The 72,089-nt window shown below is 41.1% G+C and overlaps 2 pseudogenes; both read right to left on the bottom strand.

Annotated features, from left to right (window-relative positions):
• Nucleotides 1-1,261: 1,261 nt before the first annotated feature.
• LOC148026045 (purple acid phosphatase 18 pseudogene) lies at nucleotides 1,262-2,465 on the bottom strand (annotated as a pseudogene).
• A 5,572-nt stretch (nucleotides 2,466-8,037) lies between these two features.
• On the bottom strand, nucleotides 8,038-9,241 carry LOC148026046 (purple acid phosphatase 18 pseudogene; annotated as a pseudogene).
• Between the last annotated feature and the right edge of the window lie 62,848 nt (nucleotides 9,242-72,089).

Consider the following 72,089-nt stretch of genomic DNA (forward strand, 5'->3'; position numbering starts at 1 on the left):
TAGACTTAGCAGACTTGCAGAGTTGTTGACTTGCTGAACTTAGGCCGACTTGTAGAACTTGCAGAACTTGATTTCAATTGACTTGCTGAACTTGGCTTTAGAAGTGCGAGACCTGGAGTTTGCCGACTTGTCTGACCTGTGTAACTTGCAGAAAACCTTAAGCTTTAGTGATTAAGCTTAAGCTTTAATAGCTTAATGGAGGACTTAGCAGGCGGCGTCGATTTTATGAGGGGGGGGGTCTGTTTTTTCATCGCGCGGATTTTTCGGGGGTCTTCTGAGGCCACGATTAGGATTATTAGAAGCTTTTAAGCTTCTTAAGCTTTCTCTTAAGCTTTTGCAATGAAGTAATGAGAAAATTAATGAAGCTTATCTCTTAAACTCCACGACTTGATGATGGAGATGTATGCGTGGTCCTCCGCCTACAGAGCCTGGTCCTTCGCGATCTGACAGTGGAAACAGGGGTTCTTGATCGCCAGTAGTCTGCCTGTATCGACGGTTCGCGATGAGATTGACTGTAGAGCCCGTTTGTTCCTGGAGCTCCGCCTTTGCCCGAGATTGGTAGCGATTGGAAGCTCTTGATCTCTGCTCCGCTCTGATACCACTGGTGTGCAGATCAGTCGCAGATAGCTCATGTAGTGAATCCCTGAAGGTCCCCAAGAACAATGAACTCTACCTTTTTGCACAAGAAACAATGTAAAAGCATGCACGACAAGAGGCAAGAGACAAATTGGGTTCAATCTCCCCCATGCCTTGTGTGAGCGCTTCACAAAGCATGTATTTTATGTATATTTCCAATCTGCATGCTCAATAATAGCCCAATTTACAAAAATATGACAAGCTTTTAGCTTTTGAGTTTGCTTTCTAAAAAAATAGGAAAATAAAGCTAATGGACGGTGCCCATAGAGTCTGGCACGGCCAATCTCAATGTCCAAATAGAAATAACATATCCGGTGTCAAAGAGATCGTGTGAGAGCTGCAGAACACGGGGTTCAAGGCACATCAATGGAAGAGGCTAACAAGAAGAACTCAAATTATTGATGTCAAAGTTCACTATTTTGCTTGTCAAATGAGTTACAAGAAATTCATGTTCAGGATAATCCGAAGTATCTCATAAACTGTTTACATTCAGGTGTATGATGACAGTTGCAGTAGGAAGGGAAACACTCTTCACATCAGCATGTTCATTTCGTAACTTGGCAGTTACTAGTTCAGCAGAGAATTTCAGAAACTCCAAAAGAACATCTCTATAATGAGGTCAAGTCTATCGTGCATGAGTAGAATTTACCACTTTCTAAATGCCATGACCAAAACTTGCTTCACGGTATTCAGACCAACTTGGCTTTGGATCCAGAAACCTGTTAGCCAATCCCTCTCGATTCCCTCCATCACCTATGGTTATGTGGATGATGCCACAAGGATCAGAGTGATGCTGAAAAACTTGAGTCATGGGTTCTTAAGCATGAACATGGCTGCAAAGATCATATCAACTTTTGCTTCTTTAAGGATGAACTCCATGGATTTCATCATTTTGTCACCATCACCCTGATGTTTGAAATTGCTGTTGTACCATGGTGCATGAATGACAGCAAGGAGCCAAGGGGTTCTGACTCTATCCACTTTGGCCAAATCAGCCTGCAGCCACTTATACTGAATAGAGTCCCTACTGAAGTCAGTGTATGATCCTAGCATCAAAGCATGGACACCAGAAACCTCAAAAGAACAATAAAGGTTGGAGTCTGATCCACTCTCTTTGTAGGGCCTTTTTCATCTTGTATTATAAGATCTGAATGGTTCAATAACCAGCAGAATTTCCTCCATTTCATGATTCCCTTCAGTGATCATCCATGGCCGTGAACTAGCCAAGGGCTCAACAAGTTTTCCAAACGAGTCCGAGCGGCTTGAATATAGTCAGCATAGGAAAGACCTCCTCGGAGTATAAAAACATCATAATCTGAGCTCGCAACTTGATTCAAGGTTGAGGAAGTCCAATCTGTCTGCTCCGAAAGATCTCCTGGAGAACTAAAGCCCAATTGTAAAGGGCATCATAATCTTGAGGATTCCTCTGTACTGTGTTAGCACACCTTTTTGCAGCAAACGCTTGAATTCACTGCCGAGAGTATACTTCATCTCCAAATGCAAATGGTAGTGGAGGTGGAGGAGGAAGGATCAACAAGATTAGTCTAGCTGTGGTTCGCTTCAAAGATAGTCTCTGCAACGGTGTTTCTGTCTTCTTCAAGACATCAAATCCAACTCTTTCTGCCTCAATCTTACGAAGATCAAGCTGAATCTCATGGAATTGAGCTGCAAGCTGTCGTTCGTCAAGTGTCAAAGTGGTGGATACATAAGCTCTGATGCTGGCAATTTCATCCAGCCAATAATCACTTCTTTGGGATTCACCCGCTGATGCAACTCAAACATACACCGATGATACTCTATATCCATAGCTACCTGTTCAGACGATTCATTGTGAGGCACTGCATATGAATTGCGGATAACAACGGTGCCATCAAAAGATATCGAGCCTAGCAGAGTGCCAACGACACGATCGGTCTGGTCATTGCGCCTGATGTACGAGTCACAGATGTTGAAAAGGACAGTGGGATCGAGTTTGGCCACCGCCCCGGTTGAGCCAAAGACGAGCTGCTGGATTGAACTTCCTGTCGACACGCCTTGTGCCCCCAAATTCCGTGCCCATTAAGCTTCCCCCTTGACGATTTCAGCTCTCCCCCCCTTTCCAATCCAGGCGCAGCCCGCCATTTTTGCCCTTTTCAAAAATATCCCCCTCCCAGAATAGGCTAGCTTTTTTTTCTTTAGAACTTCTTGCCTTTTGGTTCACTAGAGAACATGTGCTTCACACGTCTTTAGGTGTTAGTAAAGATTAGGGTGATGACAATACATATCATCCCATTATTCCACATATCTCAGTCCAGAGAATTCTCATAGCTTAGACTTGCTTGGGGCTGTGCAGAGGGCAGTACCAGGAACACAGCCTCCTAGAACAATAATAGAGATGCATCACCTTGATAATTCACCAATACAACCCAGCCCTCTCTTACAGTGTCAATGAGCTTGCATACACCATGACCTTTGCCTCAGCTCTTGCCTATGTCATACACAATAAAAAAATAGCCCTGTTTACAAGAGCAGTAGATTTAGGAGTCCATTCCTAATGATTTCTTGGATCCAAAGTGCAGGAAATATATACATTGGCTGCAGATTACTAAAATGCATCACACAAACAATAAATCACACGCAGAAATTAACACATATGCACAACAAAAATGGAGGTGTTCACGGCTCAGATGCGCAGCAACACGACATCCACCCCCTCTAAACCTGCGCATCCTCCGGATGTGCCAACTATCCAGGATCATTCAAGTCCACAAACAGGTCAAATCCATCTTCTGATTCTAGTAAACCTGTTTCTCCATCATCATCCCAATGAAATTTCTGCCCCTTTCGAAACAGCTGATAGAGAACATCTGCAATATGAGCAAAATGTGGAATCCAAATCATGTAAAATACACAAGCTCCCACAAATCTCCGCACCTCTGAAGTAGTCGAGCAATACTATGCAATCCTGTTTATGGCATCCACCTTTGCAGGAGAAGGCTTTCTGCCATAGTATCCAACCATATGCCCAACTATGATGACTTCATTAACAGCAAAGACAGATTTCAGCCCTGAAAGTGTCAAATTTACCTCCTCTAATCGTGTCAATATTTGCTCACAAGCAATCAAGTGGTCAGCCACAAACTGTCTACATCCACGCAAATCAAGACTTTCATTCTTTTCTTGTTCTGCACAACCCTTAATAGGCACATCATCTAGAAAAGGCATGGTAAACTGCGGAATATAGTCTCGAAGAACTCTATGCATAGCATTCATAATATGAGCAACTGAGTTTGTAGCACCTTGTGGCAAGGTACACATCCTCACAAGACCAATAGGTGTCCGCATAGTAGTAATTTCCCTGCTTTCCAAGGCAAGCTGAAATTGATCATAACCTGAATACAAGTCACCTAGTGAATAGATGGCTCGTCTTGCAAAAGCCTCAGCAAATTCATCCACAACTGGACCTGTACCCACATTCCTGATTGTCACTTTGTTCACAGGCTGCATATCCTGAATAAATCTCAAAGTACCATTCTTCTTTGGTACAGTAAACCACCTGTTAGAATAGGGTGCAAAAGAGGGTTCCAAAATCCCCATTTTAATCTTCTCATTCAGCAACTCTATCAGCTTTGGCAAGTGTGCTTTAGGCACAGGTATAGGACGTATATTCCATGGTACATGAGGAACAGTGAAGATGACCATAGGTGCAACCAATTCGGGACTAATGCAGCCAATTTCATGTGGAAAGAAAGCAAATGCCTTACCATGACGTCCAAGCATCTCTCTAAAACATTCTTTTTCCACTGGAAGCAAAAAATCATCATTTCCAATCTTCAATTCTGCAAGAGTTTCAACTGTAAACTTATGTCCAATATTCGCAGGATCCCTCAACATAGGCTGCTTCATAGCTTTTTCAATCTGCTCATCACTATCAGAAGGAAGCGGACCTGCAACCGGCTTAACCTTCTTATCAACTGTTTTATATTTTGTGTCAACCTTGGCATCATTCAAGCACTCTTTTCTTTGCTGCAATTTCTGCAAATTTTCAGCATCTTTCAACTCTGTTGGCTGAAAATTTTCAGCCTTTAGCTCTATGGACTGCATGGATGCAGTCTGAAACTCTGTATGCAGAAATTTTTCTGCATTCAACTCTGTTGGTTGAATGAATTCAGCCCTCGGCTCAATGGACTGCATAGATGCATCCTGAAACTCTGTATGCAGAAATTTTTCTGCATTCAACTCTGTTGGCTGAATGAATTCAGCCCTCTGCAATTCTATTAGCTGATCAAGATCAGCCATAAATTCAGTTTGCTGAGTTTTCTCAGCCTTTAACTCTGTTTGCAGCATAAAACCAGAAATTTCCTGAAACATATCCAAGGTTTGCACAGGTATGATCTTTGAACCCTTGCATACATCAGTTTTCAGCATTGCTCTCATCTCAAACAATGTATCTGCATAAGACATCCCTTCATACAATCCATCCACATGCTCTTCTGCTTGCAAGATACCTGCATTCTTCAACTCTTTCTCCTTACGACCAATGTACTACCTGGCAGCTCTAGGCAAATCTGAAATTTTCTGATAACTTACTGAACTATCTGAAGTAAACCCAACAAAGTTATTGGAGAAAGACTGGCTGCCAGGAGGCAAGATCTCCTCTTTTCTCCGCTCCGTACCACTGGCGTCTCGCAAGACAGCGGTACCTAATGAAAATCCAACTCCTTCGCAGGTAGTGGTGCCTCACGCAAGGAGTCCCTGTTCCTCGAATGATTTACCCCAACAGTCATAAACTGAACAGCTCGCATACCATCTTTACTGCGTATCCGCGCATAAGCTGATCCGTCATCCATCACTTTTGTTTCCATTCTTGCTTCTGTAATGAAAGGCTGTCCAAGAATAATCAGATAAGAGCATGAATCCTGAACAAAGCAATGATAATCCTCTTCAACATTACCAATAGAAATTCTGATACTCGGACAAGCAGCATACATATCACCAGAAGTATTGTTGGCGGCTCTCATACGCCAGCCATGCTCTGCATCCATAGGCCACTTGCCACTTTCATAAACACCTCGAGCAATAAGATTAATTTCAGAACCATGATCAACTAAAGCAATCAAGGGAATTTGTTTCTCTCCAATCCTTACCACTGTCTCAGTGGTTGCTCTAGCCCAATGACTTCATGAAAAATGACTGCGAGGAATGAGAATAGGGGTCTCATCATCTTCATACTGCATAGGCTGCACTATTTTCTCCGATTGCGGATTAACAGAAGCATTCTCAACCATCACTGCATCATCATGCTTTTCTCCAAGAGCTCCATGCCAAAATCCCTGTAAAGCAGGTCCTTCCATCGCATGTCGTTTCCTCCGCAAAAGATCGTGCATCTGATCCTGTATTTCTCTTCTAGCAATCCCAAGAGCCTCTCCAACAGTAAAAGTGACTTCACTATTCAAAATTCTTTCATGAAAAATCTTACTCATATCCGTTTGCATATCAAGGTCCGACAAGAGCTTGAATCCTGGCTCTTTTCTTGGTTGCCTCTTTTCTTTCTGCTTGTCTCCCATTGGTTGATCAGAACCTGTTTGAGCTGGAGAATTTGACATAGTTGGAGCTGTAACAGGTGGTGAAACAAAGTCACCCCCTCTAGTCTTTTTGGAGGAGCTAGGACCCTCCTCATCTCTTCTTCTCTTTTCCTCAACCATGGCATCTAAACCCTGCGTTTTAGCAATATAAGCAAAAATAGAATACCTGTCAACAGGAGAATCCCATCCTGTTTCTCCTCGGATGCTAGAGCCCACACAAGTCATAGTAGAAGTTTGAACTTTCCCTCTTCTCGCTATCTCCAAGGCAGAAGACCATAAAGCAGAGTCTCCATCAGATTTATGCTCAAGCTGGACTCCAAAAGCTGAAGCATCTCCTCTAACACTCACATAAGCTGATCGCGCAGCCATATCATCAACAAGCTTCTTCATACCTCCCTTACCAAAGTTCATGTCAAGAGGAGCACCAGTCTCTGTAAGCCATATCTTCCCATCTTGTCCCCAGAACACTACATTCTTCTTACGTGCATCCTGAAAAGCATCACAATCTCTGTAGTGTTGGTGCTCTGTACTATCACACCAAATACATCGTCGCCCTTTTCTTTGACCAGCTGGAAAAGCAGTCACTGGAGCAGGTGCTACAGCAGGTACTGACATAAGTTGCTCCTTTAACTTACCAACTTCAGCTTTGACTGCTTCAATCGTCAAATCCGCCAAGCCTTTAATAACATCATTTACAGATAAGGGCACTGGAGCAGCAGGAACTGGTGGATTCATAACAGGAGGAGTAGGCTTAGGCAACGAAGTTGCAGCAGGGGTAGAAGAAGAAGTCTCCAAGGATTTTTCAGGAACTGTTCCTGTATTTCGATGCAATCTGACTCTCCTGCGCTGCTTCTTGACAAGAGCATTCACAGCATCAATGACATGTCTCCACTCAGTCTTTAAACCTGAATCAGTAGCTTGATCTTCCAAAAGATCATCCAACTTTTCCTGTAAATCAGCATCTGCAGCTTGCAAAAATAACTCCACTTTCTGCATCTCCAAAGCTTGCTGTTCAGTCCCATCCAACTGATCATAACGGCTTTCAAATTCTTGTAGAAGAGCGGTAACAGAAAGTCCCTTATTAGGCATAGAAACCCATGCTAAAAAATTCCTGCGATTCATAAGACCTGTATCCTCCAGGAAATATTCATCTTTTAATGCCTTTTTAAATTCAGCCCAACCTGCATGTGCCTCTTGAATTTCTGCAATTCGACCTTCAAGAGCGCGCACCACGATCCGCAAGAAGTAGCGGCTCCAAACATCTTGAGAAACCCCAAAAAACTTCATCTTTTCTTCATACAAATGCAGGTAAGTTGACACTTGCTGGCCATTAAACTGCTTCATCTCATGTTGGACAGCTTTCAAGGCATCCATAGCATCACTGTCACGTTTTGCATGAGCTTGTTGTTGCATATACATGGTAAATGACTGAAACAGGTTCTTCATGACATTATCATCTGTCATCTCTTCTTGCGAGTCTCCCATCTTGCTGATGACGCAGCACTTTCACGTCGGGTTCACCACAAATGTCAAAGAGATCGTGTGAGAGCTGCAGAACACAGGGTTCAAGGCACAGCAATGGAAGAGGCTAACAAGAAGAACTCAAATTATTGATGTCAAAGTTCACTATTTTGCTTGTCAAATGAGTTACAAGAAATTCATGTTCAGGATAATTCGAAGTATCTCATAAACTGTTTACATTCAGGTGTATGATGACAGTTGCAGTAGGAAGGGAAACACTCTTCACATCAGCATGTTCATTTCGTAACTTGGCAGTTACTAGTTCAGCAGAGAATTTCAGAAACTCCAAAAGAACATCTCTATAATGAGGTCAAGTCTATCGTGCATGAGTAGAATTTACCACTTTCTAAATGCCATGACCAAAACCTGCTTCACGATATTCAGACCAGCTTGGCTTTGGATCCAGAAACCTGTTAGCCAATCCCTCTCGATTCCCTCCATCACCTATGGTTATGTGGATGATGCCACAAGGATCAGAGTGATGCTGAAAAACTTGAGTCATGGGTTCTTAAGCATGAACATGGCTGCAAAGATCATATCAACTTTTGCTTCTTTAAGGATGAACTCCATGGATTTCATCATTTTGTCACCATCACCCTGATGTTTGAAATTGATGTTGTACCATGGTGCATGAATGACAGCAAGGAGCCAAGGGGTTCTGACTCTATCCACTTTGGCCAAATCAGCCTGCAGCCACTTATACTGAATAGAGTCCCTACTGAAGTCAGTGTATGATCCTAGCATCAAAGCATGGACACCAAAAACCTCAAAAGAACAATAAAGGTTGGAGTCTGATCCACTCTCTTTGTAGGGCCTTTTTCATCTTGTATTATAAGATCTGAATGGTTCAATAACCAGCAGAATTTCCTCCATTTCATGATTCCCTTCAGTGATCATCCATGGCCGTGAACTAGCCAAGGGCTCAACAAGTTTTCCAAACGAGTCCGAGCGGCTTGAATATAGTCAGCATAGGAAAGACCTCCTCGGAGTATAAAAACATCATAATCTGAGCTCGCAACTTGATTCAAGGTTGAGGAAGTCCAATCTGTCTGCTCCGAAAGATCTCCTGGAGAACTAAAGCCCAATTGTAAAGGGCATCATAATCTTGAGGATTCCTCTGTACTGTGTTAGCACACCTTTTTGCAGCAAACGCTTGAATTCACTGCCGAGAGTATACTTCATCTCCAAATGCAAATGGTAGTGGAGGTGGAGGAGGAAGGATCAACAAGATTAGTCTAGCTGTGGTTCGCTTCAAAGATAGTCTCTGCAACGGTGTTTCTGTCTTCTTCAAGACATCAAATCCAACTCTTTCTGCCTCAATCTTACGAAGATCAAGCTGAATCTCATGGAATTGAGCTGCAAGCTGTCGTTCGTCAAGTGTCAAAGTGGTGGATACATAAGCTCTGATGCTGGCAATTTCATCCAGCCAATAATCACTTCTTTGGGATTCACCCGCTGATGCAACTCAAACATACACCGATGATACTCTATATCCATAGCTACCTGTTCAGACGATTCATTGTGAGGCACTGCATATGAATTGCGGATAACAACGGTGCCATCAAAAGATATCGAGCCTAGCAGAGTGCCAACGACACGATCGGTCTGGTCATTGCGCCTGATGTACGAGTCACAGATGTTGAAAAGGACAGTGGGATCGAGTTTGGCCACCGCCCCGGTTGAGCCAAAGACGAGCTGCTGGATTGAACTTCCTGTCGACACGCCTTGTGCCCCCAAATTCCGTGCCCATTAAGCTTCCCCCTTGACGATTTCAGCTCTCCCCCCCTTTCCAATCCAGGCGCAGCCCGCCATTTTTGCCCTTTTCAAAAATATCCCCCTCCCAGAATAGGCTAGCTTTTTTTTCTTTAGAACTTCTTGCCTTTTGGTTCACTAGAGAACATGTGCTTCACACGTCTTTAGGTGTTAGTAAAGATTAGGGTGATGACAATACATATCATCCCATTATTCCACATATCTCAGTCCAGAGAATTCTCATAGCTTAGACTTGCTTGGGGCTGTGCAGAGGGCAGTACCAGGAACACAGCCTCCTAGAACAATAATAGAGATGCATCACCTTGATAATTCACCAATACAACCCAGCCCTCTCTTACAGTGTCAATGAGCTTGCATACACCATGACCTTTGCCTCAGCTCTTGCCTATGTCGTACACAATAAAAAAATAGCCCTGTTTACAAGAGCAGTAGATTTAGGAGTCCATTCCTAATGATTTCTTGGATCCAAAGTGCAGGAAATATATACATTGGCTGCGGATTACTAAAATGCATCACACAAACAATAAATCACACGCAGAAATTAACACATATGCACAACAAAAATGGAGGTGTTCACGGCTCAGATGCGCAGCAACACGACATCGGGCGCATAAGCGCATACAAAATAATAATCAATAATCAATGTCTCAATAGACATAACAAAATATAGGCGTGGCGCCTATCAAAATATAGTCCAAAGGTCGAATACTCGCTAGACTCCAATGCTTTCCTCCGCCACTGCTGCTATCTCTACACATCAACTGAAGCATTCACAATCGTTAGTAAAATAATACAATTAAACCGACAAAAGTGAATACCTAGGAGTCTTCAGCTACATAAATAAATCAACTGGTTAGAAATAAATCCTAACCTTAATTTATTACGAGTGCGCACTCTAAACTCATAAACGTTTATTAATTTAATATGCATTTTGCGGAATCACCCGCTATGGAATCACCCATGTACACACTAAATTAATGAAACGCCCAAGAAGGACATGCGTCCCCATCAACTTCTTGCACAAAGAATCCTCTTTGTGTATGAGCCCCGGTCATCTAAGTTTACGGAATCCACCGTAAAACCTCACGGAATCCACCGTGGCACGGAATCCACCATGGAATATGCCTCCTGGCATCACTTTATCCTTGAGTATCTAGGATAAGTGTGATGCCCTGGAAAAATGCATACAAAGTATTTGAGGAACTTGAAGCCTAGGATTTAGTTTCTTGGACTACACTAAATGTTTGGTATGGTAAGGACCTACTTTAAAGAGTAGTTTGTAGGTTGAGGCTAATGGAAATCATTATATTGTGCTAGGAAATGAATTTGTGAGCAATACATTATATGTGGTAGCTACAAAAGTGTAAAGTGTGTGACAACAATCCATCAAAGGGTGTCTCTTTGATGCCAGGAGGCATATTTCACGGTGGATTCCGTGAGGTTTTACGGTGGATTCCGTAAGATTTTATTACCAGGGCTCATACACAAAGTGGATTCTTTGTGTGAGAAGTCGATGGGGATGCCTATCCTTTTCGGGTGTTTTGTTAATTTAGTGTGTACATGGGTGATTCCATAGCGGGTGATTCCGCAAAATACATATTTAATTAATAAACGTTTATGAGTTTAGAGTGCGCACTCATGATAAATTAAGGTTAGGATTGATTTCTAACCAATTTATTTATGTAGTTGAAGACTGCTAGGTATTCACTTTTGTCGGTTTAATTGTATTATTTTACTAACGATTGTGAATGCTTCAGTTGATATGTAGAGATAGCAGCGGTGGTAGTGGAAAGTATTGGAGGATAGCGTGTATTCAAATTATCGTCAAAATTTTGATGGGCGCGCGTCTTAGGCATGGCGCCTATATTTTGTCGTGCTTATTTATCAAAGCGCTTGATATTTATTTGTTATTTTTGTATGCGCATGGGCGCAGGATTTAGATATTTGTATTTGGACATTGTATTTGGGTACGCCTGACTTCTTGGGTGCCCATTAGCTTTAATTTTCTATTTGGCACAAAAGCAAACTCAAAAGCTAAAGCATGCTATTTTGTAATTTGGGCTATTATTTGAGCTTGAAGATGATTAATATATGAAATACATGCTTTGTGGAGCGCTCACACAAGGCATGGGAGGAGATTGCACCCAATTGGTCTCTTGTTCATGTCATGCAAGCTTTCTACATTGATTTGTGTGCAAAAAGTAGAGTTCTTTTGTTCTTGGGGACCTTCTAATGCTCACTACGCGTGCTTATGGCATGCGATCTGCGCACTAGTGGTATTAGAGCGAAGTTGAGATCGAGAGCTTTCAATCACTTACCATCTTGCGCGAAGGCGTAGCTCCTGGAACGATCAAGCTCTACAGTCAGTTTCGTCGCGAACGGTCGATACCGGTGTGTTCTGGCAGTCAAGAACCCCCTTCTGCACTCTCTGATCGCGAAGGACTAGCCTGTGGAGGCGGAGGACCACTTGGACATCTTCTTCTTCAAGTCGTATGTCGACAGATAAGAAAACTCCTCTTTCATAGCTAAAAAGCTTAAAAGCTTTAACTCAAAGGTTTAAAAAGCTTAATAGTAAGATTTAAGAAAGCTTAACCCCACGAAAATTCACGTCTGCGGCGTCAGTATCTTTTCACTGCCATCAAATCCGTCGAGAACGTCCTTCTGCACGAAAATCAGCTTTGTTATTTAAGCTCCTAAGCTACTAAGTTACTCCAAGTCTTCCAAGTTATACAAATTTTGCAAGTCACAGAAGTCAATAAAGACTTATTCCAACCATTATCAAAGGGGCATTTCACACGCAAAAGCCTACGAACTAGTTTATTGCTCTCTGATAGACTCTGTTCACACCTGCAGACTTGCTGAACCAGTTTCAGCAAACGTAGAAGGTCATACGCAGTTCATAGGCAGTCTCTACGAAGACAATGAATACCGCAATCGCAAAAGAGAAAGACTACAAAATCCAAACAAAAAAATTTACAAGCCTTGTATACCCGCCTTTGAGCTACGCTCATCCCGCTAACAAGATTTCGAGAGTGTGAGGCCTTTTGGATTTTACAGGATGACGGAACAACACATGGGCGATCTTATGGTTGAAGGTGATTTACCCGAACCAATGATGGAACAAAAGTTGGATTTGATTATGATGCAGCTTGATGAAGAACGAAGAGCCGACAAGCTTTGCAAGCCTAATTGGCCAATTTGCAATGAACTACCACTGACAAAGATGGACCGCAACCTGAAGATCTTATACAACGTACCATCGATGCGACGCTTGAAGCTCAATCCATCCGCAAAGAAAAAAAGATAAGTAAAAGAAACTTCAAATTTCGTACTTTCAATGGATCTTGAGATGGAAAGACTGTACTTGCATTTATCAGTCAGTTTGATGATTACTTCCACGAAGAGACATATGTTGAGAAAGACAAAATTAAATGTGTCACTAACCATTTAGTTGATGGAGCATCTTTATGGTGGATTGTGGTCCGCAAGAGCATTGATTGTCCCACTACCTGGGAGAGTTTCCAAAAGAAGTTTTTGCAGAATTTCCTTCCTCCTCAGTTCCATGAAAAAGCTATTATGCAATGGGATCTTCTACAGCAAAGAGATCGTGAACCTATTTCCCAATACACTGAACGTTTTTGGAATGCCCTACTGCAACTACACATGCTCGAAGATGTACCTGAAGCTATTCACAAACGCAAGTTTATGTCTGGCCTACTTGGACATTACTATGCAAAAGTCAATATGTTCAAGTCAACAACCCTTGAAGATGCAATTTCCTTGGCTCATGACACTGAAGACAAGATTCGCGGAACAGACAAGCGACCACAATAATTTCGAACTAATGGTAACTATGGTTCCAAACAATTCAATTCAAATTTTCGAAGATTTAATCAAAGTCATTTTTTTCCATCTTCATTCCGTAAGTTTTGGACACGACCACCTGCTTTGCCATCAAATACTAATCCAAATCCTAAGCCATCCTCACAGCCAAATTCCAACATTTCTAAACTTCCTGCCATTACCAACAATGTATCTAAATCCAAACCTATAGTTTGTTACAAATGCCATCAACCTGGACATCTAGCAGCCAATTGTCAATCGAAAAAGCCACATGTCCATATCAATTATCTTGGCGCAATGGAAGAAGAAGAACGTGAGGAAATGCCTAACTTTACAGAAGATGATGACGACATTGGTACTACTTCGGATACTTTGTCAGGTATGGCAACTCCATATTCTTTGTTAACAATGAAATGTTTTGTGCATGGTAAAGAAAAGATTATTTTATATGATGATGGTAGCACACATGACTTTATTTATGCAAAGTTAGTTAAATAATTGAATTTACAAACTGTTTCTACACATTATCGCATTAAAGTTGCATTCCTAGGCACAAGATATAATGGAACACAAGAGGTGCATAATTTAGAAATTAAAATTGGTGAATATATTGAACGAAGAAATTTCCTAGTTGTACCTTTGCAGTTTAGTTACATTATCTTAGGAATGCCTTGGCGTCATTAGTATAATCCTGATATAGATTATTCTACGCATTCAAATAAAATTTATTTTCAAGGAAAACAAATCACATTGCATGGTATGCATGCCTCCAATAATTTTCCACAGCTTACTCATACTCAGGCTAAACATGCATTACGTAAAAGTAGCAAATCTTATTTAATATGGGTAAATGAACTTCAAGCTAAAGAAAAACAAATGCATCCTAGGCATACACAATTTCTTGCTCAATTTCAAGATTGTTTTGCTGATGATTTACCACCTGGACTACCACCTTCACGACCTGAAGATCACAAAATAGATTTAATTCTTGGAACACAACCACCATATAAAGCACCATATAGGCATAACTAAATTGAACAGAAAGAAATTCAAAATCAAATAAAAGAATTGCTTAACAAAGGATTAATTAGACCTAGTAGTTCTCCATTTGGCGCACCTGTTTTATTAGTAAAGAAGAAGAATAATACTTATCGCATGTGCATTGATTATCGTGCCCTAAATAAAATTATTGCTAAGAATAGATATCCAATTCCTAGGGTAGATGTTCTTATGGATAAACTACAAGGATCTGCCATATTTAGTAAGATAGATCTTAAATTTGGTTATCATCAAGTAGGATTGGATAAATCTGATATATTCAAAACTACATTTAGAACACAATTTGGACACTTTGAATTTCTAGTGATGCCTTTCGGTCTAACTAATGCACTAGCCACATTTAGTTGCATGATGAATCACATATGTATGAAATATTAGCATTGTGTTATAGTATTCTTTGATGATATATTGGTATTCAGTAAAAATGAGAGTGAGCCTTATGAACATCTGTCTTTAGTTTTCAAGTTGTTAAAAGATAATCAATTGTATGCTAATCCAGAAAAGAGTGAATTCTTCCAAACAGAAATTGAATATCTAGGACATATTGTTTCATCAGAAGGTATTAAAGTCGACCCTAAAAAGATAGAAGCAATTTTAAACAGGTCCATACCCAAAAATGTGCATGAGTTACATTCTTTTCCAGGTCTTACTAGTTTTTTCAAAAAGTTTGTACGATATTTCTCATTACTTACATTACCTTTGACTAAACTTTTAAAGAAAGGTATTGTTTATAATTGGACTGACAATCAACATAAATCTTTTGATTTATTGAAACATGTTTTAACCCATGCTCCTGTATTACAACTACCCGATTTCAATAGACCATTCTTTTTAGTAGTTACTGATGCTAGTGGATTTGGAATAGGAGCCATCCCTATGCAAGATAATCATACCATAGCCTACTCTAACTGTAAACTGAAACCATCTGAACTTAAATATTCTACATATGATAAGGAATTGCTAGCTTTAGTACAAGCCTTACGACAATGGAAACATTACTTAATGGGTTCTGAATTTATGATCAAAACTGACCAACAAAGCATTAGACATCTCCTTTGTCAACCCCAAATATCTGACCGACACATTAAATGGGCAGCTTTCATTCAAAGTTTTCATCCCCTTATACAATATCAACCAGGAAAAGAGAATGTTGTAGCCGATGCTTTGAGTAGAAGACCGATAATTCATAATATTTCTGTGATATCATTTGATTCTCTTATCCCTATGAAATATACTTATCATCAGGATCTTACTTTTCAAGCTGATTGGAATAAATTAGTTACAAATAACTGGATTCCTATTGATTTACTGTCTTACAACAATGGATTCATGTTTTATGAAAAAAAATTATGTGTGACAGTTCCATTTCGATCATTTGTTTTGCATGAGATTAATTGTCCTCCATATCAAGGTCATAGAGGTATTATATCTACTTTGCGTACATTGATTGAATATTTTTATTGGCCACATATGGACACTGATGTATCTAACTTTGTATCTGAATGTTTAGTTTGTCAACGAGTTAAACGACACCATGGTAAACAATATGGTTTACTAATGTCACTATCTATTCCATCACGACCATGGGAACAGATTTCAATGGACTTTATCACTGGTTTACCTAACACTAAAGCTAACCATGATATGATTTGGACTGTTGTAGATAGGTTTAGCAAACAAGGATATTTCATTCCATGCAATAAAACTTTAACTGCATCTCAAGCTGCTCAAATCTTTTTGAAAACTGTGTTTACTAATCATGGTTTACCAAAAGTTATTATTTCTTATCGTGATTCTAGATTCTGTAATAATTTTTGGATTACTTTGTTTGCTAACTTAGGAACAAAGATTGATTTTTCATCTGCATTTCATCCTGAAACAAATGGACAAACAGAAGCTACTAACAGTACTATTTTAGATCTTTTACGTGCTTACACTATTTCAAAACCACATACATGGGATACGTATCTACATTTACTTCAGTTTGCATGTAATAATACACCACACACAGCTACAAAGAAAGAACCATTTGAAGTTATTTATAGATATAGATTGCCTACACCTGTTGCATCATTATCAAACAAAATTCAAACTACTGATGATATTGCTAACATGCATGCCACTATTTTTGATGAAGTTAAAGATATGATTGCCAAAGCCCAGCAATCATATACAAAGCAAGCAAATAAGAAAAGACAGGCTATGAATTTTAAAGTTGATGATTATGTTTGATTACGGATAGAAAAACGTAGATTACAAAGTGTAGATAAACATCCAGTTGTGAAATTAGCACCTAGATTCTATGGACCATTCAAGATCATACACAAAATCAATGACAATGCATTTAAACTAGAACTACCACAACATTGGAAAATCCACAATACATTCCATATCAATTTATTACGACCCTTTAGAGGCCAATTACCTGTACACCCTGTCTATGAAAACCCTCCTTTGCTAGATGAAGAGAATGAAATCCTTGAACCTGAAACTATTATAGATACTGACTTTATGACCACTAGAATTGGCCGTAGATACTCTAGATATTTGGTCAAGTTTAAAAATCATCCTGTTGAAGAGGCCCAATGGATGCACGCTAGAGACTTAAATTCTCTCCCCACTCTGTTAGCTCCACATTGAGCTAATAGCAATTGAGGTCAATTGCTATCCCACCCCAGGGGTATGATGCTAGGAGGCATATTTCACGGTGGATTCCGTGAGGTTTTACGGTGGATTCTGTAAGATTTTATTACCGAGGCTCATACACAAAGTGGATTCTTTGTGCAAGAAGTCCATGGGGATGCCTATCCTTTTCGGGCATTTTGTTAATTTAGTGTGTACATGGGTGATTCCATAGCGGGTGATTCCGCAAAATACATATTTAATTAATAAACGTTTATGAGTTTAGAGTGCGCACTCGTGATAAATTAAGGTTAGGATTGATTTCTAACCAATTTATATATGTAGCTGAAGACTGCTAGGTATTCACTTTTGTCGGTTTAATTGTATTATTTTACTAACGATTGTGAATGCTTCAGTTGATGTGAAGAGATAGCAGTGGTGGCAATGGAAAGCATTGGAGGATAGTGTGTATTCAAATTATTGTCAATATTTTGATGGGCACGTGTCTTAGGCATGGCGCCTATATTTTGTCGTGCTTATTTATCAAAGCGTTTGATATTTATTTATTATTTTTGTATGTGCATGGGCACACGATTTAGATATTTGTATTTGGACATTGTATTTGGATACGCCTGACTTCTTGGGCGCCCATTAGCTTTAATTCTCTATTTGGCACAAAAGCAAACTCAAAAGCTAAAGCGTGCTATTTTGTAATTTGGGCTATTATTTGAGCTTGAAGATGATTAATATATGAAATACATGCTTTGTGGAGCGCTCACACAAGGCATGGGGGGAGATTGCACCCAATTGGTCTCTTGTTCATGTAGTGCAAGCTTTCTACATTGATTTGTGTGCAAAAAGTAGAGTTCTTTTGTTCTTGGGGACCTTCTGACGCTCACTACGCGCGCTTACGGCATCCGATCTGTGCACCACTCTTGGACTACAATAATGGGTGGATATGCTAAGCATAGACACCATTACAAGGATTCAAAATGTTCTAGGTATAGACATAGATATAAGGCTTTGAAATGCTTTGGGTGCATGAGACAAGGGCCTCTCCCTAAATGCAATCAAATTTAGTTGAATTTCGAAAGTTTGTGGGATCATATGATCAACTGAGAAGGGTGGAGCAATACATGACAATGCTCCATAGACAAGGGATATGGGAAATCATGATATTACTTGAGATATTGCATTCTTGAGCATATATTCTAAGTCTCGTCTAGTTTCAAAAGGTAATCAACATATGCTTGTGAGCCTATATATGATAGTGATCACGAAATGGCCTATGGAGCCATGAACAAGATTCCATGCTATGCTAAAGGGTTGTGAAGGAGGGGAAGAAATTGTAGAGTAGATGTAAATGTATGCATGTAGGGAGAGTAGATTGTGAACAAAGATATGCTTTCTATTCTCAATGATCAAGTAATTATGGTTTTGGTGATTTTTTTGGTGAATAGTTAGAATATATTCCTCCATGATTTTGACAATAGAGGAGTTATAAATTTTGGAATAAAATAAAAAAGTGAAAGTTTTTGAGGTTTTTTGATGATAATAATCAAGAAGGGGTAGAAAGGGATGCTTTGGAGTAGAGAATAGTTTTCAAACACTCTTGGAATTTTTGTTCAGGTTCTACAATTTATAGCAAAGATATGTGAGATGCATGATAAGGATTTCTTAAAAAATTTTATGGTGTGAAAGTAAAGGATAATTGCAAATGAATTGTAAGAGCATGTCTAAGATAGACATGTTGAAATTGTAAGCTTGGAAATGGTATAGCAAGTCTTTTGCTAAAATTGCAAATAAAGACATCCATGATAGAGATTGTAAGAGAATTTTAAATAAAGTGTTTAAATTTTTCCTCTAACTATGCTATAGCTTTTATATGAACATTTGATAAAGCCATCTCTAGCAAATTCATGCTATTAAATGTGTGACTAACTCTAAAATTGTTTTGTTTCTTGTGCTTAAATACTATCAAATTTGACATTCTACTCATCTCTTCTAATGTATAGATTCAAAAATGGTTATCTTTTGCAACCTCAAATGTGGAAAATTGTATTTGTACAAATGTCAAGTCAAGCTTAGGAGGATGTGTTTTACATGGTTCTTGATCTATTAATAATGGTAAGTTTAAAGACAATGGTTTCAATTTTTCCTAAAAAACTTGTTTGTTAGTACAATTGGTAATGGAATTGTGAGAAATTTTAAGAATATTAGTTTGTGGATGAAGGGCAGAGTACTAGTATAAGTGGAACATAAAAGGGATGTTATTTTTTATGGTAACGTTACTAGTTCCTTATAGTGGTTTTGTTCCATGGCTATATGGATATTTCCAATACCTATAAAGGAATCACTACAAGGAATGGGGGTATAGTGATATTCATTTTCGACACAAATTAGTGGTGTCACTATTTGCATCACAAATAGCGATGCCACTTTGAGAAAAAAAAGAGAAAAAAACCTGAGCGCGGCATTTTTTCGCAAAGAGTTTGAGAGAGAGAGAAAGAGATTGTGTCTTTGGGAGGGAGAGGGAGAGGAAGAGAGAAAGAGAGAGAAGGTGAGCTTCTCACCACCGCCGCCACCATTTTCAAAGAAGAGGGAGAATTGCACAAAGGAGAAAGAGGGGACATTGCGAAGAGGAGGCGAAGAATCCTTTCTCGGGCCTTTGTGGTAAGTACATTGCCTCTTGTTGGTTTTTTCTTGTTCTTTCTTATTTTCTTTTGTTTGCTTTTCTAGAGGATGAGATGCATTGAGGGAGAAAGAGAGGAAATGAGAGAGGGAGAAGAAGAAAGGAAAATGAAGAGAGAATGAAAGAGAGAGAATAAACATGAAAGATGACAAAGAAAGAGAGAAAGAGAGAGAGTAAGGGAGGGAGAGAGTAGAATGAGTGAGAAAACAATGAGGGGGCAGAGAAAAACAAAGAGAGGGGCAAAAAATAAAGAGAAAGAGTGAAATAAATAGAAGGGGGAGAGAAATGAAATGAGGAGTGTAGAGAGAGGTGGATATATTGTGTTAGGTTAGTTAGAAAACTAAAGCTACTCCTCGAGGGAAGCGGGTGTTTAAATTATCCATGGATTTTTCATACCGCAAAGTGGTCTTGGTTAGCCAAGAGGATTCCATTAAAACTTTGAAATTCTAGATTATGTCAAGTTAGGAAGGATCGAATGTCAACTATCCTAGTATGTCATCCTAGACATAAATCAATGTTATTTTAGGAGACCTAAGTTGAGACTATACCTTATTAATAAAGTGATTGATGCATATCACTCCCCCTCATTTCTCACTCTCTTTAAATCAATGTAATGTTCTACTTAAGTTTGAGAGATGATAGCAAATTAGTTATCTTAAGCTAATGTTAGATAACCATGGTAGGAGACTATAGTCATGGTTTAGGCTTCCTTTAGGTTGATCCTTGTGGGGTTGAGGTGGAACTTTCCCTATGAGGTAGACTTCAGTAGTTTGAGGTAATGGAGTTTGATTATTACAAGGGAGTTGAGTGGAAGTTACATTGATTACCTCTTAATAAATTTGTGCCATTAGGATTTGATGGATAGACATGTTACAAATATAGATATGCACCTAGATATGACTATAGTCTCTAGATTTGCAAGGCCATGCAGTCTTTGAAATTTGGATAAAAAGGGATCAATTTGTGAACACCTTAGATTGACTTTGTGATCTTTATCCATCATGAAAGGTATTGGATATGGAATGACATGTATTGTTTGATCAATGTCGATCATCTTCCCTATATTAGAACCAACCTCAAGTAGGTATAGTGGATGGAAAATCTAAAAGTTGTTAATTGTTTATGTTGAAGGAATCTAGGGTTAATCCTATTCTTTTTATAGGAGGATGGAAAATTCATCTAAATAATTATACTTATTACGAAGTAACTAAAGTGATTTTTATAGAGTTACCATCCTAGTTTGCTATTGTTGGAAAATTTATTGTAAAGAAGTTTATCTCGAGACCTTTCTTCCAAATACAAAATCCTAGAGGTTTTTACCAAACCTCAATTATACCATACTATTAATGTATCTAATTTCCATGGGTAAATCTTTATAATAGGATTCTTATCATGATGTAATGTCTCTTAGCTATTGGAAAAACTTAAATAAAAGATGAGTCTTTGCCTTTTGCTTATGCAAGCTCAATAGCTCCTAAAAAGTAATGTTAAAATTTAAGGTCTATATGGAATCTTAATAATGTATATTAAACTAGTTTGTTATGTTTTGTAAACTAAGACATTTCAACTAGCGTTAATTGTATTGAGTTATAAGAGAATAAATCCCTTCTCAAATAAATAAAAAAAGAAAAAGTCAATGAGAACAAAAACCAATTGTTTGTTGTAATGTAGACAAAATGAATAACTATGATGGTCATGATGTCCATGATCGAGAGGCATATCTTAATCAGCATGTCCCGTGTCCTTGCTCTCAATGTGAGGTGGCAATCAAATGAAAGCATCACTTGTCTATAGAACATGTACGAAGCTTTAACGAATTCCAATCGGAGATCATTGATCAAGCAATCTTAGGTTTTGAGTGAACGGTAAGAAAAGCGTGTATCAATCATGCCTTACAATTGCAAAATAATTGAATATCATATACAAAAACATTAGACATGGCCATAAAATTTATGTAGGGAAAGGTAACGTCTCATCCCAAAGAGGAATGCACCTATTGTGGCAAGTTAGAAGAGCTCGTGGGCGTGCGATGGATGGAGTGCTTGAGCTAATCCACCACTTGTAAGGCATGACTTAGTCTATATCATCAATAGTAGAGGAGACAAGCTGCCTTTCAGACCTTCCTCCAATCTTAGAGCCCAACATGGAGGCAATGATCAATGCATTGATGTCCATGGATGCCGAGGCATCATCTAATCCACAAAGGGAGAAAGCATCCATGCCATTATACGATAGGTGCAAGTATCTCGCTTGAAGACTTTGCTTGCACTCCTAAGTGTGCAGGCAAAATACGAGTGGAGTGATGCAAGTGTGACCGAGTTGTTCAAGTACATTCTACGTACACTTCATTGATTTTTTTTGGCACCATGATAAAATAAACTTGTGCTAAGTTCAAGGTATTTTATGATTTTTTTTCAAGTTACTAAAGTATCATATATTACCACTTGAAAATACCATGCTTGAGTCTCGTGATGATGCACGACATGTTTTACGAAAGCTTGGCATGGACTATAATAGCATCCATACATGTGTTAATAATTGCGTGTTGTTTCAAGGAGAGTACAGGACTATGGAGACATGTCAAAAGTGTAGTTCTCACATGTATCAATAAGACTTGCAAGGGCAAACCATCCCTCAGAAAATTCTTAGACACTTTCCACTTATCCCACGTATACGTCACATGTTTCATATATCAAGCATGGTGAGCTTGACAATGTGGCATGTGTAGAATAGATCCACAGATAGAGTCCAACGAATATCCGCGCATTAACACACATGGAGCCACATTGACTCTACCTTTCCAGACCTTACACGAGAGCCAAGGAATCTTTGGTTTGGTCTTGCTATGGATGGTGTGAACCCATTTGGTCTCTACTCAACCTTTTTATAGTGTGTGGCATGATGGGCACTACAAAGTCAAGAATATAGACATCTATCTCTGCCCATTAGTTGATGAGCTTAAGATTTTGTGGGAGGAGGGGTTCCCGTGGAAGATATGAGCAAGCGCAATGGTCGATGGTCTGCCAATATATGAGTCATTCTCATATGGACCATGCATAAATTTTTGGGATTCAAGGAGTTCTTAGGTAAGTCGGCTTCCATTCTCATTGGTGATATCTAACATAGCTTGTTCAAGTTTGTGTTGACTAAATAGGGGGTATTGGGATGATAGGTCAGGTTATCATGCATGTCCATTGTGTGGGCCACAATTAGAGACTCCCAAAGGTCACGAACCATGAAAAAGATGGTATAGCAAGGACACATTGATTTCTTACTAGATGGTCATTAACGGAAGGAAGGTTTTTTTGGATGACCTCCAACACAAATGAACACCAAAAGCTGGTATGAGTTGAAGATAGTCCATACCGAGTCACATCCAAATGGAATTCGATGGTTTTTGGTTTTCTATGAGTTGTCGTATTGGACCCACTTATAGATAAACCACTTGTTGGATCCGATGTATAGTTTCAAAAATATGGGCAGCTTACTATGGGACCACTACAAGGATATATTGGAATAGCGATGGACAGTTCCGATGCAATTTAGCGGTGCCGTAAATGCGATGCAAATAGCGATGGCACTTAGACAAAAAAGAAAAAGTCGAAACCCGAGCGCGTCATTTTTTCGCAAAGAGAAAAAGAGAGAGAAAAATAGATCGTGCATTTGGGAGGGAGAGGGAGAGAAAGAGAAACAGAGAGAAGAAGAGCTTCTCACCACTGCCGCTGCCATTCGCAAAGAAGAGGAGGAAGTGCATGAAGGGTAAAGAGGAGCTGTCGTCATCACAAAGAGGAGATGAAGAATCCATCATCGGGCCTTTGTGGTGAGTGAATTGCTTCCTCTTGGTTTATTCTTGTTCTTTATCCTTTTCTTTTGTTTGTTTTTGTTGAGAATGAGGTGAATTGAGGGAGAAAGATAGGAAATGAGAGAGGGAGAATAAGAAATAAAAAGGAAGAAAGAACGACAGAGAGAGGGAATAAATGTGAAACACAACAAAGAAAGAGAGAAGTAGAGAGAGAGAGAGAGGAGAATGAATGAGAAAACACGAGGGGGTGGAGAAAAACAAAGAGAGGTTTATTATTCTTCTTTAATTTCTTCTTTTTTTGTTTGTTTGTTTTTTAAAAAACGATGTGCATTGAGGGGGAAAGAGAAGAAATGAGATAAGAAATGAGAGAGGGCATGGATTGTGGTGCATTGAGGGAGAACAATAGGAAATGAGAGAGAGAGAGAAGAAGAAAGGAAAATGAAGAGAGAACGAGAGAGAGAGAGAGAGAGAGAGAGAGAGAGAGAGAGAGAGAGAGAGAGAGAGAGAGAGAGAGAGAGAGAGAGAGAGAGAGAGGGAGGGAGGGAGAGAGGAGAATGAGTAAGAAAACATAAGGAGGTGGAGAGAAATAAAGAGAGGGGCAACAAAGAAAGGGAGAGAGAGAAATAAAGATAGGAAATGGGGTAGGGAGAAGAGGAAAGGAAGAGGAAGATAGAAATATCCGTCACATTTGCTGTACTCACGTGTTCTGAAACTGTTGAGCAATATATAAAAGGTGGAATGGTGGTAGTGGTAGCAGCAGCAGCAGTAGTAGTAATGTGATGTAGAGAATATACATATAGTAACTTCCCTAAGGAGAGAGAGAGAGAGAGAGAGAGAGAGAGATAGAGAGAGAGAGAGGTTTTGTTAAAGGTGCACCTTGGGTGTGTTCGCGATGCTTCAGAAAGGCGTGAAAGGTCTATGCCTCCAGGCTCAATAAAGCGAAAGAGAGATTGGACTTGGAGGTGAATGGATGGTTTTCTGGACATGCTTTTGCGCTATCTCCTCCTATGCTCTACATATTGAGTCACACACAAAGCAAAAAAGATGGTGAGGTCTAGTGCAATATCACAGAATGGGAAACACTCTGATGGAGGGTAGCTAGTCCCTCGCCCCCATGCATAGCATATTAGACTTTACATACTGTAGGCCCACGCCTATAAGGGGGTGGAGAGAAACAAAGAGAGGGGAAACAAAGAAAGAGAGAGAGAAAGAAATATAGAAAATAAGAGAGGGAGAAGAAATCCCTTCTCAAACAATTTAAGAAAGAAAAAGAGAATGAGAACAAAAAAAAAAGTTTGTCATAACGTACACCACATGGAAAACGATGAAGTTCGTGATGTTCAAGATTGTGAGGCATATCTTAATCAATGTGTCTCGTGTCCTTGCTCTCAATGCAAGCTGGTAATTAGAAAAAAACATCAATTGTCTATAGAATACGTATCACACTTCGGTGAGTTTTAATCGAAGACCATTGATTAGGTAATCTCAGACTTTGAGCAAATGGTAAGAAAATTGTATATCAATCATACATTGTACTCACAAACTGATTGAATATCATATACAAAAAATTTGGATGTGGCCGTAAAATTTATTACAAGGAGGTGACGTCTCATCCCAAGGAGGAGTGCACCTATTGTGGCTAGCTAAAAGAGTTCGTGGGCGTCCGATGGATGGAGTGCCTGAGCCAATCCACTACTTGGAAGGCACTACCTAGTCTATTATGTCAATACTAGAGGAGACATGCAGCTTTTCCGACTTTCCTACAATCTTGGAGCTTGAGATGGAGGCAATGATCAATGCATTGATACCCATGGATGTCGAGATATCTGATCCGTTAAGAGAGGAAGCATCCATACCATTATATGATGGGTGCCGAGTATCTCACCTGAAGACGCTGCTTGCACTTCTAAGTGTGCAAACAAAATATGGGTGGAGCGATGTGAGTGTGGCTGAGTTGTTCAAGTACCTTCTACATACGCTTTGTTGATTTCTTTTCAACACCATTATAAAAAATAATTGTGCTTTTTCAAGATGTTTTATGATTTCTTTTCAGGTTGCTAAAGTATCATGTATTACCACCTGCAATAAATACTATACCTAAGTCTTGTGGTGATGTGCGCCATATTTTACGACGATTGTGTGCTATTTCGAGGAGAGTACGAGACTATGAGGACATGTCCAAAGTGTGGTGCTCATAGGTATTGACAGGACTTAAAAGGAAAAACCGTTTCTCAGAAAGTTCTTAGACACTTTCCACTTATCCCCCATATACATCACATAGGTGTCGACAGGACTTGAAAGGGAAAACCATCCCTCATAAAGTTCTTAGACACTTTCCACTTATCCCCCGTATACATCACATGTTCTATCCATTAGGCTTGGCAATCTTGACAATGTGGCATGCACAAAATAGATCCACAGATGGAGTCCAACAAATATCAGTGGATTCACATACATGGAGCCACATTGACTCTACATTTCCAAGATTTGCATGAGATCTAAGGAATCTTCGGCTCGATCTTGTTATGGATGGCATGAACCCATTCGGTCTCCGCTCAACTTCTTATAGTGTGTGGCCTGTAGTCCTTGTTAACTATAACATCCCACCATGGCTTTCTATGAAGAAAGGACACCTGATCCTTAGCTTGATCATTTCTAGCCACTACAAAGTCAAGAATATGAATGTCTATCTTTGACCATTAGGTTATGAGCTTAAGATCTTGTGGGAGGAGAGGGTCATTGTGGAAGATATGAGCAAGTGCGATGGTCAATGGTCCGCCAATATATGAGCCATTCTCATGTGGACCATGCATGACTTTCCGAGATTCGAGGAGTGCTTAGGTAAGTAAGCTTTTGTTCTTGTTGGTAATATCTATCATAGCTCGTTCAAGTTTGTATTCATAGGATAAAGGTATTGGGGCAGGTCTGGTTACCTCAAGTTATCATGCATGTCCATTGTGTGGGCCAGAGTTAGAGACTCTCAAAAGTCACGAACGGTGAAGAAGATGGTATATCAAGGACACACGGCTTTCTTTCTAGAGGGTCATGAACTGAGGGAAGGTTTTCTTGGATGACCTCCAGCACCAATGAATGCCCAAAGCTAGTACAAGCTAAAAATGGTCCATAGGAGTCGCATCCAAACAAAATGCAATGGTTCTCATTTTTCTATGAGTTGCCATATTAGACCTATTTAAAGGTCAACCACTTGTTGGATCCCATGCATATTTTCAAGAATGTGGGTAGCTTACTATGGGAGAACATCATAGGAAAGAGAGACACTACAGGGGCACAAATGGATTTGAAGGAGGTAGGCAAGATGGAGGCACTTTGGCTGCACTTGAATGTGGGTAGCTTACTATGGGACCACATCATAGGAAAGAGAGACACTATAAGGGCACAAATGGATTTGAAGGAGGTAGCCAAGATGGAGGTGCTTTGGCTGCACTTGAGTGCTGATGGCCGCTTGTAACTACCTCGCACTCCTTGGGTTGGTTGGTGTCTGAGGTGTTAGTGCATATCTCACGGTGGCTACCAGTGGATTTAGACAATAGTATACTATGGTTGCTAAAGGACAATGATAGACTAACCAGAGATGTGGTGGTTGGAAATGGGGTAGAAAAAATTATGGATGCTGCAATGGAGGAGAAAGTGAATTGTTTTTATATGTTGCACCATGCCTCCATCGAGACCTGGCTCGCTAGGTATGAGCAAGCCAGAAAAGATCGGAAAGAATCATGATCCAAATTTTGATGTAGTACCCGCCATCAACCAATTTGATATGTTGAGACCATGGAGGAGATGCCATAGTTTATGTCTATGCGATTCTTACATGAAGCTTTAATCGGAGCCTTTTGCAAAGGGGAGGAGTTCTCTACTGAGGAGTGGGAATTGTTGAGGGGATGTAGTCCAAAGGTCACCACATTTTTATAAGCTATTTATCATGATTTTATCTGTGACAACTAATTAACCATTTTAATGTACAGTACAAAATATACAGTGCAGCATGGTCACATGTACTATATTTTCGCGTGGAGTGTATCGACAAAATGCGCTTCACAATGGATTGTGGTATCATAGCAAATGTTGAGCAAGAGAGCTGATGGCAAGCCGGACTTGCACAACACATTTGTATTGCCGGACCATTGTGAACAGGTGCATGAACTCATGTTTTTTTTAATTTTATTACGATATTGTGTATGTCACAAACGTTAAATCTCTCTTGTATGTAATTTTGAATAGGTAATTTTCTATCCAAACCCTCGACATTCTTGATGGTGGTATGTTGTAATTTCAACTTCCTAAAGTGTGAGAGTATATGATGAAAGCAATGTTCCTAGCATAGATGAGGACAATATATAGATAGAGAGGTCAATATTGCAAGGGGTGGAGGCCGCCCAAAGCTTGGAGCATGTAGAGGAGGCAGAATCAAGTAACAATGATGGAAAGATAGGAGGCCAAAAATTCTTTAAGAACGAGGTGGACTCATCCTTTCGTGGTGACCCTTCTATCGACTTTACGTCATACTTGAAGCGTCCACCTACTCAATTCGTTGATAAGTATAAGGGTACTCTAGAATATGCATTTTAAGTAAGATCATTTTTTTAAGAGTTATATTACGGTGCTTTGCTTGAATCTTTATATTGATTATGCTAACATCAATTTTTGTCTGTGCAGGTGACCTTGTTGGATATTTGGACAATACGATGAGTCGAGGGATGAGCGGCGAGGAGTTACATGAGATATTCACACATATGTCTCTAGATTATATGGCTCCATTCAAAGATACGGCAGACCAAGAGCTGTCTTAGACACCATCAGACCGTTCCATTAGATCTACTTTGACATGCTTTGATACTTCAGTTTCCAATAGACAAGGTCAATGCTCCAGACGTAGAGAGTGGTTATGGGGGATGCTGCGGAGATGTGGATGGGATGAGCCCGTGGTCGACTTGAGATAAATGTGCTACTCCTCCTCGCTCTCTTACAGGTTCAAGAGAGGGTGGCTTAGGTGGTTGTTGTGGAGGGACCAATGTAGAGTCTTTGTCTTATCATTTTGCTGGAGTTGCATCACCTATGGGATTTGTCACACTTGTGGGAACGTCTACTCCAATCACTTCAGCTATTGCTCAGCCATCCGCATGTGGCATCCTTACGGGTGCTACTCCAAGAGATACCACCCTTGGGGGTACACTAGATGTAAAGGGGTCTCTTGGATATGCCTAGGAGTGTGATCGTAGATGGGAGAGGACACATCTTAGACATACCAAAGAAGGGCATGCATACCTTGTAGATGATAGGATAGGAGCTATCATCATGAATGATGAGGGGAGAAGGGTGATGGCTTGTATGAGAGATTTGTGCCAACAAGATCTTTCGGCACGTCTTGGATCATTGGAAGAACATACCGGAGGGGAGTAAGGATTACATAGTAGCATTTTTGCATGAGGATTTTTCGGTACCCACCACAGTAGATAGGTTTTCCACAGGCTAGATGATGGAGTGCATGTGTGTGTACATGTCACACAGACGATCGAATGCACACAAGGCAAGTAAGAGTGGGGCCTCAAAGCTCGAGTGGCTAGATGCAGATGATTGGCATCGACTTAGGGAGAAGGCTACAGATTCTCTAGGACATTGGAGATAGCAGTGTGAGGCAGCGAGGGCATGACTGGAGACAGGAGTGGTGATCCATCATCTAGGAGTAGCGGGGCCACAAGACTTATTTGGAGGACTTTGTAAATTTTTCTTTTGTTATTCTTACTTATTTTTTTACAATATCACTTGTACTGACAATCATGTTTCTAACAATTGTATTTTATTTCCTTTGCAGCACTCCATTACCAATCATGATCCCACTTGCCTAGAGACTCAATATGTAGAGAGACACAGTCTCATTGCATTGATCGATAGATTGTATGTACGTGGCAGTTCAATAAGTCACTCATCTTTCTTGTCTGTAGTTACTAATTTCAATTAAAATACATTATTGTATAGTGGACTCATGTGTAGTTGTTTCTTTTTTTACAGAGTCCATTCAATGCTCCTTTGCCGATGGGATGAGATTTCAGATGGTGAGGATCTATAGCTCGTCCTTGGATCTATGGAGCACACATCCTCTTCTTTTTTGGTCTTGTGATTTATGTAGGTGTTTTCTATACACTATGTTATTATCATCCTTTGTATCTTGCCATGATTCCATGAGCACTTTCATTAAGCGATATTGTATTTATTTTATGTATCAATCTTGTGGATTCAAGTACACTTTGCTTTCATTTTGATGACCATTGTACACTTTACTGTAACCCTTTTGTATGGCCCAAATACAGCACATAGTGCTACATGTGGTAGGGCAGCTTGCTACCCTGCCACAATTTTTTTTCTCTGTAACCATCGCTATTAGCATTGTAAATTTAATGTCCGCATCTCTATTATTGTCGCAATTTGCATTGCAAAGTGTTGCTGTAGCGATTCTGATAGCGACCATTCTATGGTATCACTAATACTGATGTGTTTAGAGAGGACACGGAAAAAAATTTTGGTGAACATTTTTACATCGCTTTGAACATCGGTATGAGGCCGATATCTTGTAGTGGACCACATTACAGGAAAGAGAGTCACTGTAGGGGCACAAATGGATTTGGAGGTAAGCAAGATGGAGGCACTTTGGCCACAGTCTACCTCACACTCCTTGGGTTCTGTCCACTAAAGAAGAGTGCATTGTGAAGCAAATTATGAGGTCTATCCACACCTCGACGGGTATGATGCGTTCCCTCAAATTTCTTTTTCTAAAGACAACCAACTGTCAAGGCTAAAATCCCATGATTGGCATAATATATGTCAAGTTGTACAGGCTTAATTGTAAGTGGCCTACCTATTTTGCTATTTAGTGTCTAGAAGGTGTTCATAATGCTTTTTCATTTGTGGCAGTTTGTACTACCAATCGCGATTGCGAGATGACTCACTCCAGTAATACCCTCTGTGATTTACAAGTTGTAGAATTTAGTGTAATGAATCTCATAGAAGGAGATCAAGACATCCTCTATTGAATCTGCAAGGCAAAGAATAGTGGAGACAGTATGTCTCTTTGAGAAGTACCTGCCCCCACCAGCATGCTCATTATATAAAACCACCTCCTAATGCATCTTATAGATGAAGTGGAGATTGTGGGACCTGTCCATACGCGATGAATGTTATTCTTGGAGTGCTTCATGAAAATCCTGAAAGGCTTTATGAAACAACGAGATCGATTAGAAGATAGCATGGCTGAATGTTGACTGGTGTCAGAGGCATTAGTACATATTTCACAATGGCTACCAATGGTGGATTCAGAAAATAGTATACTATGGTTGCGGAAGGGCAATGATAGACTGACCGGAGAAGTGGTGGTTGGAAATGGGGTAGAAAAAAGGATGGGTGCTACAATGGAGGAGAAAGTGAATCATTTTTGTATGTTATACTATGCATCCATGGAGACGTTGCTAAGTGAAAATGAGTGACCGGGGACATGATGCTGCGTGAAGTCAAGTGGGGTAACCAATGCAAATATCATTTTTTGTCTTTCTAACACTTACTCGTAGTAGAAGTGAAGTTTATAGATGGAAATGACAAGTGCTACCATGCATGTTCGACACCTAGTTGTGATATTTAAAATTTGAGACACGCGCCTCATGCACGAAGAGAAGAAAATGTATTCTTACTTTCAATTTTGAGTCCTCGAGTGGAATTTTACGTGGCAAGGGGCATGTTTGCCATGCAACAACAAAGGGGAAGCAAGGGGCAACTTGGAAAAATAGGGGAAAAAGTAAAAACTTGAGGAATTTTTAAAATAAAGAAAAAAAGAAGAGAGAAGTGTTCGACACAAGAGAATCAGAGAGAGAGAGAGAGAGAGAGAGAGAGAGAGAGAGAGAGAGAGAGAGAGAGAGAGAGAGAGAGAGAGAGAGAGAGAGAGAGAGGGGGGGAGAAGAAGAATCTTGCAAGCTAAAGAAGGGAGAAATCTGAAGCTCAGAAGAATAACAAATTGTCAGAAAAAAGAGACCATAAAGCTGACCTTATTGAAGTTGTGGAGCAGGATGCCAGGGCTGCTGAAGTCAATGGGCTGATGCGAGTTCTGAGTTTTCAGATGATGGTAATAAGAGTCTTTTGTTTATCTTATTTTCTTCGACCATTGCCTTGGGTAGAGAGTTTGCATATTAATTTTGATGTATGGATATGAATGAAAGACAACAGAGGGTTGTTCTTCATCCTGTTGAGAGTTATGCATGTTAGTTCTTGAGTGAGCCTTCCGTCAATAGAGAAGAATGAAAGTGAAGGGTCTCTACATTTGAAATTGGGTATGTAGTAGGGAATATACTACAACTTTCCTTTTTGAAGCTTAGTGATCTGAGGGCTAGTTAGAAAGTTATGAACTATTTTTTGTAATGCTCCATGAGACAATTTCTATGCTCTATGAGGAAACAGGTGAATTCCGGAGCATCTATGTCACCAACTTGGTTTCTCATGAATGCCATCATGATTATCCATTGCTATATCAGTGTAAACTTTATTTGGATGTAGTAATGGAATGCTCACAGCAGTGAAATGCTTGTAGCAATTGAGTTGGCATGAAAGTTGGCCATATAAAGCTTTGAGTACCTATGTATTTGGTTTGTATTTATGTGTGCTCTAAGGAAAGAACAACAGAGAGGGTCTACAACTGATTTTGTGCTGCTTGAAGCAATCACGCTTTATGGGGCAATTTGCTGCATGGGGTTGCCATCCCTAAAAATAGAAATTGTGTGAATCTAAAAGTTCGTATTGTGAGAGTCTCTACCATGGTTGTTTCAACATCAAATTTTCTCTAAACATGGTAATTATGAGCTTGAAGATTTAAACTGTTCAAGTTGTTGAGGTGAAGTCTTAGTGAGGAGTGAGTGATCAAGAATTTTTTATCATGTGTTTAGTGGTGCCATCTTGTGGGTTTTGTTGAGGTGAGATCCTTGGTCTTTATCCTATGATGTTGTCTTGGGGGTTGTTAGAGGCTGACTACCCAATTCACCTATCATAGATTGATGCCCCTACTAAGGATCTTGTGTGTTGAATATCTCTTGCCGATATTATCAATTGGGAAGTGTAAGGTTTGGAAACCAACCTGTACACAAAGTCAAGCATGGCGGCTTTTGGATATGAACCCTTCTTTGGTACTGAAAATGAGGATGCTAATCAGTTTATCAAGAGATTGGAGTGGATGGCCTATCAAGATCAAGGGGACACTAATGCAGATAAGCTTCGAATGATCAACATATTGCTTGAAGGCTCTGCAATATCATGATGGAACTTATTGAATGAAGAGACAAGGGAAAATTGGAATGAAGTTAAAAATGAGTTCTTTACAAGGTTTGCAACTAAGCAAACTCTTGAGAGTTTTGTAAAATATTACACGGCGCAGCGAACAGAATCTGAGAAAGAGATAGAGAGTACACAACAGATAAGAGGAGAATCAGTAAAATTCTTTAACTCCAAACAACTGATACAAAGATGGCTCTGTCCACCCGTGCGCTTCCAATGAATGAAGCTTAGATGGCGATCTAGACAGAAGATAGGTGAAGAGCTTAATGCTAGCTGGAACAACAACTCTGACTGGGTGAAAGATGAGTGTAAGATGGCTGCGAAGGGGTTTAGCTTTTATAGCCTGCGAAGGTCGTTAGGTCGGCCTATTGACCGACCTACCATATGAGCCTCCACTAGTCGGCCAGGGAATATTCCAGGGAATATTCCCTTTACCATCGGGCCGGGGGCGCTGCCCCCGGACCCCCGCCAGGGGGGCCGCTGGCCCCCCTGGGACCCCCCAGCCAGGGGCCGCTTCCGCGGCCCCCGGACCCCACAATAGGGGCCCCTTTTAACTCCCTTACCACGCAACTCAATGCAATGTGCCTCGAGTTGCTACCAGCTTAACCACTCCGTCTAACCCAAAGATTAGACCCACAACAGTCACCTTTTTGCCATCCGGTCACATAGACCTCATCTGATATACAAGTCAGGACTCAACCAATGTCCGGGCTCACATTTGGCTTCTCCTCATAATGGGGGCCTTACAACTTTGAGCACCATGGATCATTGGTAGCACCTAATGAGGGTGGAGCATTGATCATATCTAACACCCCCCCTCAATGTCCACCCATAGGTGAACTATCTCCTCGGCCCAATGCCGAGTCTCTGAAGATGAACTTGAAGCAGATCCTTCGTAAGTGCTTTGGTGAAGATATCTGCTCCATTCTCCTCTGTTGGACAGTAGACCAATTCCACTATCCCATCCTCCATCAAATCACGCACATAGTGATACTGGATCTCTATATGTTTGGTGCGTGCATGAAACACTGGATTTTTGGCAATGGCGATGCAACTCTGATTGTCACATCTCAGCACAGTTGGTTCTTCATCCTGCACTCCCATATGCCATAGAATCCTTCTCAACCATACGGCCTCACATGCAGCAAAACAAGCTGCCTTGTACTCTGCTTCGGTAGAAGACAATGCCACTGTTGGTTGCTTCTTACTAATCCAAGAGAAAATTCCTGAACCCAAAGAGAAACAATAACCAGAAACTGACTTCCTGGAATCAATGTCTCCTGCCCAATCTGAGTCACAGTTCCCCACAAGAGAAGTTCCGAAACTGTATGTGATACCATAGTCAAGAGTTTTCTTCAAGTATCTGAGCACCCGCATCCCAGCATTCCAATGACTCTCATGAGGTTTGTTTGAGAACCTGCTCAAAACACCAACAGCAAAACTGATATCTGGTCTGGTGTTACACAAGTAGATTAGACTGCCGACCAACCTCCTATACCTCCCAATGTCTGCTAGTGCTGATGTATCCTCAACGGATAACTTTACATTCACCTCCATAGGTGTAGCTATCTCCTTGCACTCGGTCATGCCAAATGCCTTCAAGATCTCCCATGCATACTTCTTCTGAGAGATGAAGATCTTTCCTGGCTCTTGCCAGACTTCAATCCCCAAACAATAGTGCAGCAAGCCCAAGTCTGTCATTTCAAACTCAAAACTCAAAGCCTTTCGAGTTTGGTTGATCATATCTTTATAGTCACCTGTAATAAGAAGGTCGTCCACATATAGGACAATCACTACAGACTTTTTACCATCCCTGTAAACATACAAGTTAGCATCTGAGGCACATCTTTTGAAGTTTAGGTTTAAAAAGAACCTATCTATCCGCTGGTACCATGCTCTGGGGGCTTGTTTCAGCCCATACAATGCCTTCTTTAGTTTACACACTTTGTTCTCAGAATGGGGGGCCTCAAACCCTGGTGGCTGAGCCACGTACACCTCCTCCTTGAGGTCACCATTTAAGAACGCTGACTTAACATCCATTTGGTACACTGGCCACTTCTTGTGGGCAGCCACTGCAAGTACCGTGCGAATAGTGGTCATTCTGGCAGTTGGGGCAAATGACTCTTGAAAATCAAACCCTTCAACTTGTGAAAATCCTTGGGCAACCAGTCTAGCTTTGTACTTTTCTAAGGTACCATCAGCCTTGTACTTTACCTTCCAGATCCACTTGGTGCCAATAATCTTCCGCTTTGCTGGCCGATCCACTAGCTCCCAAGTGTCATTCTTCATTATGCTGTCATACTCCGCCTGCATAGCAGCCTTCCATGATGGATCTGCAAGTGCTTCTTCTAAGTCAGTTGGCTCCTTTACTTCTCTCATAATCTCAACCATCAAGGCCATGTTGACTATGTGAGCAGAAGCCCTCCTTTGCTCCTCTATTCTCTGAGACCTCCTTGGTCCGTCTGCCTTCTCCTCAACAGATGCAGGCATAGGATTATTGTGGTCATAGAGCTGCTTCACCCAGCGCGGCAATGGCTTTTCCGGTGGGGTGATGTCAGGTTGGTGAACTTTTTCCTCATCATCTGAAGATGATGCTTCCTCCTCCTTAAGGATAGGGATAGCTCTCGGGACAGGTTCATAGTGGACTACTTCTTCGCTTGATGATAAAGTGGAAGACCTTGCCTTCTCCTCCTCCACTGTATGCGGCTCCTCCTTGAACACCACATCACGGCTCGCGATGATCTTCTTTGCCTCTTGGTCATATAACTTGTAAGCCTTCTGCTCATCACTATAACCCAAGAAGATACATTTTCTGCTTTTTGGTTGTAACTTGTTTCTCTTCTCATCTGGAACATGTGCATAACATTCACATCCAAAAATTCTGAAATGTGAAACAGATGGTTTCTTACCAGTGTAAGCCTCATGAGGTGTTTTTCCCTTGAGAGCCTTTGTGTAGCTCCGATTTAGAATGTAGACTGCAGTATTAACAGCTTCAGCCCAAAAATGGTTAGGCAATCCCTTGCCCTTTAGCATGCATCTTGCCATCTCCACAATGGTACGATTCCTGCGTTCCACAACACCATTCTGCTGAGGTGTGTGAGGCGTCGTCAATTGACGCTTGATCCCTTTGCTCTTGCAAAAGCCTTCAAACTCCTTTGAGTTGAACTCACCACCACCATCTGTTCTAAATTTCTTCACACTTTTCCCTGTTTCATTCTCAACAAGTATTAGCCATTCTTTAAACTTACCAAAAGCTTGAGCCTTATCACGAAGGAAGTACACCCACATCTTCCTACTGTAGTCATCGACAATCAACATAAAATAAGAAGATCCCCCCAAGGCCTGTGTAGGCATCTTACCACACAAGTCAGCATGCACCAACTCTAGAGGAGCATGTGCTCTATTCTTGCTTTCTTGTGGAAATGCCTTTCTCTGTTGCTTGCCCATCATACAAGCTTCACATGGTTCCTTCAATTCAGCTATTGTAGGTAGGTGAGCAACCATACCTTGCTTTTGCATCTCCTTCAATACTGCAAATCCGATGTGTCCAAACCTTTCATGCCAAAGCTTACTTGTGCCCACTCCAGCGGTGGCTGTAAGAGCACTTAGCTCATACAGGTTGTTCCTCCTTTCTCCTTTGCCAACAATTGTGCCAGCACTATCAATAATTTCTGCACCTGTCTTCTTGAACCTCACTTCATGACCAAGATCAGTTATGGCAGCAACTGATAAGAGATTTCTTCTGATTTCGGGAACATACAACACATTTGAAAGCTTTTTGACTTCACCATTTGCAGCAACAAAAGAAATAGTACCTGTGCCCGCAGCAGGGCATTTAGCATCATTTCCAACCGTCACAGTGATGGATTCTTGTAGAGGCTGCATAGAACTGTATAGACCTTTCTTGTTGGTCATGTGACGGGAGGCCCCACTATCCAACACCCAAGAGTCAGTGGTAGATTCTTCTTGCGCCGAGGAGCACACTTCCTCAATGGTCGCCATGAATAATTCCAACTCTGCTTCAGCCGTATTGGCTGTCTCTTTCCCTTTAGTTTCAAGGGTACCATTCTTTTCATCTGCCTTCTTGACACGACAATCTGCAATTGCATGTCCTTTCTTCTTACAGTAGAAGCACTCTCCTTGAAACTTCTTCTTGCCGCCCTTTTTCTTTTTGTCACCATCATTTTTGGTGGAGGAAACACCTTTGCCTTTTGCATTGGCAGAGAATGCAGCATCTCCATTGTTGCTTCCTTCTCGGGCTTTCAGCCTCAACTCCTCCTCCATTAATAATGCACAAAACTCCTCAAAAGTCAAAGCTTGAGGTCTCACCTGAGTATTAAGGGCAGTTACTAGTCCATCAAACTTTTGTGGACAAATCCGAAGACACCTCCGAGCTAGCTCTTCGCTAGTCTTTTGTATCCCAGCGCCAGCCATCTGGTCGCGCAGATTCTTAATCCGAGTGATGAATGCTTCAACCGTCTCTCCTTCAGCAAACTTCTCCGCTGCTAGTTGATTCTCCAAGTTTTGAATCCTTGTTTGGTTTCGTGTTTCATACTGACTCCTTAGTACATTCCAAGCCTCTGACGCTTTGGTTGTATGCTGAATCAGAGTCAAAACACTGTCAGAACAGCTTGTAACTAAGGCACACAATGCATCTGCATTCCTTCGTTTCCAAGCTCGTAGAAGATCTGCATTCGGAGGAATCATCACACTAGGATTTGATGGGTCGGGGGTAGGCTGTGGTTCTGCGTCAGTCCCCAGCACAGTCTCCAGAAGCTCATAAGAATCAAGGATAGTAGTAATTTTGAACTTCCACAAGGTGTAGTTTGTACCATCTAACTTGCCTTCGCTGAAGGTTGGTGGACGAATCCTCAGTGTTTGAATAGCCGGTACAGCAGCACCACCTCCTGCACCGCTTCCTGATGCGCCAGAACTGCTTCCCGGAGTCGACATCGTTTCTCTTTGCTGTTGAAGCCTTTGCCTCTTGCACTCTCTCCGATCTCTAGAGCCCCCTGGGCTCTGATACCATGTAAAATATTACACGGCGCAGCGAACAGAATCTGAGAAAGAGATAGAGAGTACACAACAGATAAGAGGAGAATCAGTAAAATTCTTTAACTCCAAACAACTGATACAAAGATGGCTCTGTCCACCCGTGCGCTTCCAATGAATGAAGCTTAGATGGCGATCTAGACAGAAGATAGGTGAAGAGCTTAATGCTAGCTGGAACAACAACTCTGACTGGGTGAAAGATGAGTGTAAGATGGCTGCGAAGGGGTTTAGCTTTTATAGCCTGCGAAGGTCGTTAGGTCGGCCTATTGACCGACCTACCATATGAGCCTCCACTAGTCGGCCAGGGAATATTCCAGGGAATATTCCCTTTACCATCGGGCCGGGGGCGCTGCCCCCGGACCCCCGCCAGGGGGGCCGCTGGCCCCCCTGGGACCCCCCAGCCAGGGGCCGCTTCCGCGGCCCCCGGACCCCACAATAGGGGCCCCTTTTAACTCCCTTACCACGCAACTCAATGCAATGTGCCTCGAGTTGCTACCAGCTTAACCACTCCGTCTAACCCAAAGATTAGACCCACAACAGTCACCTTTTTGCCATCCGGTCACATAGACCTCATCTGATATACAAGTCAGGACTCAACCAATGTCCGGGCTCACATTTGGCTTCTCCTCATAATGGGGGCCTTACAACTTTGAGCACCATGGATCATTGGTAGCACCTAATGAGGGTGGAGCATTGATCATATCTAACAATGGAAATATTTGGAAAGGATGTTTTAGGGAGAAAATGAGGAACTGTCTAAATTTGCTGCGAGATTTGAAGCAAAATGGATAGAAATTGCATAATGTATGGAGCAACCTCCCATGATGTTCTTGAAAAAGGGAAAGTTTGTTTCATTGCTCAAACATGGAATTAGAGAAAATATTCTAATCAAAGACCCTGATACGTATGAAGACCTAGTCAAAATAGCCAAAGAAAAGCAAAGAAAAATACAATTCAGGTTGGATCAATCAAGAGGTATTGCTCTGCATACATTTTTAAAGCCTAATCAGGATGACACTGCTACAGGAAATGTAGGACAACAAGCTGTGAATCTTCATGGGTCATTTGAAAGAGCGGAGAATGGGACTCAACAAGGTCATAGGAAAACTGATGATGATGTGATTAGTAAAGTGCAAGAACAATTGGCAAATCTAAATTTGAATATGAGCCTATTGTAGGCAAGGCAGCCTCAAATGCAACCTAGATTTAGAGGACCTCCAAGAAATAGATGGGAAAACTTTGAATGCTTTAATTGCAGGGAGAGAGGTCATATTGCTTCTGATTGCCTTTATCCAAGAAGAACAAGAGGGGAGATTTATCCCGTGCCACAAGGGAATGCTAGGCAAGATGCTAGACCTCAACAGGAACAAAGGGCACTTGAAGCAACTAGGCAACAGTTGGAAAGAAGACCTCGCGAAGGCACATCGGGTATGAATTTGATTGAAACCAGCATGTCTGATGATGGGAAAAATGCAGGTGTTTTTACTAACAAGAGAGTTAGAGAGAGGGATATTGAAATTGAAACTCAAAGGGCAGAAATGATTAAAAAGGGAAAACAGGTTGTAGATGATCGAGAAACCAACAGGAAAGCTAGACCATGAAGGAAGATTCAAATGGGAGACTTTGCTTTGGGAGTCAATCAAGTTCCTTACAACCTACTTGAAGACTTAAAAGGTAAAAAGACTGATGTTACATATGGTCAGCTTTCTGCTGTGTAGATGAACTCATCTTTAAGGAGGTAACGGCATGGTTTGGTTAGCATCAAGAAAGGAAAAACCCAAACTGGGCATGCTGGAGTGGTATACCTATCAAATGTGAAAGACATTATACATGTCATGGACGCATGGATACATGGAAGGAAAATTGATCAAGTTTATGTTAATGGTGGTGTGCAATTTTGTGTAATCGCTGAAGAAGCAATGTTGCAAATGCATCTTAAAATGAAGAAGTCATTGTTTAGGTTAAAATAGCAAATAGCTCAAAAGTGAAATGTTTGGGAGTCATTGAGAACTTGGAGATCAACATTGGAGGCCAAAGAGCATGTTTAGATCTCCATGTTATGCCTACAAAATATGGGGCATATCCTCTTATTTTGGGATGATTGTGGTTGATTGGTACGAGATCTAGATAAGATCAGTATAAAGGTTAATTGGAACTTTATCTAGAGAAGCCAGTTCATAAGAGGGTGATCTTTGACATGAAAATAGGGTCCGTCATTCAAAGTGGACATGAAAGTGATGTTAAAGGCGATGAAAGTAGTGATTTAGAAAATTCCAGCCTTGATGAGGAAGATAGAGAATGGTGTTAGATATGATCAATGCCCCACCCTCATTAGGTTCCACCAATGATCCATGGTGCTCAAAGTTGTAATGCCCCCACTATGAGGAGAAGCCAAATGTGAACCCTGACATTGGTTGAGTCCTGACTTGTATATCAGATGAGGTATATGTGACCGGATGGAAAAAAAGTGACCGTTGTGGGTCTAATCTTTGGGTTAGACGAAGTGGTTAAGCTGGTAGCAACTCGAGGCGCACTGCATCGAGTTGTGAGGTAAGGGAGTTAAAAGGGGTCCCTATTTTGGGGTCCAAGGGCAATGCAAGCGGTGGGGGTCCAGGGGCAATGCCCCTAGCTTGATGGTAAAGGGAATATTCCCTAGCTGACTAATGGAGGCTTATATGGTAGGTTGGTCAGGCCGACCTAATGGCCTTCGCAGGCTATAAAAGCTAAACCCCTTCACAGCCATCAATCATTCATCTTTCACCCAGTCAGAGTTGTTGTTCCAACTAGCCTTAAGCTCTTCACCTATCTTCTGTCTAGATCACCATCTAAGCTTCACATAGTGGAAGCGCACGGGTGGACAGAGCCATCTTTGTGTCAGTTGTTTGGAGCTAAAGAATTTACTGATTCTCCTCTTATCTGGTGTGTACTCTCTATCTCTTTCTCAGATTCTATTCACTACGGCGTGTAATATTTTACATGGTATCAGAGCCTAGGGGGCTCTAGAGATCGAAGAGTGTGCAAGAGGCAAAGGTTTCAACATCAAAGAGAAACTACGTCGACTTCCGAAAGCGTTTCTGGCGCATCAGGAAGCGGTGCAGGAGGTGGTGCTACTGTACCGGCTATTCAAACACTGAGGATTCATCCACCAACCTTCAGCGAAGGCAAGTTAGATGGTACAAACTACTCCTTGTGGAAGTTCAAAATTACAACTATCCTTGATTCTTATGAGCTTCTGGAGACTGTGTTGGAGACTGATGCAGAACCACAGCCTACCCCCGACCCATCAAATCCTAGTGTGATGATTCCTCCGAATGTAGATATTCTACGAGCTTGGAAACGAAGGAATGCAGATGCATTGTGTGCCTTAGTTACAAGCTCTTCTGACAGTCTTCTGACTTTGATTCAGCATACAACCAAAGCATTAGAGGCTTGGATTGTACTGAGAAGTCAGTATAAAACACGAAACCAAACAAGGATTCAAAACTTGGAGAATCAACTAGCAGCGGAGAAGTTTGCTGAAGGAGAGACTGTTGAAGCATTCATCACTCGGATTAAGAATCTGTGCGACCAAATGGCTGGCGTTGGGATACAAAAGACTAGCAAAGAGCAAGCTCGGAGGTGTCTTCAAAATTTTCCACAAAAATTTGATAGACTATTGCCCTTAATACTCAAGTGAGACCTCAAGCTTTGACTTTTGAGGAGTTTTGTGCATTATTAATGGAGGAGGAGTTGAGGTTGAAAGCCCGAGAAGGAAGCAACAATGGAGATGCTACATTCTCTGCCAATGCAAAAGGCAAAGGTGTTTCCTCCACCAAAAATGATGGTGACAAAAAAAAGAAGGGCGGCAAGAAGAAGTTTCAAGGAGAGTGCTTCTACTGCAAGAAGAAAGGACATGCAATAGCAGAGTCGTGTCAAGAAGGCAGATGAAAAGAATGGTACCCTTAAAAGTAAAGGGAAAGAGACAGCCAATACGGCTGAAGCAGAGTTTGGAATTATTCATGGCAACCATTGAGGAAGTGTGCTCCTTGGCGCAAGAAGAATCTACCACTGACTCATGGGTGTTCGATAGTGGGGCTTCTCGTCACATGACCAACAAGAAAGGTCTATACAGTTCTATGCAGCCTCTACAAGAATCCATCACTGTGATGGTTGGAAATGATGTTAAATGCCCTGCTACGGGCACAGGTACTATTTCTTTTGTTGCTGCAAATGGCGAAGTCAAAAAGCTTTCAAATGTGTTGTATGTTCCCGAAATCAGGAGAAATCTATTATCAGTTGTTGCCATAACAGATCTTGGTCAAGAAGTGAGGTTCAAGAAGACATGTGTAGAAATTCTTGATAGTGCTAGCACAATTGTTGGCAAAGGAGAAAGAAGGAACAACCTGTATGAGCTAAGTGCTCTTACAGCCATCACTGGAGTGGGCACAAATAAGCTTTGGCATGAAAGGTTTGGACACATCAGATTTGCAGTGTTGAAGGAGATGCAAAAGCAAGGTATGGTTGCTCACCTACCTACAATAACTGAATTGAAGGAACCATGTGAAGCTTGTATGATGGGCAAGCAACAGAGAAAGGCATTTCCACAAGAAAGCAAGAATAGAGCATAGGATCCTCTAGAGTTAGTGCATGCTGACTTGTGTGGTAAGATGCCTACACAGACCTTGGGTGGATCTTCTTATTTTATGTCGATTGTCGATGACTATAGTAGGAAGATGTGGGTGTACTTCCTTCGTGATAAGGCTCAAGCTTTTGGTAAGTTTAAATAATGGCTAAAACTTGTTGAGAATGAAACAAGGAAAAGTGTGAAGAAATTTATAACAGATGGTGGTGGTGAGTTCAACTCAAAGGAGTTTGAAGGCTTTTGCAAGAGCAAAGGGATCAAGCCTCAATTGACGACGCCTCATACACCTCAGCAGAATGATGTTGTGGAACGCAGGAATTGCACCATTGTGGAGATGGCAAGATGCATGCTAAAGGGAAAGGGATTGCCTAACCATTTTTGGGCTGAAGCTGCTAATATTGCAGTCTACATTCTAAATCGGAGCTACACAAAGTCTCTCAAGGGAAAAACACATCATGAGGCTTACACTGGTAAGAAACCATCTGTCTCACATTTCAGAATTTTTGGATGTGAATGTTATGCACATGTTCCAGATGAGAAGAGAAACAAGTTAAAACCAAAAAGCAGAAAATGTATCTTCTTGGGTTATAGTGATGAGCAAAAGGCTTACAAATTATATGACCAAGAGGCAAAGAAGATCGTCACGAGCCGTGATGTGGTGTTCAAGGAGGAGTCGCATATAGTAGAGGAGGAGAAGGCAAGTTCTTCCACTTTATCATCAAGCGAAGAAGTAGTCCACTATGAACTTGTCCCGAGAGCTGTCCCTATCCTTAAGGAGGAGGAAGCATCATCTTCAGATGATGAGGAAAAAGTTCACCAACCTGACATCACCCCACAGGAAAATCCATTACCATGCTGGGTGAAGCAGCTCTATGACCACAATAATCCTATGCCTACATCTATTGAGGAGAAGGCAGATGGACCAAGGAGGTCTCAGAGAATAGAGAAGCAAAGGAGGGCTTCTGCTCACATAGTCAATATGGCGTTGATGGTTGAGATTATGAGAGAAGTAAAGGATCCAACTAACTTAGAAGAAGCACTTGCAGATCCATCATGGAAGGCTGCTATGCAAGCGGAGTATGACATCATAATGAAGAATGACACTTGGGAGCTAGTGGATTGACCAGCAAAGCGGAAGGTTATTAGCACCAAGTGGATCTGGAAGGTAAAGTACAAGGTTGATGGTATCTTAGAAAAGTACAAAGCTAGACTGGTTGCCCAAGGATTTTCACAAGTTGAAGGGTTTCATTTTCAAGAGTCATTTGCCCCAACTGCGAGAATGACCACTATTTGCACGGTACTTGTAGTGGCTGCCCACAAGAAGTGGCCAGTGTACCAAATGGATGTTAAGTCAGCGTTCTTAAATGGTGACCTCAAGAAGGAGGTGTACGTGGCTCAGCCACAAGATTTTGAGGCCCCCATTCTGAGAACAAAGTGTGTAAGCTGAAGAAGGCATTATATGGGCTGAAACAAGCCCCCAGGCATGGTACTAGCGGATAGATAAGTTCTTTTTAAACCTAAACTTCAAAAGATGTGCCTCAGATGCTAACTTGTATGTTTACAAGGATGGTAAAAAGTCTGTAGTGATTGTCCTATATGTGGACGACCTTCTTATTACAGGTGACTGGGATCTCAAATAAACCTCATGAGAGTCATTGGAAGGCTGGGATGTGGGTGGTTAGATACTTGAAGGAAACTCTTGACTATGGTATCACATACAGTTTCGAAACTTCTCTTGTGGGGAACTGTGACTCAGATTGGGCAGGAGATAGTGATTCTAGAAAGTCAATTTCTGGTTATTGTTTCTCTTTGGGTTCATGAATTCTCTCTTGGATTAGTAAGAATCAGCCAACAGTGGCATTGTCTTCTACCGAAGTAGAGTACAAGGCAGCTTGTTTGGCTGCATGTGAAGCAATATGATTGAGAAGGATTCTATGGCATAAGAACCAACTGTGCTAAGATGTGGCAATCAGAGTTGCATCCCCATTGCCAAAAATCCAATGTTTCATGCATGCACCAAACATATAGAGATGCAGTATTACTATGTGCGTGATTTGATGGAGGATGGGATAGTGGAACTGGTCTACTATCCAACAGAGGAGAATGGAGCAGATATCTTCACCAAAGCACTTACGAAGGATCTGGTTCAAGTTCATCTTCAGAGACTCGGCATTGGGCCGAGGAGATAGTTCACCTATGGGTGGACATTGAGGGGGGGTGTTAGATATGATCAATGCCCCACCCTCGTTAGGTGCCACCAATGATCCATGCTACTCAAAGTTGTAAGGCCCCCACTATGAGGAGAAGCCAAATGTGAGGCCGGACATTGGTTGAGTTCTGACTTGTATATCAGATGAGGTCTATGTGACCGGATGGCAAAAAAGGTGACCGTTGTGGGTCTAATCTTTGGGTTAGACGGAGTGGTTAAGCTAGTAGCAACTCGAGGCGCATTGCATCGAGTTGCAGGGTAAGGGAGTTAAAAGGGGCCCCTATTTTGGGTCCCGGGGATAGCGCCCCCGAACCGATGGTAAAGGGAATATTCCCTAGCCGACTAGTGGAGCCTTATATGGTAGGTCGGTCAGGCTGACCTAACGGCCTTCGTAGGCTATAAAAGCTAAACCCCTTCACAACCATCGATCATTCATCTTTCACCCAGTCAGAGTTGTTGTTCCAACTAGCCTTAAGCTCTTCACCTATCTTCTGTCTAGATCGCCATCTAAGCTTCACTTAGTGGAAGCACACGAGTGGACAGAGCCATCTTTGTGTCAGTTGTTTGGAGCTAAAGAATTTACTGATTCTCCTCTTATCTATTGTGTACTCTCTATCTCTTTCTCAGATTCTGTTCGTTGCGCCGTGTAATATTTTATAAATGAAAAGCTAGCCTATTCTCTAGGGATGTTGACCTCTTTGGATTGTCAATCCAGGGTTCAAAAAGAGAGGAAAAAGTTGTAAATATTATTGCAAAAAGTATAGACTTCATGTAGAAAACTTGTGATCAGCAACCTAAAATGAATGTTGGACTACCTAAACTTATGAATATACTGGGAAATGACTTGACTAATGATGAAAAAGATGAATATTCAGCTATTTTTCAACAATACCAAAAACTGTTTGCTATAGAATATCACCAACTAAGGGCTACTAATAGCATTATGCACCATATCAAATTGAAAGAAGGGTTTAAAGAAGTGGCTCAAAAACTTAGGAGACTTGGTACAATTCATGAAAATGTACTTAAAGCTGAAATTCAAAAGTTGCTTGATGTGGGATTTATCTATCCTATTGATGATGCAAAGTGGGTGTCTCTTGTTGTAATGGAAAGTGGAGAGTATGTGTTGATTTCAAGCATCTTAATGCAGCTATTAAGAGGGACTACTATCCTCTTCCGTTTCATGATGAGATCTTGGATCAAGTGGTTGGTCATGAATTTTACAATGTGTGTGATGGATACTTTGGACATTTCCAAATCAAAATAACAAAAGAAGATCAGAAGAAAATAATGTCCACTACCCCATGGGGATGCTTCTATTATAGAGTGATGCCTTTTGGTCTGATGAATGCATACGCCAGCTTTTCAAGATGGGTTAGTTGGGTATTTTTTCCTTTCATTGGGAAATATTTGTGGGTGTTTATGGATGACTTTTGTGTGTATAGCTCAAGGGCATTACACTCTCAAAAACTTGATGAAGTTTTCTGTAGACTTGATGAGGATGGCGCTCAGTTGAACCCTGATAAATGTAAAATAGCAAGAACTAGAGTGATACTCTTGGGTCGTGAAGTGTCTACTAATGGTATTTCACTTGACCCTAGTAAAGTTGAGCCTTTACTTCTTATGGATTCTACAAAAACTATAAAAGAACTAATGCGATTTGTTTAAAAGTTGAGGTATCTATCAAGGTCATTCCATATGCTGGCTGAATATGTATATCCTTTATAGAAAGCAACTCAAAGGAATCCTTTAGTTTGGACACAAGTTGAAGAGGATGCATTCTTGCAGATTAAAGAAAAGTTAAGCACTTTGCCAGTTCTTATGTCTCCAAACTAGGATGAACCTTTCTTCATTAGTATCAGTGTTGGAAAAAATGCAGTGGGAGCCATTTTAATGCAAAAGGGAAAGGGGATGCCTTATATGAGGCATGTGTTTTACATAAGCAGATCCATTGGAGTGACTAAAAAAGCTTGGATGGAAGAAGAATTGTTGGTATGGGGGCTGGTATATGCAATTAAAAGATGGAAATCATACTTGATTCAAAAACCATTTGTAGAACTTAATAGTTCCTAGTTGCTTCCACAGGTTTTGCGATCTGCTGAAAATGCTCCAAGAGTTACTAAGTGGCTATCGTTTGATCTAATTGATGCTTTCTTACAAACTCCATCACAGGGAATGTGACATTCATAGGTAATAAAGCATCTTGAACATATAATAATTGAAAAGGGGTGAATGATGTACTTGTGTTTTGCATTGTTCTACAAGCCCACAAAGCTTGATGTAGATAATTGTCCCAATCTTTAGGATGATCTTCCACCAGCTTAAAGAGAATCTTTTGTAACATTCCATTGAATGCTTCCACTAGTCCATTGCACCGAGGGTAATAAGGAGTAGCAAATCTGTGTTTCAAGTCTAGTTTCCTTGTTAATTCTCTCAGTAGCTTATTTCTAAAGCCAGGACCTTGATCTCTTGCTATATCGAGTGGTATTCCAAATCTGCAGCATATGCCCTCCATGAGGAACTAAGTTACATCTTCTTTCTTGCAATTCCTTGTAGCCTTATCTTCAAGCCAATTTGTCATATAATCAACTGTAGTAATGATGTAAGACTTTTTGGTTTTTGTACCAGGCAAAGATCGAATAAAATCCAAACCCCACTTCTCAAAGAGTCCATAGACAACAATGGCTTTAGTAGGTTTTGGAATTAGTATCCTTTTTGCACTGACTAGGCCAAGTCCTGCTAGTAGAAATTTCCTTTTGGCAAGATCAAAACCAAAATGACCACTACATGCTTCCTCATGATATGAAGGTTAACAAGAAGGAATCTCATAACTATCCAGCACCCTTCTTAGTACATTATCAATCCCCTTCATGTACAACTGATCATTTATGAGCACATATGCCCTGGCCTTTCTAATAATGGCATTCCTTTTGTATTTATCAACCAATGACTTTAGCTCCCCACTTTTTAGAAATTCTTCAATTAGGTGAAGGCTCTCCCTGGCCTCATATCTTGGATTATCCACCCTCATTGCTACAACATATTGGGAAAGAGCATTTTCAGCAAATTCATGAGCTCTACCGTTGTTCTCCCTACCAATATGCCAAATTTCAAATTTTTGCAGCTGCCTCATGAGGTGTTGAGATGGGGGTTTAAATATCAAACAAATGAGGAAAAAATGCGGAGAAACTCAAATTTTATGCTGAAGTCGAATTCAGTTGGAAGTGTAAGATGTGAAGCATACCATTTTTTAAAGAAGTAGAAGACGAGTTTTAAAAGTGCTTTAAAGATGAAGCAATGGTTCTAGATTTTTTATATTTTTTCTACACATTGGATTTGATTTTTGAAAGAATCTGATAATGCAGAACATCAAAATGGACATGCCAGATTTTTCAGATCGCGATTTCGATGCCAGACGGGAAAATGGGAGTGCCAAAAGTGGGGAGGTCCAAGAGGCCCAAAAAAAAACCAACTGTAAATGTCCTTGGATTAAGGGATGGGGGGTGACCTTTGGGGTCTCCCACCCCAAGAAAACAAAAAATCATGACATGGGGGGGGGGGGGGGGGGGTTCAGCCTCCGCGTGGCAACAACGAAATGATGGTGATGAGAGAGAGGCTATGGAGCCTCTATGCACCATGCCAAACTGATAGCACATGCCTATTTCTCTTCTCCTACGCTCTCCATCACACCAATCCGATCTTGAAATGGCTGCCCGAATTGAGAGAGCCTGTTTTAGTCTTTCTCTCTCCTCTCCTCTCTCTCTCTCTCCTCTAAAGAGGCAATTCATGTGGAAGAAGCCCGATTGGTGAATCGCTTCCAAATCGACTTGGGACTAGAGATGGATGATTGGAGATGGGCTGACATTAATGGTGGGTTGTTTGTTGTCCCGAATCCAGTTTTAGAAACCCGTAACCATAAAAAAACTAGTAATTCTATTTTATAAAGGAAAAAATGCTTCTTTTTTAGGTTTGGTTGGACAAATGATGCTCATATTGAATGAAAATTGGTAGGAATGTTGTTTCTATATGCTTGATGATTCTATATCATAAAAATAAGAATACATAATGCCATAACACAAAAAAAAAATTTCTAAAACCCGAAAATTGTATTCTACAAAGAAAAAATGGGAGTTCACAAATTTCGGGTGGGAAAAAATGTGCACATGGGCGGGAAATTTGTTTGAGCCTTACTTACATCATGTTTGAGAGCTCCACATGGGAAAATGTAGAACCCATTATAATTTATGGTTATAACTAATGTAACGTGTCCGCAAGAATCTTCTAGGACACGTCTTGGCAGTCCATCGGAAAGGCTGTCTAGAGAACTCCGCCCGGCACTCCCATGGAATGTTACGGGTTTTGCAATCTAGGTCTTTCCGCGTCTGCCACGTAGCGGAAGTGTCCTGGCCGTTTCCCACTTAGGATCGGCCGGAATTAAGGTTTTCCTGTTTGGTCATTAGCTAGCAGCATCTAGCGTCAGACCCGAGCGAACTACTTTACGCAGAAACGCCAGGTCCGAAGCGGATTCACGCTGCACTTGGTTCAAGGAGAATGGGAAACGAGGGGGATGCAATGCTCAACCTCTCTGCCATAAGGCATAGTCCCATTCCGTTCCCCTAAAACAGCGTGAATCAGGTAACAGGTAAATCTAAGTCATTGTTCTCGTTATTTGCTTTGGCGATGATGATCATTCCTCTGTTCGTTGAAGATTTTTGAGAAAAGTTCCCGGCTAACCGGGACCACCCATCCTTAGGACGGACCCATGGTCCATCCTCCGCACTTTCCTCGGTTTGTTTTAGTTATGTAATTACCTACCACATTAATTTGACATATAACAAACAGCTTCTTTGATTAACCCTGTTAAGCACTAGTTCCTTCACGTAATCTTATCACAGGACATAAAGAAAACAATGTCAAACAACTTCTTTATTATCATTTTATCTTTTTATCTTTGAAATACAAGGAGTTCCGCCCGTAGGCTTGTTCATAATCTGCCCGAAGGCTATCTAGTAATCCACCAGGGATCACTAATCCAAGCTTCTGCCCGTAGACTAGTATGCGGGCCTCGAGATCCAATCCCGAGTCACGTTAGCCTCTTGTGCAGGGCCCGAAAGGCGAGGGATTTACGGCCAGAGCCCCCTCTGGCACCCAAGCGTCCTCCTGCTCCAAGTAGAACTCAACGAAGAGACCTCTCACGGCGGGTTCGGTCCACATCCCCGGCGCGGTTAACAACCCCCTTGGTTAGGGTCAGGCAGGCAGTCGGGGGTAACTGAAGCTGCCTCTCCCTTCAGCCCTTCAACCTGAAGTATTTAGATATCGTTTCATCCTTTAGTTCATTGAGCAAACAATGCAAATAGTGTTTTCTAAACTGTTACAAGCACAATCAATTCCAGTGGTCGTTTTAGCTGGCAAACTGTTAAGGAGTGACTCCTTTTCTCCGAATGCAACCCGCATTCGATCCGGAATCAATTGCAACTTGGCAAGATTCCTATCGTCCTTGGGCTAGGGTCATACCCTGTCAATACTTTAGGTTTGGTTTATGGTAAATTCCGGCGACCATGTCGCTTTAGTTTATTGATTAATCATTTGCGTCCAAGCAAATGCCTAGCTTCCCTTAACTTGACAAAGTTTCCCTAATGAGGATAGAGTAAAAGGATGACTACCCTTTTCCCCTTGCGAGTTTAAACTGGCGCAAGAACCTGCCAACCTTAATCCACGGAATGGCAAAACTTCTTACAATCAACCCGCAAGGCTAAGTGACGTTGCAGTTTATTGCACAAGTGACGCCTCCATTCTAAGAGATCATTTCTCCTAATGAATGGCGTATTCAGGTCACGGAATTAACTTTAGACGAGAAGGAGGGTTTAGGGTGTCTTTTTACCCACCCATCCTTAATTTCACTAAATCGACAGCGTTTAGTCCAACTCAAATCGAGTTTCATCATCTTGAACGCTTGGTCCATAAGGTAGGAATCCTAGATTATTGTTTACATGAGCATCCAATTAGCCCAACATTTTTGGGAATATGGTCAGGACTATTGGGTTTGAAGGTTTTGACTTAGCGACAATGGGAAAACTTGGCCGAATCCTTAGCGCGCCAACCCCTAGTTAGTGTTTGGGGTATCTAACGTCTTGACTGAACCATGCTCGTATGAAATCCTTTGTGGCTAGGTGATTTGGGTAATTCATTATGCTTGTCTTGCGACAAGGATGAATCCTTCCTAGAGACAATAAACTAGATCTAAAAGAGGAAAAATAGTTGCAACTACCACAATACATGTAAACATGTGATTCATCGCCTCTACGCATCACATGGTTCACAATGACTCTATCTTTCCTTGTATCGTAAAAATGCATGATAATCTGGGTACTAACTTTCCTAGGACCTACTAGGACTTACATCAATTAATCATGCCTACAACCTTGTTGACTACACTTTAGAATATCGTGCTTTGATAAACCATGCGACCTTTCCTAAATACGGCTCCTGATGAATGAAATTTCTGCATGATGACTATGCAACACGCAACTTTCCCCTAGCTACAATGTAGTTAATGAAGCTCATACAAAAACTAAAACTAGTGTTAACTTATTCCATTTTACATGCCACTTGCAAGTCCATAGATCATTCTCGTGCTCTTCTATTTCTTTTCGAATAACATCTTATGGGTGTTAACTCTTCCTTATGAATCATTACAAGGAAGATGTTGCCTAAACTGCGGCACACGCTTATTCCCACCATGTCTAGTAACCAAATGCACTTATCAATTTCACTTCTTTGCCCTATATGTTTAGACTCATTACTTTGATAATGTTCCAAAATAGCAACATGCAGCTAGTCTTCTAAGGCGGACAACTCTCGAAATGCAACCGTTTCAATTTCATGACATGCATCAACCTTATCTAATGTTTAAAGAGATAATTTATCAAATGTATTTTTAACGCTGCCACAATGCGTAAAATGCGTTCTTCCTTATGGAATTAAGCGTGCCTAAATATTTCTTTATGCGAGAATAAACTTGAAAAAACCTGGACTTGTGGGCTCGGGGAGATGTCCACTTGTATGCTCGGAGATGAACCTCCCGCAGGCGCACCTTGTGACTTTTTAGGGGCCATCGTAGGCGTGGTTTCGGCTTCTGGGTTGCCTTTGCGGTCTATGAATTGACTTGCCTTGGTATGCAGCCTCCAGACCTTTGCCTTTTTCCCTCGTACGTAGGAGATTCCTTCGCGGGACTTTGGATAAATGGTGCTTGCGGATGAATTCTTTAGGAAAAGCCCGAGTGGCTAAGAATGGGTTCACGGATGGCTTGTGGCCTTTGAATTCTAATTGCGGGAAGCCTCTTACGAAGGATCTTGCGGGAGGGCTTTATAGCTTATTCCTCTTCTCTTCAAAGTCCCGGGGTATGAATGGACTTATGGGACCTAGTGGGAAGGGGGCCTAAGAAAGCCCCCTTAGAAGCTTCTAAGCTTCTGCAGCAACGTCGGGGGGGTCGTGATCCAGGCGGGCGGCGGACCGTGTCAGTCTGGCGGGCCGTGGCGGCGGTTATGGCGGACTGGCGGACTGCAGCGGCAGCACGGCGACTTCCTGCACGACGGCCTCTCTCTGCACGACGACCTCTTCAGCACCGCGACCTCTCTCCAGCACGGCCCTCCCTGTAGCCTCCCTCCCTCTAGCTAGGGGGTGTTTATATAGGCATGGGGGGGGGGGGGGAGAAGGCCTCCACCACGTGGCCCCCTTGCATGGGTTCCCCCCCTCCCATGCAGGCCACGACTGTCATATCCCCATCCTCCCCACACTCCCTCTTCTCCAGCCATGCATTGGCTGGAGGAAAAGGGGAAAAAATAAAAAAATTTGCCTTGAATTATTCATATTGCCCCTCCCAAGAGGGTGTTTTTGCGGGAGTTTCGATTTTTGAACCTCGATTTTAATTTACCAATGCGGAGGACCCCATTTCTCGCGTGCGGGTCACACATTACATTGCCAATAATTTCAATGCAAGAGATAACCTTTGCACAAGGTTTACGTAGTGTGCGGAACGTCAATATTCACGGGTGGGAATATTACATTCTCTCCCCCTTAGAAGAATCGAGATGTCCTCATCTCGAGATAAACTGGGGATATTGAAGATTGAGAGAGTTTTCATCCATCCAGGTAGCATCCTCTTCGGGATAATCTTTCCACTGGACGAGGCATTCTTTCAGGGTTCTAGATCTCAATTGTCTCTCCCTGACATCTAAAATCTTTTCCGGTCTTAGTTCAAGGACTCCTTGACTAGGCATTACAACTTGTTGGTCATCAAGTACATGATTTGGGTTGGGTACATATTTTTTTAAGAGACTAATATGGAATACATTGTGAACTTTTAGGTTATTTGGAAGTTGCAATTTATAAGCATTGGGTCCCAGGCATTTGAGGATTTTATACGGACCACAATACCTTGGACTTAGCTTCTTGCATTCACCTAGAGATAAAGAGCTCCTCTTGGGGTGTACACGAATGAAAACCATGTCTCCTTCTCCGAAGACCCTCTCTTGGCATTTCAAATCCGCATATGCCTTTTGTCTATCTTTGGCTGCTTGTATGTCTTGTCTTATTGACTTTATTTGGTCATCCATGTCCTCCAACATTTGTCTTGAAGCTTCCACCCTTAGGGTAGGATCAGAAAAGTTTAGGGGACTTCGACAATCATGACCATACAGTGCCTGGAAAGGCGTCATTTGAATGCTCTGCTGGTAAGAAGCATTGTAAGCAAATTCTACTAACGGCAAGTATTGAATCCATCTCTTCGGCTCTCAACAGCAGTAAGCCCTAAGCATATCCTCAATGATTTGATTTACTCGTTCTGTTTGTCCATCCGTTTGGGGATGGTAGGCAGTGCTAAAACAGAGCTGAGTTCCAATAGCTTCAAAGATAGCTCTCCAGAAGTGTGAAGTGAAGAGAGAGTCTCGATCGCTAACGATCCTTCTAGGTAGCCCATGTAGCTTGAATATCTCTTTGATAAACACTCTTGCAATGTCGGAGGCTTTATAGTTTGTCTTTACTGGAATCAGGTGTGCAACCTTAGTAAGCATGTCAACTACAATCATAATGGAGTTGTACCCTCCTTGGACTTGGGGTAAGCCCACCACAAAATCCATACTGATGAATTCCCATTTCATTTGGGTAATGTCAAGTGGTTGCAATTTTCCGGGCATCATGACATGTTCAGCCTTGATACGTTGGCAAGACAAACATTCGGTGACATATTTGAGGACGTCACCTTTGAGCCCCTCCCAATGGTAGCTTTTCCTAACTGCATTAAGAGTTTTTGCATAGCCAGGATGTCCTGCGAAAGGGGAATCATGAGCTTCCCATAATATCTTTTGCTTAAGTGACTGGCTTGTTGGTATACATAACCTTGTTCTGTAATAAACAAGTCCATTATCAGTGGAAAATTCCCGATACTTAGCTTGTGACTTCAGATTCTGCTCTTTGGTAGCTATTTCTTTTATCATGGTTTGGTAGGCCAAATCATGGCATGCCTCCTCTCTAGCTAGTTCGAGTATAGGGTTGCTTGGCATAGATACCTTTGTAGCCAGAGATCTGGCCGTTGATGGATTCTGCAAGATTAGGGAATTTAGGAATGCCTTGCGACTAAGTGCATCGGCAACTACATTCTCTTTCCCCGGTCGATACTTGATTTCAAAATCATACTCCTCCAATACTTTGATCCATCGACGTTGCCTCATCTTGAGCTCGTTCTGGGTAAAAATCCATTTGAGACTCTTATGATCTGTTACTAGAGTAAACTTGTTACCCAATAGGTAGTGTCTCCAAAGCTTTAGAGCATGGATGACAGCTAATAACTCCAGATCATGCGTGGCATAATTCTTTTCATGACTCTTCAATTTCCTTGAAGAATATGCTACGGGATGACCTTCCTGCATGAGTACACACCCCAAGGCAAGAATGCTGGCATCAGTTACTACCTCGAACTCCTTATTGAGGTCGGGAAGTTTCAGAATAGGTGCTGATACCAAACATTGCTTCAATTGGTCAAAGCTATTTTGCTCGGGAGTTGACCATGTAATAGAAGTCTGCTTCTTTAGTAAGTCGGTAAGAGGTGCTGCAATCAAAGCATAGTTTTTGATAAAGACCCTATACCATCCTGTCAAGCCAAGAAAACTGCGTATTTCTTTGACGGATACTGGTATTGGCCATTCAAGCACATCTCTGACTTTGGCTGGGTCTACTGATATTCCTTCTGATGATACTATGAATCCTAGATATTCAATCTGACGTTTGAAGAATGCACACTTCTTCATTTTTGCATACAGCTTATGAGACCTCATTGTCTCCAAAACAATCCGTAGATGAGGTTCATGATCTTCTTCCTGTTTAGAATAGACTAAAATGTCATCGAAGAAGACAAGCACGAAATCATCAAGATATGGTCTAAAAATATCCTGCATTAATCTATTGAAGGTGGCAGGTGCATTTGTAAGCCCGAATGACATAACCAAGAATTCAAAGTGCCCATATCTTGTATTGAAGGCCGTTTTTGGAATATATTCATCCTTGATCCTGATTTGATAGTAACCTGACCTGAGATCAATTTTGGAGAAGATCTTTGCACCTTGAAGGCGATCGAGAAGCTCATCTATTCTAAGAATAGGATACTTGTTCTTGACTGTTGATTGATTCAACCCACGGTAATCAATACATAGTCGAAGTGTCCCATCTTTCTTCTTCTGGAATAGAACTGGAGCTCCCCATGGTGAGTTGCTAGGCCGGATGTAACCCTGATCTAACAGTTGCTTGAGTTGTTCCTTCAACTCAATAGCTTCCGGAATAGACATTCTATAAGGTCTCTTTGCAATTGGCGCAGCTCCAGGTATTAGCCTTATTTCATGATCAACTTCTCTTGGAGGTGGAAGTTCAGTTAATTCCTCAGGGAATATGTCAGCGTATTCTTTTAGCCAAGAGGGTCCCTCATGAGACTCTTGCTTTTGATCTAACTTGTTGAGTTTGATCAAGTAAACAGGTAATCCTTTCCTAACCCCTTTTATGATCCGCGATACTTTGGCTAACTGGATCCTTGGCACTCCTGCCTCACCTTGAGTTGTAACAAACTCTCTTTCAGAGTTTCGAAAGGAAACTTGACCCTTTCCACAGTGGATGTGAGCGTCATTAGGCTTAAGCCAATCCATCCCGAGTAGGCACTCATGGATACCTAAGTTCATGACTCTGAATTTGACTGAGGTTTTCTTTCCTCCCAGATAGAACTCCTCCTTAGCAGTTTGCCTAGTACAAGTTACCTCACGACCGTTTGCCAATTCCACAAGTAGGGTAGGTGCTTCTACTGTGGCTATTCCTAATCTCTTAGCACACGCTGGTGAGATAAAGGAATGTGTACTGCCACAATCAATCAAGGTTTTGAAACCTTTACCTTGATAGTCCGACGGTGTTTGAATCACCGAGAACTGGCGATTCGGCCCCTTCTTGTGTAAAGCGGCATGGACCGTCGCTCTTTCGAATTCCGCTTCCATAGTCGGATCTTCCCCTTCTTCTGCATCACATCTTTGCCTATTGATAATGCAGGCAGCTCTTCCTCTTCCACGGGTGGCAGCTCCTTGACCACGGCCTGCACCTTGACGGTGTCCCTCGCTGAGCTTGGGGCATTGCTTTTTGAAGTGACCGAGTTCATTGCAGTGGAAGCATCGGAGGTTTCGGCCATTACCGTGAGTAGGAACAAAGTTGTTGATGTTATTTGTCCTTGCTTTCTTCCTTTGTCCGTGATTGTGGCCTTGAACTCTCTTAACCTGGGGTCTGAATGCCCCTCTGCTTGGGTCGCTATAAGACCAAATTTTAATACCCCTTGGTTTAGCTTGCACTTCCTGAATTATAGGTGCCGCTCGAATGAGTGCATCCTGAAGATCTGATGGACGCATAGATTCGAGACGGGTATTTACAGGTGGATTTAAGCCTGCGCAAAATTTGGACACCTGCTGTGTCGTGTCCATTTGTGGCGCATACTTTAAGAGTGAGACAAACTTAGAGTAGTATGCGTCAAGGGTGAGTCCTAACTGTTTTAGCTCATAGAACTCATTCATTTTCTGTGTACGATATGCAGGTGGTAAATATTTGCCTTGCACGGCTTGCTTTAACTTCTCCCAGGTAACGGACCCCTCTGAAATCCCTTGATCCCTGCACCATTGTTTCCACCATAGTCTAGCTTCACCGGTGAGTTTTAATTTGGCGAGCATGGCTTGATTGGTAGGTGCAGTACCAACTGCTTCGAAGTAGTCCTCCATAGATTCAATCCAAATCTCAGCATCCGACTGGACGAATCTGCCTCTCCCGTCAAACTCGGGTGGCTTTATCTGTTTGAGGAGGAACTTCTTCTCCTGGATCACAGTAGTACTTGATGTAGGGGGCGAATTTGGAACCTATACTTGGGGTTGTGCCTGAGTAAAAGTTTTCTTAACATTATTGTATGATAATTGACATTAGCTTATCTTTAGTTCAGTTATCTCGTAAATCATGAAGCTATTTAACTTTTTGCAACAACCCTGATGCACAATCGGATAGTGATAAAAAAGAAGTCCTTATCTATATTTATATGGCGTAGCCTTATACAACATCTTGTGTGATGATAATCCAATCATTACATTTAGTTTGGGGAGAACAACATTGTATTGGATTTGTCTACAGGAACTGTGTAATAGTAGGGTTTTGGGTCATGAATCTTTAGGAATCGATAATTCATCGGAAGCTCAGGATATCCTTTCCGTTGGAATCCATACTTCCCATGGCGGCCCAATACCTTAATCCTATCAGCTGGAATTACACGGGTTACTTCCTCATATACATATGAGTTCAATTCAACTCTCCGACCTTGAATATGCAAAGTCGAATTTACGTGAGCTTCCACAAAAATGAACAGCTTCACGATTTTCAAATCTTCCAACCACTTGATCCTCTTCAGGTTGGTCTGTAGATAAGCGAACCGGTGGGCAGCTATGTGGTAGATTCCTGAAGACCCAGTCCATCTTCGTTCTATATATAAAGGTGATGGATTATAAATCTGCTCTAGGATGTTCATCATTTCAATTCTCTGCCTATAATGCGGAGAATGCATTGCAGTCATAAACATGATCCGGAACACCAAAAACTTGTTCCACACTTCGTAATTCTGCAAGACAGTATTGAAGATGAGGAAATGTTTGGACAGCAACAATTTCTTTACTTCATTTTTAATGAAATCTTATGAAAACAATTCCATTGTTGGTCGGCTCTAATACCAACTGTAACGTGTCCGCAAGAATCTTCTAGGACACGTCTTGGCAGTCCATCGGAAAGGCTGTCTAGAGAACTCCGCCCGGCACTCCCATGGAATGTTACACGATTTGCAATCTAGGTCTTTCCGCGTCTGCCACGTAGCGGAAGTGTACTGGCCGTTTCCCACTTAGGATCGACCGGAATTAAGGTTTTCCTGTTTGGTCATTAGCTAGCAACATCTAGCGTCAAACCCGAGCGAACTACTTTACGCAGAAACGCCAGGTCCGAAGCGGATTCACGCTGCACTTGGTTCAAGGAGAATGGGAAACGAGGGGGATGCAATGCTCAACCTCTCTGCCATAAGGCATAGTCCCATTCCGTTCCCCTAAAACAGCGTGAATCGGGTAACAGGTAAATCTAAGTCATCGTTCTCGTTATTTGCTTTGGCGATGATGATCATTCCTCTGTTCATTGAAGATTTTTGAGAAAAGTTCCCGGCTAACCGGGACCACCCATCCTTAGGACGGACCCATGGTCCATCCTCCGCACTTTCCTCGGTTTGTTTTAGTTATGTAATTACCTACCACATTAATTTGACATATAACAAACAGCTTCTTTGATTAACCCTGTTAAGCACTGGTTCCTTCACGTAATCTTATCACAGGACATAAAGAAAACAATGTCAAACAACTTCTTTATTATCATTTTATCTTTTTATCTTTGAAATACAAGGAGTTCCGCCCGTAGGCTTGTTCATAATCCGCCCGAAGGCTATCCAGTAATCCACCAGGGATCACTAATCCAAGCTTCTGCCCGTAGAATAGTATGCGGGCCTCGAGATCCAATCCCGAGTCACGTTAGCCTCTTGTGCAGGGCCCGAAAGGCGAGGGATTTACGGCCAGAGCCCCCTCTGGCACCCAAGCGTCCTCCTGCTCCAAGTAGAACTCAACGGAGAGACCTCTCACGGCGGGTTCGGTCCACGTCCCCGGCGCGGTTAACAACCCCCTTGGTTAGGGTCAGGCAGGCAGTCGGGGGTAACTGAAGCTGCCTCTCCCTTCAGGCCTTCAACCTGAAGTATTTAGATATCGTTTCATCCTTTAGTTCATTGAGCAAACAATGCAAACAGTGTTTTCTAAACTGTTACAAGCACAATCAATTCCAGTGGTCGTTTTAGCTGGCAAACTGTTAAGGAGTGACTCCTTTTCTCCGAATGCAACCCGCATTCGATCCGGAATCAATTGCAACTTGGCAAGATTCCTATCGTCCTTGGGCTAGGGTCATACCCTGTCAATACTTTAGGTTTGGTTTATGGTAAATTCTGGCGACCATGTCGCTTTAGTTTATTGATTAATCATTTGCGTCCAAGCAAATGCCTAGCTTCCCTTAACTTGACAAAGTTTCCCTAATGAGGATAGAGTAAAAGGATGACTACCCTTTTCCCCTTGCGAGTTTAAACTGGTGCAAGAACCTGCCAACCTTAATCCACGGAATGGCAAAACTTCTTACAATCAACCCGCAAGGCTAAGTGACGTTGCAGTTTATTGCACAAGTGACGCCTCCATTCTAAGAGATCATTTCTCCTAATGAATGGCGTATTCAGGTCACGGAATTAACTTTAGATGAGAAGGAGGGTTTAGGGTGTCTTTTTACCCACCTATCCTTAATTTCACTAAATCGACAGCGTTTAGTCCAACTCAAATCGAGTTTCATCATCTTGAACGCTTGGTCCATAAGGTAGGAATTCTAGATTATTGTTTACATGAGCATCCAATTAGCCCAACATTTTTGGGAATATGGTCAGGACTATTGGGTTTGAAGGTTTTGACTTAGCGACAATGGGAAAACTTGGCCGAATCCTTAGCGCGCCAACCCCTAGTTAGTGTTTGGGGTATCTAACATCTTGACTGAACCATGCTCGTATGAAATCCTTTGTGGCTAGGTGATTTGGGTAATTCATTATGCTTGTCTTGCGACAAGGATGAATCCTTCCTAGAGACAATAAACTAGATCTAAAAGAGGAAAAATAGTTGCAACTACCACAATACATGTAAACATGTGGTTCATCGCCTCTACGCATCACATGGTTCACAATGACTCTATCTTTCCTTGTATCGTAAAAATGCATGATAATCTGGGTACTAACTTTCCTAGGACCTACTAGGACTTACATCAATTAATCATGCCTACAACCTTGTTGTCTACACTTTAGAATCTCGTGCTTTGATAAACCATGCGACCTTTCCTAAATACGGCTCCTGATGAATGAAATTTCTGCATGATGACTATGCAACATGCAACTTTCCCCTAGCTACAATGTAGTTAATGAAGCTCATACAAAAACTAAAACTAGTGTTAACTTATTCCATTTTACATGCCACTTGCAAGTCCATAGATCATTCTCGTGCTCTTCTATTTCTTTTCGAATAACATCTTATGGGTGTTAACTCTTCCTTATGAATCATTACAAGGAAGATGTTGCCTAAACTGCGGCACACGCTTATTCCCACCATGTCTAGTAACCAAATGCACTTATCAATTTCACTTCTTTGCCCTATATGTTTAGACTCATTACTTTGATAATGTTCCAAAATAGCAACATGCAGCTAGTCTTCTAAGGCGGACAACTCTCGAAATGCAACCGTTTCAATTTCATGACATGCATCAACCTTATCTAATGTTTAAAGAGATAATTTATCAAATGTATTTTTAACGCTGCCACAATGCGTAAAATGCGTTCTTCCTTATGGAATTAAGCGTGCCTAAATATTTCTTTATGCGAGAATAAACTTGAAAAAACCTGGACTTGTGGGCTCGGGGAGATGTCCACTTGTATGCTCAGAGATGAACCTCCCGCAGGCGCACCTTGTGACTTTTTAGGGGCCATCGTAGGCGTGGTTTCGGCTTCTGGGTTGCCTTTGCGGTCTATGAATTGACTTGCCTTGGTATGCAGCCTCCAGACCTTTGCCTTTTTCCCTCGTACGTAGGAGATTCCTTCGCGGGACTTTGGATAAATGGTGCTTGCGGATGAATTCTTTAGGAAAAACCCGAGTGGCTAAGAATGGGTTCACGGATGGCTTGTGGCCTTTGAATTCTAATTGCGGGAAGCCTCTTACGAAGGATCTTGCGGGAGGGCTTTATAGCTTATTCCTCTTCTCTTCAAAGTCCCAGGGTATGAATGGACTTATGGGACCTAGTGGGAAGGGGGCTTAAGAAAGCCCCCTTGGAAGCTTCTTAAGAAGCTTCTAAGAAGCTTCTAAGCTTCTGCAGCAACGTCGGGGGGGGGGGTCGTGATCCAGGCGGGCGGCGGACCGTGTCAGTCTGGCGGGCCGTGGCGGCGGTTATGGCGGACTGGCGGACTTCAGCGGCAGCACGGCGACTTCCTGCACGACGGCCTCTCTCTGCACGGCGACCTCTTCAGCACCGCGACCTCTCTCCAGCACGGCCCTCCCTGTAGCCTCCCTCCCTCTAGCTAGGGGGTGTTTATATAGGCATGGGGGGGGGGGAGAAGGCCTCCACCACGTGGTCCCCTTGCATGGGTTCCCCCCCTCCCATGCAGGCCACGACTATCATATCCCCATCCTCCCCACACTCCCTCTTCTCCAGCCATGCATCGGCTGGAGAAAAAGGGGAAAAAATAAAAAAATTTGCCTTGAATTATTCATATTGCCCCTCCCAAGAGGGTGTTTTTGCGGGAGTTTCGATTTTTGAACCTCGGTTTTAATTTACCAATGCGGAGGACCCCATTTCTCGCGTGCGGGTCACACATTACACTACCAATAATTTCAATGCAAGAGATAACCTTTGCACAAGGTTTACGTCGTGTGCGGAACATCAATATTCACGGGTGGGAATATTACAACTAATTACTTAATACCCAAAAAACCTGAAGCCACGAAATTATGTGAAGTCTGATCTTTTGTTTGTGCACATCATTTAGGACAATAAAAATTTAAGTCTAAGGGGCTAGTAGCATGATTAAGTTCGGTGCAAGTCTCTAGCAATGGGACAATAATGCATAGATTGAAAATCATTGAAGAACTTGTTTTGACACTCCACTTTGCTAATTTTTAAAAAAGTAAAATGTTTGTGCACAATAAGCATACACTTTTGCATTTTGCATGTGACATGATATGATCTCCTAGATGCATGGCACCTATATGCCAAACATTGACCAATTTTGAGAGTGTGAGGAGGTCCTTTGTTGTAGGCTAGACGAGTGGTTCCTTGGGGTAAGTCCAGTGAGGAAATATCAACACCTAGATCGTTCAATAAATCAAAGAGTGGACTATGTATCATGTATCTTATATGTTGAGGCAGATTATCTTGGGGCCATTCCCCGAGATGCAGGAGAGCTGTAGTGAGGCCATGGTGTTTCAACCAAGAGGTGCTTCCCTATGTATGTGATACGAGCTATTATACCTATATGTTATGGGATCTCCCTCTAACGGGTATGGAAGGAAAACGTTGGACTGTGTCCTATTACGAATGCCAGATCAATATTAGAGTTTAGTATAGCATGTGCCATAGATGCTCTTGGCCGCAAGGCCGTGTGGGATGTCTTGTGTGTCTTAGAGGTTCGTGCTAGAGAGCGAGTGTCGGGCCCATTTTAGGTTCGACATGTCTTTTATCTTAAACAACCAGTCCTTCAAAATATCTTTATTGGCTTTCCAAACATTTTGAACTTGTCTGACCACCAACATAGCATCTCCTTTTGCAACTATCTTCTTGTATCCCAGCTGAATACACTATTTTAGGCCAGATGTAAACTTGAATATTCAGCTTCATTGTTACTTTGTATCTCTTTACTTTCTTGACTTCTAGAAAAGACTTCTCAATTTTCAACATCCATAATGACAAAACGCAGTCCTCCCATTTTTCAGCACTCTTGTGTAATTGCCATTTAAAAAAAAGGTAGCATCTTTATCCTTCATCTCCTGATGAATTTGTGGATGCGGAATCAATTTCCGTCGTATAACAAATGCACTTTCAGCAGGTTCTTTATAAGTCAAGATATCAGTCAAGCTAGCTCTTACAATATCCTCCTTCAAACATGTAAATTCAAATTCTTATTGTCAAAGGATTGAACTTGCATACCCTACAGTCGGATAGGCAACAAGCAATGAATTGTTATGAAAAATAGATTGTGAAGAGAAAGGAATGGTTTAATACACAACTGAGGAAGAAGAATCTTGTAGAGGGAATGCTGGTTATGAGATATGGCAGTCGCTTGGACTCCACTTTTCAAACCAGGTTTCGAGTTAGATGGAAATGACATTTTCTCATCAAGCAGCAGTTTGAAAATGGCACTTACTTGCTACAAGATTTAGATGGAACTATTCTCATAATAGTAGAATCAATGGGTTTTGTCTAAAGAAATATATCTGCAAAATCCTGTAACTCAAGGGGATGCAAGTAATGTACAGACTATACATAAAGTAGGTTACTTCCAGTTTACTATTTGGGGCATATTCAGTTTTCTAAAATCTAATGTTGATTAGATGGTTGTAAATGATGTATAGCATATTTAAATTGTGCTTTGACACCTACTAAAGGTCTCAAACAAGTTCGGTGTTGATCCGGAGCAAGAATGCAAAAGTTATGATCTCTGGAAGGTCCATGTTTGAAGTGGACTACATGCAAGAATTTAGGACTGCAGACTGTGCAGAGGCTCTTTTAGGCCAGCAAATCAAAGAATTTGGCTCTCAATTTTTCTAAAAAACTATAGATTGGAAAGAGAGCTACAACTTTCCTTTTTAAATCTTGGCAATCCGAGGTCTGGTTAGAAAGTTATGAGTTGTTCTATGATGTGCTCTATGAAGCAAATTTTTAGAAAAAGGTATTTATCTTTGTCAGATGCTTTTGAAGCTTTTAATAAAGTTTTTCTCACACCTTTTGTTCCAAACCAAGGGGGTAGCTAATCATGGTGAGCAAAAATGAGCAACCAGGGACATGATGCTATGTGAAGTCAAGTGGGATAACACATCCAAATATTAGTTTTTTGTCTTTCTGAAACTTACCCGTAGCGAGAGATGAGCTTATAGATGGTAATCCCAAGTGCTACTATGCATGTTCAACACGTGGTTGTGATATTTCAATTTTGAGACACGCGACTCATGCAAGAAGAGAAGAAAATGTATTCTCACTTCCGATTTTGAGTCCTCAAGTGAAATTTTATGTGGGAAAGGGCATGTTTGCCATCTAACAACTAAGGGGAAGCAAGGGACAACTTGGAAAAATAGGGGAATAAGCAAAAACGTGAGGAGTTTTTAAAAAAAAGAAAAAAAGAAGAGAAGATAAGTGTTCGACACAAGACAGTCAGCGTGAGAGTGAGAGAGAGAGAGAGAGAGAGAGAGAGAGAGAGAAGAAGAAGAAGAAGAAGAAGAATCTTGCAAGCTGAAGAAGGGAGAAATCTGAAGCTCAGAAGAAGAAGAACAAATTGTCAGAAGAAAGAGACCGTAATGCTGAAGTTATTGGAGCTGTGGAGCAGGATGGCAGGGTTGCTGAAGTCAATGGGCTGATGCAAGTTCTCGGTTTTCAAATGATGGTAATAAGAGTCTTCTTTTTGTCTTGTTTTCTTCTACTGCTGCATGGGACAGAGACTTTGTAGATCAGTTTTGATGTATGGATATGAGTGAAAGAGAGTAGAGGTTTGTTCTTCATCTTGTTGAGAGTGATGCATGGTGGTTGTTGAGTGAGGCTTCCCGATCGTCAACAGAGAAGAATGGAAGTGAAGAGTCTATACATCTGAAAGTGGGTATGTAACAGGGAATATGTATTATGTTCAGGTGTTGAATGCACAGACTCAAGTTATTGGAAATGTGAAAGGATTTGCAAACAAGAAAATAATGGATCAGAGTTTATAAAGCTCCCGTGACTCTTCATCAATGCAAGATTGTGCTTTTGGAATAGAGAAGTTGTGTTTGCTATATAGAGTATGCAGGGATTTAGGACTACAAGCTGTGCAGAGCTATTTCAGGGCAAAAGATCAAATAATTTGACTCTGAGTTGTTCTAAAGAATTATGGATTGAAAGAGAGATACAACTTTGCTTTTAAAAGCTTGGTGATCCGAGGTCTGCTTAGAAAGTTATGAGTTGTTCTATGCTATGCTCTATGAAGCAGATTTTCAGAAAAAGGTGTTTGTCTTTGTTAGACGTTTTTGAAGCTTTTAATAAAGGTTTGTTCACACTTTTTGTTCCAAACCAGAGTGGTGGATAATCATGGTGAGTGAAAATGAGCAACTGGGGACATGATGCTGCATGAAGTCAAGTGGGGTAACACATGAAAATATCATTTTTTTGTTTTTCTAACACTTACCCGTAGTGGAAGTTGTGTTTATAGATGGAAATCCCAAGTGCTACTATGCATGTTCGACACATGGTTGTGATATTTCAATTTTCAGACACATGCCTCACGCATTAAGAGAAGAAAATGTATTCTCGCTTTCGATTTTGAGTCCTCGAGTGGAATTTTACATGGCAAGGAGCATGTTTGCCAACTAACAACTAAGGGGAAGTAAGCGGTAAGTTGGAAAAATAGGGGAAAAAGCAAAAACCTGATGAGTTTTTTTTTAAAAGGAAAAAATAAGAGAAGAGAAGTGTTTGACAAAAGACAATCAGCATCAGAGAGAGAGAGAGAGAGACAGAGAGACAGAGAGACAGAGAGAGAGAGAAGAAGAAGAAGAAGAAGAAGAAGAAGAATCTTGTAGGCTGAAGAAGGGAGAAATTTGAAGCTCAGAAGAAGAAGAACAAATTGTTAGAAGAAAGAGACCATAAAGCTGAAGTTATTGAAGCTGTGGAGTAGGATGGCAGGGTTGCTAAAGTCAATGGGCTGATGCAAGTTCTCAGTTTTCAAATGATGGTAATAAGAGTCTTCTTTTTGTCTTGTTTTCTTGTACTACTGGATGGGACAGAGACTTTGCATATTAGTTTTGATGTATGGATATGAGTGAAAGAGAGCAGAGGGTGATGCATGGTGGTTGTTGAGTGAGGCTTCACGTCAACAGAGAAGAATGGAAGTGAAGGGTCTATACATCTAAAAGTGGGTATATAACATGGAATATGTATTATGGTCAGGTGTTGAATGCACAGACTCAAGTTATTGGAAATGTGAAAGGGTTTGTAGCCAAGAAAATAATGGATCAGAGTTTGTAAATTTTGAAGCTCCCGCGACTCTTCATCAATGCAAGATTGTGCTTTTGGAACAAAGAAGTTGTGTTTGCTATATAGAGCATGCTAGAATTTAGGACTGCAGACTATGGAGACATTTTTTAGGGCAGCAGATCAATGATTTTTGCTTTGAGTTGCTCTATAGAATTATAGATTGGAAGGAGAGCTACAACTTTCCTTTTTGAAGCTTGGCAATTCGAGGTCTAGTTAGAAAGTTATGAACTATTCTATGTAATGCTCCATGAGGCAATTTCTGTGCTCTATGAGGAAACATGTGAATTCAGCAGCATCTATGTCACCAACTTGGTTTCTCATGAAAGTCATCATGATTATCCATTACTATATCAATGTGAACTTTGTTTTGATGTAGTAATGGAATGTCCACAGTAGTGAAATGTTTATAGCAATTGAGTTGGAATGAAAGTTGGCCGTATAAAGCTTTGAGTACCTATGCATTTGGTTTGTATTTATGTGTGCTCTGAGGAAAGAACAACAGAGAGGGTCTACAACTGATATTGTACTGCTTGAGGCAATCACACTTTATGGAGCAATTTGCTGCTTGGGGTTGCCATCCCTAAAATAGGAATTGTGTGAATCTAAAAGCTCATGTTGTGAGAGTCTCTACCATAGTTGTTTCAACATCATATTCTCTCTAAAAATGGTAATTATGATCTTGAAGGTTTAAATTTCTCAAGTTGTTGAGTCGAAGTCTTAGTGAGGAGTGAGTAATCAAGAATTTTTTATCATGTCTTTAGTGGTGCCGTCTCATGGGCTTTGTTGAGGTGAGATCCTTAGTCTTTATCCTATGGTGTTGTTTTGGGGGTTGTTAAAGGCCGACTACCCAATTCACCTACCAACATGACTCGCTAGCTATGAGCAAGCTAGGAAAGATCGACAAGAAGTGCGATCAAAATTTTGATGCAGTAATATTTACTGATTGGATTGAAAATCCCAATAAAGGGTTGGATGCTACAACTTTGCTCCATGAATTTAAAAGTCGGTATGCGCAGCTCGATGCCGATGAGCAACAATCATTGGAGAGTCAGAAAATTGATTTGTTTTTTAAGACTAATCATTTAGAAGATGCCTCTTCTGAAATGGGATTGAAATCAAATTGGGCTAATGTAACTAAGGGAGTGCATATGTTGGTAAAGAGAGAGTGGATAAAATTAAGCGGGGTACAGGCACCACACCTGCTAGTGTTCAGAAGGGGGTTGAAATTGTAGCCACCAAGGCACCTGTAGCTATGGTGGAACAACTGGCTACACTTGTTTATCCGGCTCTTAAAGGTGATGCTATGGGATGAATTAATCAAGGGCATGTGTGATTTGAGGCTGAATTTGACATAAATCAATGTAAATGTAAAAAAAATTGGATGTCAAGGTAGAAGAGAAGGGTCTTGGGCAATAGCCTAAGAGAAGAGTCAGGCAATAGCCCACGGGCAACAACCTAAAGGCCGTATAGAGAAGAATACAAGAGGAGATGCATTTGGTGTGATAGTTTATAGCATGAAAAGCGAGACTCTATAGCCTACCTTGAAGAGGAAGCAAAAAGGTTAGTCTTTTAGAAATATGGCAAAATAAATGCAATAGAAACTGGTCTTCCAACAGAGCCAAATTTTGAAAATGGTAGCATGCAGAAGAGGTTGGAAGAGATGGTTGCAAGGACAACATTTGCTGCCATAGATATAGCCAAATATGGGTTGAGAACTGAAAGGACTAATGATGCTCATAAACGAGGCATGGTTGAAGCAAAATCTCACGTTTGGATGCAAGCATTAGATTGCATGGAAAATGGAAAAAGAGCAAAGTCTGAATTGGTTGATACAAGTCAGAGTATACGAGGAAGAACACGATGGAGTGCACCGGTGGATTCATTTTTAGTCTATGCTTATTTGGTTGAGGTTCATAATCAAGAAGCTCTTGTGGAAGAAAAGAGAAGAAGAGATGAGGACACTATTGGTCCTTCCTCTTCAGGCCCATATAAATGCATAACACGAAGTAAAATGGAGCAGCGGAACGATGCTGAAAAAGCCATATCTGAGCATGTTATGGAAGATGCATCTTATGAGAAGAGACACGAAGGGAAGAAAAGGGGTAAGTAGCCCTCTTATAAGTTACAATTGGACCTTGAGACTGCCACAAACCTTAAAAAGTCTTGGAAGATCACATAGTTGGTAGTAGAGTGGAGTTCACACTTGGCAAAGTTCTTGGAATCACAAAGTGTGAATTTCATGATGCAATCATTGATATGCTGAAATGAAAAAGACAGTTTGATGGTGAAGTTTTGTAAGCATTGATGTAGGTTGACAAAGACATAGAGAAACAACTTCAAAGGGAATATGATGAAGCATGTAATGCTGATTTGGAGCAGGTTGATGTTGAAAATGGGAGTGTAGACAGCAAGCTTGTGGCTAAAATTGGTCTTATGATGGGAATAAATAAGCATAGAGAGAAGAATATATATAATGGGGATGTCCATCAACAAGCACATGAATAAAAAGATGCTCATTTTATTTCAAGCAGTCATTATTTACAAATGCATTGGGCTCATGTTACAATAGAGACAATTATTAAAGTGGGAGAAAGAGAGATGCCTTGCATAGCTCTCTTGGATCATGGTTCCAAAATCAACGTTATGGCATGCAACTTGTATGAGAATGGAGATTGGCCGATTGATGTAGATCCGAGATGGTGCATACAGGTAGCAAACAATTCATGAGGGGATCTTTATGTGGCTTGTCCGAATGTACCCATCACTATTGGATATGTTAGGGATGAATATCATTTTTTTGTGCTGGATTCATGTAGTTATCCGGTGATTTTGGGGCAGCCCTATATTTTAGAATCAAGGCTAGAAATAAAAGCCTTGGATGATGGTTCTTCATATGCTCGTGTTTGGAGTAAAGACAATACTAAGGCAGTACAATTTCTCACTATTTGTGTGAATCATCCCCGCAATCTAAAAAGGCTATGGGATAATCCCATGCCACCTAATGCACAAGAGTTTAAGGGTTTTTAGACAACACTGCTGTAAGTGGAGGCTATGGTAGTGCCTCTAAGAAGATAATTATGCATCTAAGAAATGGGAAAAATATGTTTGAGTTTGGATTGCAGGAATGTAAAGCATTTAGTCTTGGCAGTTTATTTCAACCACGTGTAGGGTTGAAAAGAAGTATGTAGGATGGGCTGAAAAAGATTTGAAGACATATGGTTTGATGGCTACAAATGAAGGTATTTCAAGGCTATTTTCAGAGCTGGTTGGTTGATATCATGGCTGAAATGCCTGCAACAATTAATGCTAAAAATAGGGTAGAAAAAGAGGTTATTTATGTTAACACTTTATAGATGTGTCAAGTCATTCAAGAGTTTGCTGAGCATGAATGTTATGGGCTATAATATGGAATGCAAAATAGGGTTGAATCAAGGGTGGATACAGAGTACAAAACTGTTGCAAAGAATTAGATTAAGCCTCTGGCTTTTTCTTTACCACCTGAAAGTGATGGGTTGATTGAAAAAGTGACTCAATAGTCTAGGTTATGGGATCCACATAGAGTAGGACATAAATTTACAGCTGAAATTTTACAAAAAATGAAAATTGGTGATACAAGCTTTCTTTTGCATATAGAAAGAGCTTGTTTTTTATAGATATTGGCAAGGCATAGGAAAGCCTTTGTGTTTGAGCCATATGAAATTGGATGTGTTGATCCAACCACAGTTGCACCTATGGTGATCTTTATAGTACCTCATGTGCCATGGAATTTAAAGCCTATTCGAGTACCTTGGCCATATTTGCCTAATCTATTAGAGCTTTTGAATGAGAAGATCAGGATCCAGATTTTGGAGGCCTCTTCAGCTCCATATTCGAATCAGTGGTTTACTATTCCAAAGAAGAATGGTTCTTTGAGGTTCATACAGGATTTACAACTAGTTAATAATGTCACCATAAGAAATGTTGGATTAGGCCTGATAGTGGATGAATTTGCAGAAGCATTTGCAGGTAACAAGGCAACTTACTCTATGGGAGATTTATATTCAGGATATGATCAGTTCCAACTTGCATTAGAAAGCCAAGATATCACTACCATGAAGACACCAATTGGATTGGTTAAGATGTGTACGCTTTCACAAGCAACAACCAATTCAATGGTGCATATGATGAATGCTATGCATAAAGTTTTGAGGGAGTATATTCCTCAATTGACCTTACCCTTTCTTGATGGTGTGCCAATCAAAGGATGTGATATCTGTGAGAAGAATGCAGAGTTGAATGAGCATGGATGTAGAAGATTTGTGGCTGATCATATAGTTGATTGTGACAAGATTTTGATCCGTCTTGAAGAAGTGCATTTGACTCTGCCAGAAGAAAAGTCAGTTTTTAGAGTGGAGGATGTATTAGTTGTTGGGCACATGTGTAGACCATATGGGAGAAAGCCCTCACCACTAAAGATTGATGCCATAAGCAAGATGTGGAAGAGATGTTGAAATGTATCAGAGTTGAGAATATTTTTGGGTGCATGTGTCTTTTACTTGATATGGATTCCACATTTTGCTCATGTGCTTGAAAGCTTATATCAGTTCTTGAGAAAGGGAAAAAATTTTGGTGGGGTAAATAACATACGAAGGCTTTTCAGAAGTTAAAGAGCTTATTGATTTCATCCCTAATACTAAAAAGAGCAAATTATGAGAATGGGTATCCTATTATTCTCACTGTGGATATAAGCCCAATTGGCATTGGTTGGGCAATGGGTCAGGATTATGCTGATGGGATTAGGTATGCCATTCAGTTTGGAGAAAAGGTCATCAATGAATAGTAACCATAGTATTCTCAAGTCAAAAGAGAGCTTTGGGATGTAGTGACAGCCCTTGTGTGATAGGGAGTATTTTATGGGAGCTCATGTAGTGGTAGAGGCTGATTGTCTACCTCTATTGGGCATGATAGTAAATTGCTCAACTCTTGATATTGCCATGTTACAGTGGATTGCATATATAAAGTCAATTAACCCTAATTTTTAGCATATTGTAGGTAGATAAAACCATGTGGCTGACATGCTTTCATGAGCAAGGTTTGAGGATGAAGAGGAGCTAATGGAAGATGAAGAAGACGATGTGATACGTGTTGAAAACGACTTTTTAATAACAGGGAATGAGTATGCATCTATTGTTACTATAGGTACAACGATTGTAACACGGATTTCATTAGTAAAAAAAGAACTTACAACCATGGAGAAGAGATGGATAGTAGAGAGAAAGCATCATCAGTGTTATGCTTTTGTGAGAACACAATTTTTGGAAGAGTTATATGAGGATGATTAGCTAAAAATAGGCAAATATCTCAGCCTCATGACAAAGAAGGCTTAGTGGTTTGAAGCTGAATTCAAAATAATTAAAAGAAAAGCTTATGGGTTTTTCTTGAAAGACAAATATTTAAGGAAGCATGCAAAGAAAAAGAGAGGAGCTTTGGTATGTGTATTGGGAGATAGGGCTTGTCAACAACAGGTGAAGCAAGAGTTTCATGAAAGGTTTTGGATTGGACATAAAGGAGTTTGGGGAACATTTGCCAAGAACAACGAGAAGTATTGGTGGTAAAACATGTATAAATATGTGGAGCATTATGTGGAATCTTAGGTAAGTTAATCATGAATATATGTGTGCATCACATGGGTTCAAAATAATGTATTTTAAAATATCATTTTTATACATTTTTTACATATAGAAGGGTGTACTATAAAGAGTTTATTTACAGATTGAATAAAAAAGGTTTATGTTTTATTCAAGAAAAATTCACTGATAAGGATATTTATAAATAGGCCTTGAACACACGTGATGTAGAGGATATACATATAATAACTTCCCCGAGTGTGAAATCATGTAGTGTCTGTCAAATGTATTCCATGGTAAAGCATAGAGATGGGTTGCAATTGATCTATCCATTGTATATGCATT

Source organism: Lygodium microphyllum, chromosome 14 (genome assembly GCF_053477565.2).
Source record: "Lygodium microphyllum isolate KBCC chromosome 14, Lygodium_microphyllum_v1.1.10, whole genome shotgun sequence".
NCBI lineage: Eukaryota > Viridiplantae > Streptophyta > Polypodiopsida > Schizaeales > Lygodiaceae > Lygodium > Lygodium microphyllum.